General features: G+C 40.0%; 2 protein-coding genes across 2 annotated transcripts; one reads left to right on the top strand and one right to left on the bottom strand.

Annotated features, from left to right (window-relative positions):
* Positions 1–17,380: 17,380 nt before the first annotated feature.
* NUCB2 (nucleobindin 2) lies at positions 17,381–48,272 on the top strand. The gene is made up of 13 exons (XM_086749533.1): positions 17,381–17,567; positions 30,693–30,836; positions 31,465–31,572; positions 32,890–33,016; positions 37,057–37,160; positions 38,889–39,074; positions 39,715–39,805; positions 41,323–41,381; positions 42,885–42,977; positions 43,942–44,031; positions 44,614–44,784; positions 45,115–45,196; positions 46,930–48,272. The coding sequence occupies exons 2-13, from the start codon at positions 30,693–30,695 to the stop codon at positions 47,040–47,042; spliced, it is 1,368 nt and encodes a 455-aa protein (XP_086605659.1). The 5' UTR covers positions 17,381–17,567; the 3' UTR covers positions 47,043–48,272.
* A 17,545-nt stretch (positions 48,273–65,817) lies between these two features.
* KCNJ11 (potassium inwardly rectifying channel subfamily J member 11) lies at positions 65,818–69,213 on the bottom strand. Its single transcript, XM_010127554.2, has one exon. It carries the CDS (start codon positions 69,081–69,083, stop codon positions 67,881–67,883), a length of 1,203 nt encoding a protein of 400 aa, XP_010125856.2. The 5' UTR covers positions 69,084–69,213; the 3' UTR covers positions 65,818–67,880.
* Positions 69,214–69,807: the final 594 nt, after the last annotated feature.

The raw sequence follows: 69,807 nt of genomic DNA, 5'->3' as shown, positions 1-69,807 counted from the left end.
ACAAGGAAGCTTGATGCACACCCAGATCAAAAGGACAGCTACATGTAACAAAGCATAACAAATGTGTTTTGGTGAAGATAACACATGGAAAGTTTAAAAAAAAAAAAAAAAAAAAAAGCCAAACACCACAACTCCCCCAAAAATCACTTTAAAAACAAAACCACATTTTCTTCTCAGTCTAAAATGCATTCATGTAAGCCCTCCCAATTTAACAGATGAATGCCTTAATTTAATTACAGGAATTGCTACTTGCCTTTAACTAATTGGAAGGAATAAACTTGATGTCTATTGTTAAGAGTATCCTTTTTGTGAATGAGAAATTGTTAGTAGAAGCAGAGGGATTATCAAGGGACAAATGTGTTTCCTCGGAGAATAGGAAGATGGAGCATATCGTAGCAAGGACAACTGCCTCTTTGCGGATACCACAGCAAGTACCAGAAGACGGTACCTACTTTGTGCAGCACGCCTGTTCCATGGAAATTCCCAAACATTTGCTCATCAGGGTGGGGATTGCAACACAAAGTTCCCATCCCACTGATACACCCTCCTTGGCAGAGACCACGCGTGGGTGTCTCACTGCCTCATGGAGCAGTTTGGGGGAATGGCACTGCAGGGGCTCACAGCTCGGCAGGGTGGGCAACACTGCCTTTTACCCGGGTGTGAGCCCCCATCCTGGAGCAGCCAGCCTCAATATCACAGTCCCACCACAACTCAAAGAAACCCCGTGCACTTGTCATAACTGGCAAGCTATGCTCAGTGCTCTAGCTATCCTTGTGTGTGTGGCCTTAAAAGCCTTACGGCTTGTGACATATTTATGGGGCAGTTTAGAAACTCCTATTGGAAAGAAAATTGCTTAATTAGAATTACAAAGTAAACTAACTCAGACTATGCAGGAAAGGAAAACTATGCATCTACAACTCCAGTATTAGGCTGCTCTTCAGGATAGCTACAAGATCCAGTGATGTTTGAATTAAAGGTTAAACAGTTTAAATTTATCTTATATTTTCTTAAAGATGTACTTATAAAGAAATAATGTTAAAACACTAAGAAACTGTTAGCTTAAACAGAGTAACTACTACAAAAATCTACCATCCTCAGCTAATCAAGACAGACGGTTCTAATGTCCTTAAGGTGACTACTATGTGTTTAGAGGCAGTGAGTTTTAAGTCCTAATTCTGGGACATCTAGTAATTTGTATCAATTTTTCAGCTATGATTTGTTTAGTTGCTATAAACTCTTTTTCTCTGAAAACCAGCAGAGGGAGACAGGTTCTTTTTTACTCCTAAAGAAAGCAAAAGCTTGTATTACTTCCTCAAAAATATACCTTCTGCAAATTCAGTATAATTTCCTAGATTGCTCTCACAATGCATTTTCTTGGTAATTTTGAACTTTATTATTGATACTCACTCCTCGTGTTCTGAGTGTTTATTCAGGCTTAAATAACTATTGCTTACAACTAAAGATGTTTATGCAACAGTACGTTGCTATTAATATTTAATTGTGGATTTCTTTCAGGGAGAAAGGGGATATTGGTGTTAGCAATGAATGAAAGAGAAAAATAGGCCATGGTTATGTTTTTATTGTTTTATGTGTAAGGTCTGCATATGGCTCTCAAAATCTATACAATAATTTCAGCTGACTATATATATGAGTTACATATTTAAGGCTCAAACATAAGAAGAAAATTCTGCTCTGCAATCAACACAGATTGACTATCGATAGTTTCAAGTGCAAATAAAATCTTCTCTTGGGTTCATTTCTCAGGACATGGGTCCTGTTACAGTAAATGGGAATTTAGGCACTAGAAGCTGAAACTTAGGTATGTCCCACACAATTTAGGCAACATTCTCTACAAGGTGGCATGACAGACCATATATTCCAAATTCATAATTTTTTTTTTTGTATTTACCCCTATTTTTTTCAAAATAAATTATGTCCAGAAGAGCAACTAGGACAGGGAACTGAAGAACTTGTTTTACTGTAAATACTTTGTGATAACTTTTAATATATTTTTTCATAAAACTTCCTTTTACAGATGGTTTATATAATCAGAGAAGAAACTACAAGAAATGTTTTTTGGATAGGATGTGTTCTATGTGATATGCACATTTTGTGTCATTTTGAAGGCTTTAAATAAAATTAGGCTTCTGAACATTCCTGAAATGGAGTGGAAGTAGAAGAGTTAGGAAACACATGCAGAAACTGTGTCGGTGCTGCAATATACTCAGAAGGTACCGTGGGATAGTTGTTAGTCTACAGTATGCTTTGGTGAGGGCTATTAATGTAAGAATGATGCCAGAAAAACATGAGGGAGAAACCGCGGGCAACAGGATGCGTACCTGGAAATAGCAATCATTCCTTGGGTAAAGGTAATGAGATAATTGGGAAGACTTCTGGTATTTAAAATCCCAATCACAGCAAGTCATGCTTAATCAGACATCCAAAGACAGAGGATTATAAAACTTCATATTTACTACTCACTTGAATTATCTCACATTGAAGAATTAAAATAAAACAAACAAATAAAACAAAACCAGCACTAGCAGTAGGAATCCTACAGCAAGAGACTTCCATAGAGATCTCTTTGGCAGGCTGCTAAGAAAGAGGCTACAGGGTCTTCTGCCGAAATTCCTGCAGCTCCAAGATCCAAGCCCTCACCAAAATCTGTTATTTCCTTTCTGAGCTAATTGCCTTAAGCTTCTTGTAGTAACACTATGTTCATCAATAACATAATTTCACAATTCTTCTCAAGGCATTGCAAGTCCATAGAAATATTCTACTATTAAAAAAACCTGAACAATTCCTCATGTAATATATTTATTTGTAGTCACGCAGTGTATATTGCTGAGAAGAAATTATCCTATCAAGTACTTCAGTGAAGTAGTTTTAGTATCCCTGACCAAGTCTAATTGCTTCATGGCTCCGGCCCTTAATCCTTGTATTTTGGTGTAAATTTTTTTGTAGTTTTCATAGGGGAAGTTAAGCACACAATGTGTTTCCTGGACGACATTTGTAAAGCTGGTTTTCAGGTTAAGGGTCAATGATTCAAATTCAATAGATTTTACCTAACGGACATTCTGGAAGCAGCAGAATTAATTTAAAATGCCTGAAATCCTTGCCAAGATGCTTTAATTAGTAAATAAGCATTTTCTACTAAGGAATGACAGTTATGTAAGAGCAGAGTACTGGCACATTATTCAAAGGGATTTATTGCTTGCTTTAGCTGTTTACACTCATGAGTAGAAAGACACTCATGCTCAAGGGACAGATATGGACGTTGTTTTAACCCAAATTATCTGAGTTGGGTGGAAAACTTTTCAGATAGGATTGCAGTAGTCAGCCCCCAGCAGAAAGAAGCCAACTGGATTAATACGTGTCACAATTCACTTAAACAATTTGATACAGAGCTTGTGTGCATGGGAGAAAAAAGTAGTGTGTGTTCACATATGCAGTGCTCACTGAGAAACTTCAAGGAGAAGGACAGCTAACCAGCATGCCGCACAGTTCTGGCCTCACTACGAACCTTGTCTATGTGAGTACTCCTCACTCATCAGAATAATTCTACCAAATGTGTTAGGAACTCTGTCAGGACCAGGCTTATGCACCCAAATGTGGGTGTGCAAAACAGGTAAGGAACAAAACTTCTCATCTTCCAAGTTGTCAGAGAAATCACCTGTCAGCAAATCTTCTTGAGATCCAGTCAGTCATCCTTCTGCAAAGAAGCAGTGACACATTAGGCCATAGAGAAACACAGTACTCATCCGAATTAAGACCAGTGCTTAGGCAGTATTGAAACATTTGCAAATCCAGTATTAATGTTAAGAAAATTACTTATTTTCCAGATATAAATGTAATATTAACTTTTAAATAGTAATGGCCCTTTGCTTGAGAAATATACTTAAGAGTAGCTGAAGGATATGGAAGAGGATACAGATAAGGGAATGGCATTTCAGTATAGCATCACTGGCTAATTCTGCCTACGATATCATACCTAACTTGCCACAGTGCAGCAAGTATTTCAGTTTATGTGTGCGAAAGTATAGTGTGGTCTAATGACTTCTTAATGGAAAAATCTTCAGCTACCCCATTTTTATCTAAATCCCAAGCCTTTCAGAGAAAAAAAAATATTGAATTGCCTATGTGTCACCCGTAAATACTACTTCCGTTAGAGTAGTGCATACTCTTTCAGAAGAGCAGAAATTCCTCTCCCAAGTCAGGAATCACATCACAGTAGCATTAAGCATGATCTTCATTTTGTATTTAAATCAATGGATGTTTTGATCTGGTTTCACTGAAAGCATTGCCTAAAAAGAACAAAATTATCCTTGCTTCATTCCACTAAAATCAGTCGATGAATCCACCTGCAACATGTTGGCACTCCCCAAAGGTACCTGGCTGAATCCTTGACTTGTGAGAGACAGTGCATTAAAATACCGAACTAATGAAGACCTAGGTCCTCCAGCTGTTTGTTCATACCCTGTCAGCATGGTCATCCTGTCCTTCTTAGTCTCACATTATTAAAAACAAGTCAAATTCTAACCTGGTCATTAATTATGAAGTAAAAAGCCTATCTCCTATCTGATACTAAAAACCTTTGAAAATCCACAATGCTTAAGGCAGAAAAGACAGAATTTTTCTAAAACCAAGTAGTCTTTACAAGATTTCAAACCTGAATGAAGATGAACATGTAGTCTTATAAAATGGTCCCACCATGCAGTGAAGTATTATAAATGTAGTTCCTGGCTATGACATTTTCCTACAGGAGCAGAGAATATGCAGTGCTCATCTCTGATCTCTCTTTTTGGTTAAGAGCAACTTTAATAGCTTGTTCTAAAGAAAGACAGAAGTGGACTTTTTTCTACCCTGACAATACAAGAAACATCCCTAAGATTTTAGAGGATTCCCCTGGATATCTTTGAGTATGCATACAATGAATTCTTACAGCTTTCACTAAAGGGGAAAGGTATGGATTTGAAACAGATTTTTTTTTTCTTTTTTTTTTTTTTTCCCCCTAAAAATATTGCTATCACAAATCCTACAGTTTGGAATAGGCAGGCTAAAAATCCCATTTGCAATTATACCGCTTCTATGTGCTTAGTTTTTCTTCATATCACAGTTTCATGAGCTTTGCAGTCACCACATAGTTTTCTAAGGAAAAGGACAGACAGCCTGACAGCTGTAGAGGGCTCACACTGAAAGCATTTAAAGGATCCTTCTTTAATCTGATTTTAGAGGAAATTAAGCTTTACTCATTTTCTGTTTGCACCAAAATTAACAGAGTTGATCTCACGGGTAACTAAAATATTCCCCTGAAGTTCGCAATCTGTTACGTGCAGTCTCAAAACCTATTATTATGTTGCATTCAGACAATGAAAGAAAGAATGAATGAACAACCAGAGCAAAAACCTGAAATTATCTGTTTCCGTGTATCATAATGAAATTTGTTAAGACGCCATCTGACCCTTCAATAAAGGGAATTTGCAGCAAACCCTGGAGTATATTCAGTCTCTGAAAACCAGGCCACATGGTGGCACGTGGTTAAGACCAAGTTCTGGTCAGCTTCCCACAGGCAGTTCCATAACCACTAGATTTTTTTTCCAGAAAGTCCCTTTCAACCTTAAATTACTTTCAAAATCGTCATAATTTTAGAATCTCCTTTCTGACATCACAATTCTGATAATTCACTAATCTTTTGGAGTATAATCACCAATAACATTTTTCCACTGGTGTATTTCCTTTCCTTTGTTCCCTTTCTTAAATAAGCACATAGGTTAAGGAAGCTCAAATAACCATGCTAGGTTATTTCACCACCTAGCATTTCCGAGACCTAGCACAGGTCATTTAGCATCACAATAGACTTTTACAACACTGAGGTCCCTGCAACTCATTAGAAACCATTAGTTCATCAGTAAAGAACAAATGTTGTATTATGCTCTCAACAAAGTGCAAACATGGAAATCACAGAGTACGAATGTAGCATGTGTAGCACCTTTGCAAATAAAGGATTTCAAAGGCAAATACACTGCCTGCCTAATGGCAAAAGGCAGACAGATGTGATGACAGAGGTAGGGCTTGTATTGAACGCTTTTTTTTTTTTTTTTTAAAACCATGCTTAAACTGTTAGGCTGTTGTAAATGAGAATTTATAAAAGTCTGATGCTGATATTTTCACCGGCTTTGAAAACCATTAAACAACATGCTTGCAGTCTACTACTAACCCTTAGTGGTATAAAAATCAGAATATTTTGATGCAAGGCATCAATTCTTGCCCAAAACTTGAGTCCTGTGAGGGACCCAATGTCTGCAGTTATTAATGTAAGGGAGTTTTACCTTATGGCCAGATGATAAAGCCTTAAGACTGTGTTCGAGTATCTAAAGAAAGTTCTGTGCAGTCACTTTGGTCGCTAAAGCTCCTTAAAACCTCAGAAAATAGTATTAATTTTAAAATAATATAGGAAGCAATATTTGTTTCCATCTCTGCAGGTACAGCAATTCTACTCAATGTGGAGCCTGTGTGACTTGTTGGGCAGGCTGGGGAAGGATCACTCCTCAGGAGGACTTGCAGGGGCTCCACATGTCGCTTTGCACTAGAAGCTTTAGGGAGAGACTCAGATATGCCAGAGAAGGACCCATGAAAAGGATTTGTTGTGAGACAGGCCTTTTAGTCCCCTGGTAACGAGGCAACTGAACCCACGCCATTTCTTAGATGAAATTACACATCTGCAGCACGAAGCTCACAGAAAGAGTTTGATAACACTTTTACAACAGATACAGTTTGTTTAGGCAAACCAGTTTGTCTTGGCTTCATTTCACCAGCCTGCAAAATCGACATTATCTAACTGTGGTTTTGTGAAACGAGAAACAATTGCAGAGTGCTTTCAGATAGACTGATGAAAGCTTTTACTTTGTATGTTACATTTTTATTGGTGGAGGGATGTAACACATGGAAGGATGTGGGAGTGAGGCCAGAAGAACTGACAATATAAGCAAAGAAAATAAGATCCAGAAGAATAATTGTTGTTGTCCTGATCTATTTTATAGGTCAGTCTGTTTTTCAAACATTTCCATCTCCACTGCCTTTCACAACTGTAAACACTTGCAGCAATTGCAGCAAGCTCCGTAAGAAAGGCAGTATGAGCTATCTTTAATCCAATGCCAACATCAGAAAAGTAGGCAGCACGTAGCCAACCAGCTCTAGGAAGCTCTTAGGCGCTGGTTCACAGGGCAGTTTTTCCAATTCTAAGTTTTATCAACAGATTTGGAATCAAAGATTCTGTTTTTTATTTCCAGTGTGGTAGCAGCTCCACAACATGGAATAACTTTTTTTTGCTTCACAATTTATGAAACTCTTGGCTTATTATGTACCTATTTCACAGAATGAGTATGAACATTAACTACCATAAAATATTTCATATTAAAACTGCCAGTAAGAAGAAACAGTGTCCAAGTAATTATAGTGTGATAGCCATTTAGCTGCAGAATTGATTTGATGTTGGTCTTCCAAAATTATTTTTAAAGGGTTACTTTTATACTCGTATCACTATTTAATTCCTGCTTCTGCAAAAACATATTCTTGAAAGTGAGTGTTAGTTGCAAGAGAATATAGCAATATTGATTTTTTTTTCCTACACAAGGTTTTTTGTATCCTCTGCTTCAAACTGTTCTTCCCCTGCTTCCCCCCACTGCCACATGAGTAATTCACATCAACTACATAACATTTCATCCAAATTAGATACATTTGGTAAAACTACCAGTTAGATACCAAAACATATGTCTATACAGAGTACATCTCTTGAAATAAAGCTCAAACTATGCAACAACATGTTACACTGATCTGTGAGTTTTCCTACTCCAGGATATGTAATTTCTTTTGAAGGAGCTTGCATTATGATTTATTTCTATTCCTCTGCGGTATATAGAAGCCTGTATTTCCATTTTCTAGACACTCAGTTCAGCAGAGGCAAGAACATTACACAGAATACTCTTTCAAGCATTCTCACCCAGCCTGATTTTTATGAATACTTTTGGAGGTGAGGAAAAACATTTGCAATGCAGCATTAAACATGGATGAATTGACAAAGAACGAAGATCAATGGTTCATAAAGTACAAAGGGTGACAGAACCAGAGTGAAACAACTTCTAAGCGACTTGTATAAACTAGGGTTTATGTAGGTCAATACAAATGCAAATTCCCCTGGCAAAACTTTTGTAGAGGGATCTTCTTAAAATTTCATCAAAGAAAGGAAAAGTCACCCCTTGCCACAGATTATTTACACATCTTGCTCAAAACACTACTACCGAAGAGAAAGCATTTCGTCTCTGAAGTAGACAAAGTGTTTCCTGATGGCCAGGGTCCAAAACAATGCAGGATGGAGCCAAACTTGCAACCATATCCTCCCATTCTTGTAACGTTCAAATTTCCTCAGCAAGTTTTTCAGGAACAAGATAATGCTGGGGTCCAACAAGGACACCAACAATACTTTTTGCTAGATACTGTTCCTTTTTTTCCAGTGTGAGGAAACAAATACACAGAGCCTATTGCTCATTGTTCCAATGAGCACAGAGATACAGGGGTTTTTTTTGTGTTTTATTTTCAACTTCCAAAACTGTAAATATTGTCAGCACTATTCTACAGATGTCCACAAACATGTCTATTTTATTTTGGCACAACCAGATGAAACATTGGACAAAAGGGTGCTTCACACTGTGGAGTCTAGAAAGGTTGGGAAAATGGCTTCGAGACCAGAAATGCTCTTGCTACCCTTTCACTGGAAGATTTGGCCTTCAGCACATGCGCCATGGAAAAGTAGTGCAGAAAAACGAATACAGTCCAGACAGGCAGGAGACCGGGGAGTGAAAGCTGCCTCTCCACAAGCATCTCTGCAGAGCACAAAAATGAAAAGCCGTAAATGCTGGTTTAAAGCCTCCATTTTCTTATTTCCTGGAAAACACTCAATACACACATTCACCTGCGTGTTTGCTCACACTTGTGCAAGCTCACATTTACTTACACGCTCACCAGTATGCATGCACACTGATGCATCTTTACATTCGCTCACACGCCTCCCATAAGCCCATTTGCTCCTACCTGCTGACTCCTGCTCTGTCTCACGCCCATGCTCACATGTACACCCTCGCACTCACTTCGTCACACAGCTCCATTCCCTTGCCCTCACATGTGCTGCCCCCCATCCTTTGAGATTTTCTTGCTTGAACAAATAATCATTCATTCTTCGCCTATGCATTTTGTATTTTTAACACCAAGTTCTGCTAGTGGCACTGATTATTATTTTCTCTGCAATTGAAGATAAATTCCCACCAGGAACAAAGTACCATAATTTAAAAACCTAAACGAAAAGGAAGATCTTTGGTTTGTTCAGTTAATGAGAACACAAGGCAACAGCACTTTCCATCCCCAGTGCCCAAAGAGCAGAACTGTGCTTCGCACAACATGGATAGGGAAGTGAAAAGGGTGCTTGGAACTATCATCTCTCAAAGATATATCGGATCCTACCACATCTTTATCCATAAAGCAGTTAAAAAGCTTATATTTTAACTCTGACATGCAATCCAACCCAGGAGGTGGGCTAACTTCACAGAGCAGAAGATAGCTGAGAAACTACAACGTGCAATACCAATGAAAGACATGTAGCAACGTTCAGCATACACTTTTCAATCTACAATCTGATTTGATTGCTTTTTTCCTTTGTTACGAGAAACAGTGACCACTTCTATTCACCTCCAGTGTGCCACTCATTACATTACTGGTGTAGACCTGCACATCAGATTTACGATACAGATGTACAATGGATTTATGCTGTAATATAACAATCCTTTGCATTTTTATGCTATCATTTTCCTAGCATTTTCACTATTCCAAATACTTGCTATTTTGACCACCACTGAGCATTACACTGATGTTTTCACAGAACTTCCTTTCTTATTACACATTCATGATCTGAGCAATAAGAGAACTAGTTCAGAGCTTGTCATTTTGGATGAAAAAACCAAGACTGCCTTTTCCTCAAGGCAAATCAGTTTACATTATTAACATATAATTTGCTGCTTTATCACCCAGCTACTAAGTATCATGAAATACTCTGTAGATCTCAAGCAAAAGGTCACCTTTCCATTTTATTACTCTAATAATAATAATAACTTCCCTGTCATCAGCTTATATAACTTGATATAACAAAGTGATATAACTTTCTTATATCACTTTGCACCCCTTTAGGGATCATTTATGATAACACTGAATCACAGAGGCCTAGTACAAATTCCTGGGAAATATCAATGCTGATTGCCCCCATTAGTCCATGGTTTATAAAAAATAACAGTAAATAAACCAAGAAACCTAAACATCACAAGAATAAAACTCCCATGTTGACACTCTCTTTTCCCTGCAATAACTGAGCAATAATCACATGCATATAATTATGACAGGACAGAAGTAGATATCATTTTAAAAGACAGGCTTTTTTTAAATTACTACCACAATCTTGTAAATATCTGCTAGATAATTAGCCTTTGCCTAACGTTCAGATGCTACTGATGACAGTGGCATTACATAAACTGCAGATTACTTGAAAAAATATGTAATAAAATATTGATTTACACGAGAAATCAAATAAAAACTGCATCAGGAATAAAGTGCTACATTTTCCTTTAATGAGACATTTATAGTATTTATTGTTCTGCATGAGATCTGCGTGATATATATACATGTGTGTCCTTTACCACAAGCCTTTGTTCTGCAGGAGATCTGTGTGATATCCATACATGTATGTCCTTTACCACAAGCCTTTTTTTCTACTTTTAAAAATATTTCCATTAGTGGAAATCAGAAGCCAAAAAAGTGCCGTAAGTGATACACTTCTTGCTGCAACCACAGTACTCTACTTTTTACTTCTTGTTTTTCTGGTTGTTCGTTATTACCTCATTTCCAAGGCACCCTCTCTTCAGTTGAGAGCACTAAAATAGCTTGTACCAACATACATGCCTTATGTCCTTCTTAAGCAAGATACTGTTGCTCTTCTGTCTTCTCTTTGTGACTTTTCCATGTTGCTTCAAGTCTGAAATTATCCTCATGTCCTGTACCAGTATTTGTAATTTTCTACACCTTCAAAACAGTGAAACCTGGGGGTTTGTGAAACTAGGCTTTCTTCCTTAATTTACTCTGGTTTTTTCCTTCTGAATATATTATGGGTCTGGCCTCAATTCCATCTGTAAGCACTTTGGAGGAAAGATTGCACCTGTTTCTGTGACCACATCTCCTTCTTTGTTTCTAAAGCACCCTGCATCTTTACCAGGTTTTGGGAAGTGTGCACGTACGTAATCTTCCACTACAGAATAAAAACTGTCTATTTCCTTTTTTAATCAGTGTAGAGCTGAAATTTTCAAGGAAGTCTCCCTTCTGAAACTCTAACATGAATTCCTGAGAGACTGGCTTGCTCATTTAGAAAAATACATTTTATAAAATCTTATAGAAATATAAACAAATACTCAAAAGGAAGTAGGCATAGACCTAAATATATGCTTAAATATTTTGCTGCACCTAAATATTGCTGTTTTCAAATAAAGTTATTTGGCTGATAAATCTCTTTTCAATAGTTGCTGAATTTAAAAGCTGAATCTGATTAAACATGCTTATCTTTATAAAAAATGCCCAATTGAAACAGAAGTCTCTTTGATCAGACTAACATTTAATATTTTTGTTCTAGGGTAGCCATCTTATTAAAATTCAGTAAATGAAATTTTGTATTACGAAAACATTTATTTCTCCTCATCCTTTCTAGGTTCACAGTGTATTTTATTTCTCCTTTTCTTACAATATACAGAAAAACTATTTTTTATAATTTTAAAATTAGAAAATTAGTCTGAAAATGAATATATCATTCTGAAATCTGCAGCAGAAGGCCAGCTACATACGTGACCAAGAAAGGATAAGGAAAAGATGAGATATAATATAGGATAGCTTTAGATCTTCAAACTTTCATAGACAAAGAGCTCTCTTGTTCTGCACCCAAGATGTTCAGTACCTAACAGAAAAGAGACCTGGAGTTTCTACTGTTGCAATATAAATAGTTTCAGTTACACTGAACTCATCTTTGTTCTAGAATTCAGGTTTTGGACACCATTAAAAGACAACAATTTTTTTTTTCCCCTGCCTCTCAGAACTAACTAGGTGTAATGAAATTCTCTTCAAGGGATGCAATAAATAGGCTCTCGTTACACGTCACTGAATAGATGTCTAACACCAAAACAGGAATAATATCCCTCTAATAACTAACCAGAACAATCCACCTAGTTTTTCGTTCCAACTAATCACATTACATGACCAGAACTGGATCCACCAAGGGACTGAACTGCAGGCACTCCCAGTCACAAATGGGCACACATCCCACCCCATGGCTGTGGTCACACTGTCAGATGTGCCCCAGATCATGGGAGGAGGCACTGGCACAGCCCCAGAAAGCTGGGGATCCATCCTACCAAGAAGTTCTCCACCCTTCAGTTAAAGCAGTTTCCAGCCTGAAATGAAGTAGTCACATAGTATTTGGAGAGAGAAAAATAAGTAGCATAACTAAATAGGCTAAAGTACTTATCAGCTTGTGATTGAGAGAGTGTGAAAACAATCTTGAAATAGCCAAAGCAATTATAGAAATCTTCTGCACTCCAAGCAGCAGGCCTTACAACAGCATAGGACCTGCGAGAAATTGGGGGGGGCAGAGGGCGAAGATACCATCTTTCAGCTGTTGGTTATTTGTTTCTAAAACTACAGAATCTCGCTGCTTGTTTTTTCTACTCAGGGGTGAGATATCTCAAGTTCAGTGTAGAGTAGCTGCAATGCTGTAAGAGATGGTCATGGTTTAATTCACAGCAACTTATTAATGAACTCATACTTTTGGCTTATGAAACAACAGGTTAGAAATATTCCTTCCGCTCGGCCTGGAAGGAGTCCTTAAAAGTGACTGCAATTTTCAGCTCTTAATTGCAACATTCAGATTAGTTCTATCCAAAGTCTTTTGTTCTAAATTTCATTTCCTAGAAAGGCTTGTACTAGCTGAAAGTAATATACAACGCTACTGCAATTCTGCAACAGAAGGATGTATCAATCTCAGTTGTACCAGGAATCAGTCCCATATATCAACTACCAGAGTAAGACCGTCTACGTATGAGTTAACAACAGAAGACTGGCAAACCTTGATGTAAATATACTTCCCTGCACAAAAGACAGACTATGCAATAAAAAAAAAAATTTGTAAAATTACAGCATAATTCCTCTACTCCCTTTTTATCCCAGGAAGCAATTTCGTTGAGAGAAAATCTAACTCTGTTACAACAGGAGACAACACCCACAAAATATGTAACTCTGGTACAGAACAGCCTCCTGAAAGCCAGGATATGGCCATAACTGATAAGCTAGTGGAACCAACAACTACATTTGGATGAAGTTTCCAACCACTTACCACATACAAAAGAAGTGGGTAGTATTAATCAGGGAGGACATGAGCTGTACTTGTTCAAACTGGGGAAAGATTCCAGGCGGAAGTCTGACAGACAAAGTAAATGTATGGGTCACCCATTAAGCTAAGCAGAAACTCATAGAACTCCTCTGAAACCGATGCCTTGTCAAGGAGACATGAGCAACTGCAGAATCTCACCAATAAATTAATTGCATTCTTGCCTGCTACTTTCATATGAAGTCAACAGCTCTCCCACACAGACTAAATTAGGCATTTAACGATGACACTCTTAACTTCACAATCATTATTTTATTTCCATTTCAGGTCTGTGGTTATGTCTATTAAGCCGTTGCTGTTGGGAAACACAGCAAATGACTTCAGCAACCTCAGCTCGGTGGCCAGTAGGTACTTGTATACATCACAGGAAACCACATGTTGTGCTTGTTAAGCATGAGTTTTTCCAATACCAGCATTGCCACGGTCATAGAGGCATGGAGAATAAATCTGGTTCTCATTTCTAGGTGTTTTTCCCTAATTCAAATGAAACAAGTTATAATATGGCTTCTGTCACTACTGCTTCTTCTGATGGACCCAAAAAAAAAAAAAAAGTACTTTAGAATTAGCTTTGAAGTTATCAGCTTACTCTGTGGTCAGTAACTTAGCCTTTCTAACCACTTTTATTGTGAGGAAATAACGCTTGCTTCTGCCACTAGCAAAAGTAGCATCTGTCACTGTTTCCCAGAGCAGAGAGACAGAAGAGGGAGACTTAGGAGCCAGAGTTTAGGACTACTGCTTCAGAGACACTTGACTGCCTAAGTCTTCATTATGATAATGGAAGGTTAACATCAACAAACTTCCACAAAATAAAAACACCACCAAAAGGTATCAAGGGCACTCTGATATACAGAAGCCCTCTTGAAATCCTACCCATTTTTACTAACACACTGGAACAGTGTAACAAAACAGACAAAGACAGTCCTTTCTTCCACTCTGCCATGCTATTTCCAGCATTAAGAACAGCATTTTTCCATTTCAGATTAAGGTAACCACTTCCGTTGCAATCCTGAAGTCCTTAGCAGTTCTCAAACCTTGTAGCTTCCTGCATGTTGAAACTGGAGTAACATTTAGGAATCCAAAAAGAATCTTCTAAACCATCCAAAACAGCATCAAATAGCTTTAGAAGCTGTGTGGCTAAACTCAGGGGAGATCTGAGCTAAACAGACCCCCAAAAATGAACACACAAATCCAGAAGAATTATGTGAAAGAAAGAAAAAAAAAAAAAAAAAAAAAAGGCAAGAACCAGAAAAGTGAGAATGAATCTTAATAAGCATAACACCACCTTGCAACTTATAATGGAAGAGAAAATTACTTTAGAATTTTAGATAGAAATTTAGAAACTGGTTTAGAAATAAAGCAGGAAATAATAACAGAACAAACATGTAATTACATTAAAGTGAGTGTATTCCAATCTTATGGTATAAACTAAGATGAATTTTCTTGCATTCAGACACGTCAGGGCTTGTCACATACTCGCCAATACCAATACAGCCATGGGACTACTGCCTAGGCGCTCCGCTGGTTTACAGGCTGTTTGCGTGAACTGGCTATGGACATTTTTACCATTGTGTACTCTAGATCAGCCATGAGCTTGACATTGTGCCTGACTGGGGAAAACATCACTGGATGTCCCACATCACCATTAGCACCGTGGCACAGCTCCACACAGCTTTTTTCTTCTTGATGTCATTACTTGTTTGAAGAATTTCCATCTCTCCCCCATGCTCTCCTTCTTCACTGTTGCTGGTAGAGGCAGAAAAAACCAAAAAGCATGTATTTTAAATACCCAGCAGCAAATTCCTCTGTCCTGCAGCCTTGCAACATCTGTTCAAATACAGAAGACAAAACAGTACAGCAGTGCAGCATAAGCTGCAAGAGGTGAGGACGATCATGTTCCCAGCAGGCCAGCTAAGTCAGTTACGGCCAAACAGCACCCAGAGCACTAGACGTTTTCTCTCCTGTCTCAGCACGTGACAGGTAACCGGCTCCTGACAACGTGTAGGTGAGGAGGCTGCGTCACCGCCACGCAGGCAGAGCACAATGTCCCTGCCTAGGGCAAGTCATGCTGGTGGAGCCCGTGACATGTCAAAAGGTCTGGTTCCACACAGATGTTCCTGTGCTATGTTGTGGTTTACCCTGATAAAATGCAGAGCCACAAGTTCTTTTTGGGCATACTTGTGGCACTTTTTCAACTGACCTTTAAGTATCATTCTATATTTATTTCAACTATTCCCATCAGAATGGCTGTTTAGGTTTTTTTGCCATAAGTTACTTGTGATAACTGACATGTACATATAAATTTACACTTCATGAAGTTCAGTGCTTACAGGTCCCAAAAATGATAGTCTACAAACTAGTAAAGAATGCTAACTGACCACAAAACTCTGTTTCTAAAGTGAAAAATATTGTGGAAAAATTATTTTATAATATTGAACACAGCCATTTCCTTGAGAGAGAGGGAAAGCTCCAAGTAGTGTCAGCCCTATTACTTTAATAGCTTTCTATTACCACAGACGTCATTAGACTGTTTACATTCCCATTTTTCTTTCACGTGCATAAAACCCAGAATCTACAACTTTCAACCACTTTGGACTCCAATTCTCATTATGATGAAGCATTCAAAACCGCATAGCAGTTTTTGTTATCTTGCCTAGACTGCACAAATCCCTCAATAGTTTATTTTGTCCTCTGATTCGTATGAACTATTGCAACAGTTTGTTTTAAAATAAGTTAATTAACTTACGCATACTTATCTTGTAAATCAGAATAACAGTGCACAGTGGTAAAAGTTTTTCAAGAATTTGTACATGTCAACACATCTTTGTTTAAATGAGAGTACAAGCTGACAGTATTGAAATACACCAGGTTACAACTAGAATCTGTGCTTAGTCCATAAATAGTTATTTTAATAGGAACTGTAGTCTATTTGCTATTACAGCTAGTATTTACCTATCTACTAAAAATAACTTTTCTCAATAATTTCCGAGCACTTTTAGTTCTGAATAAATGCTCAGAATGCACAGACGATATTAGTCTAAAAAAAACCCCAGGTACCACACTTCAAAACAGGGTGGAAATGAAAATCCACAAATCAAACCCCAAGCTTACACCAAGCATAAACAAACGTGCAGGTTGAAGATAGCTTCCTAACTTGTTTAATCTGCACAGAGGGCAAGATCCTTCCTCCCCTTTTTCTCCTCTGAGAGGAAGGAAAAACCAACTCTGAAGGCAATACGGCTCCAACAGCTGAAAAAGAACCAGCACAGAGCGGGGCAGCCAGGGCGGGGATCGCTTAACGCCTACAGCCGCGGCCGGTGCGGCTGCGTGCGTTTAGACGGCGGCACTGTGCCTCCGCCCCGGGCCTGGGCCCGGCGCGCCTCCCCGCAGAACCCACAGGCCGGGTCCCCCTCGGGACCACCCACCGTTAACCGACGCGGGTGCTACAAAGCGGCCGGCAGCCGCACGGGGCTGAAGCTCGGGTCGGGCAGGCGAGACAGCGGGCCCTGAGCTTCCCCGGAGCAGCCCCCCCGCACTACCGGTCCCTCCGGGTGCCAGGCCTCCACCGGCCGCGTCACAGCTCCCCCCCGCGCGGCCCAGGTACGTGCCGGCGTGCCCGCCTCCGCCGTGACGCTGGAGGCCCGCGGCCCGGGCCCGGGCCCGCCCCCTCGGCGACCGCCACGTACCTCCTCGGCACAGGCCGCCGCGGGGGCAGCCCGACCTGTCGCGCAATCTCGCTTCGGCGTCCGGCGCTGTCCAATCAGAGCCCTCCGCGATGCCCGCTCAGGGGTCAGGCCCGGCCAATCCCGACGCTTCCGAGGGTGGGACCTGTCTCCATGGCAACGTGAGCTGAGGCCGCTGGAGTGCTGTGGGGCTGTCGCACCGTACCGCGTTGTACCGCACCGCACCGCGCCAGGCCTCGCTGCGCTGCCGAGCCCCGCAGATCCTCAGGAGGACGCCCAGGGGACGCCCCTTTCACCCCCCGCGCTCAGGAGACACCTCCCCTTCAGAAGCAGCGGCTCCCCTCCTGCCGCAGGGGAACCGAAAGGTAACATCTCCCGTCCCGGGCCGCCCCCGCCGCGGCGGTGTCCCCCTGGATGGCGGAGGGGGCGGCGGGAAGGCGCCCCGCGGGCGCGGAGCAGGGCGGAGGCCTCCCGGCGGGGCAGCTCCTCTCAGGGAGAGCCGTTGGCCGTCGCGCGGGAGGGGTCCCCCCACCCCTGGCTGGGGGGAGCTGAGCGCGCTCCCTCCTGTCAGATTTGAAAACGAGCAACAACGGTAGTGCGGGGGGGGAAGGGGCTTTCTCGCGTGTGGTGGGGGCGGGGGGTGGCGGGAGGGGGCAGCAGCTGAAGTTCGAGCGAGAGCGGCTCGCCGCCCGCCAGAAAGGAGGCTCCGGGGTCCCCCCACCCCCGACCCCGGCCTTTGTGCAGGGGTGCCGGCCGCCTGGGGCAATGGCTGCCCGGGAAGGAGCACTCCGGCGGCCCCGCGGGTCGGGCGTACGCGCTTGGCTCTAAAGCGGCGGGAGAAGCCGATGCACACCGGGCAGCCGCAGCAGCAAGATCTGAACTGGCTGGTAATTGCACAACCGCAGGAAAAACTTCGACTACTTTGTCCAGTACACTGGACTGGTTTCACTAGAAAGGGTATAGCTCTTCAAGCATTATGTTACTGGGGAGCTAGGTGAAATACTCTAGTTAGTCAGGCTAACCACTGTACTCAGAAAACACTCCAAAAGAGGAGTGGTTGTAGAGAGGTAACTTTTTTTTTTTTTCTGCAGTGACCATGGCTATGGTTTTCAAAAGAGACATTTGGCAACACTTTTTAGTCAGCCTGTAGGAGAAAAAGCCTCTGTTGTTTGAGTTGTAAGTATTTGTTGTGGAGATGTAATGTCCATTTTCAAAATTAGACCATCACCGTAACGACAATGGAGCACCAGTGCACTAAAGTATCAAGTTCAACATGGAGGTTTGCTTTGGGTTATGTTTGTCATCTTACTTTCTCCCGCTGCCGTGGTTTGACCCTGGCTGGACACCAGGAGCCCACCAAAGCTGCTCTATCACTACCCCTCCTCAGCTGGACCGGATAGAGAAAATATAACAAAAGGCTTGTGGGTCAAGATAAGGATAAGGAGAGATCACTCACCAATTAACGTCACTGGCAAAACAGACTCGACTTGGGGAAGATTAATTTAATTTATTACCAAAGAAAATCAGAGTAGGACAATGAGAAAATAAAAACTATTTAGTTTAAAACACTCCTCTCCCCTTTCTTCTTAGGCTCAACTTTGCTCCCGACTTTCTTAACCTCCTCCCCATGAGAAGCACACGGGGACAGGGAATGGGGGTTGTGGTCAGTTCCTTGTCTCTGCTGCTCCTTCCTCCTCAGGGGGAGGACTCTTCACACTCTTCCCCTGCTTCAGCGTGGGGTGCCTCCCATGGGAGTGCAGTCCTTCAGGAACAGACTGCTCCAGCGTGGGTCACAAGTCCTGCTAGGAGCCTGCTCCAGTGCAGGCTTCCCACAGGGTCACAGTCTCCTTCAGGCATCCGTCTGCTCTGGCATGGGGTCTTCCACAGGCTGCAGGTGGATCTCTGCTCATCTGTGGGCCTCCATGGGCTGCAAGGGGACAGCCTGCCTCACCTTGGGCTGCACCATGGGCTGCAGGGAAATCTGCTGCAGCACCTGGAGTGCCTCATCCCCCTCGTTCTTCACTGATCTTGGTGTCTGCAGATTGTTTTCTCTCACATATTCTCACTCCTCTCTCTGGCTGCAGTGGCCCAGTTGCACAGGAACTTTTTGCCCTTCTTAACTGTGTTATCACAGAGGTGCTACCACCATTGCTGATGGGCTCGGCTTTGGCCAGTGGCGGGTCTGTCTTGGAGCTGGCTGGCATTGGAGATATCAAACATAGGGGAAGCTTCTAGCAGCTTCTCACAGAAGCTACCCCTGTAGTCCCCTCCTTCCCCAAAACCTTGCTGTGCAAACCCAACACATCTGCTCTAAAGAAAACTCCTGTAGTTTACTCAGTATTGGTGGAGTTCTACCGCGAATTCTGAAGTGACTATCCCCCTCAACTAAACAGAGCAACACAGGAAAGATTCCTACTCTAAAGACTGGATAGGACATGAAGAGCCAGTCAGTTTGAAACCAGGTTTTGTTGTAACCTTTGTGGGCTTCTGCTTAAGACTTACAGAAGGTTTATGGGAGAAGCCCACTTTTCTGTGAGCACTTAAGATCCTCTTATGACTCTTACTGTCATTTGCTACACAATGATTTTATACAGTCGCAGTGCAACGTCCACAATGGACCGCAAATTATTAACCTGATTACCTACAGTACCTCCTGACAGTGGGTATGTGTTTTCCATTTTACTTGCTACTGTAATCTTTTGGACAGTGGCAGTATTTTATTTTAGAATGAGAGAGATAATTATGTAAAAAAAAAAGTAGTATCATAAATCTATCTTTAAAGAAATCGTGTTGCAGTAGAACAATGTGCGTCTTTTTCACATCTAATCAAGATCATGAACATAAACAAAGGAAAACAAAATTATAAATTAATGTTGCCCATTGGGCCTGCTTAAAACTTCTGTTAGCTGTTGGATGCAAAGGCACCTAATGTAGGCATCTGATGTGAATTTGCTTATGACTTATGCTATAATACAGCCTGAGATACTGTTACTTGGTATCTGAAATTATATTTCGAAAACCCCACCAAACAAACAAAAAATAAGCAACAACAAAAATAATTATTTTTTAATACGGCTAAGGAGAAGCTCCCGTAACTTGGCTGTGTAGTAATGGTAGTACTGCTGATCAGAAACTTTCAAGTCATATAAGCCAAGTTAAAGGTTTTCTGTCAAAAGCGGCCCCCGAACGTTACCTATATAACTGAAATTGCTGTCATGAAAAGGGAGAGCAACAGTTCTCTGAGATAATAAAAAATGTAAAATATTATTATATTGACTCAAATGTCAGAGGTGTGGAAATATTGACTCACACTTCTAGTGATACACTGACTAAACAAATGCACTTTACAAAAAACAGATAAAATCTTTTACTGTTAAGTTAAAAGCCCGTATCAGTGTTGCCTTGATTTGAACTCCTATGCAACAAAGGTGTTTATCTAGTGAGGTATTGTACTCTTGTCTATTTGATTGCTCAGTAAGCAGAAGAGATCTCTGTGAAGTTCCTGTTAGATACATAGGAGACGCAAGCCTTCTGGATAGGGCTGTGCTTGTATGTCGCTAAAAACATGGCTAGGTACTCACGAGAAATTAAATGAAATCAGAGACAAAATTAATGTTAATTTCAACAGGTTTTGTTCTTAGGTACTATGAATGATTTGGCAGTTGGAAGAACAAAAGAAACTGCATTTTATTAGAATCAATTTAATCATGCTTAGTTGTATATAGACCCTTTTGATGATGATACTTCTCATGCTTTATATTCTTCATAAAACAAGAGTGGGACATTTATGCATATTTGGATTCCTAAGCAAGTAGAAGTCAATGGGAATTAGCAAATTATGGAAATAAATCTCATAGGCAGCTGATAGGCAGCTATCAATAAGTGCCTAAATATTTTTAAATCTGGCTCCATATCATTAGATCTATTTTTGTTAGCTATTTTGTATTTTCTTTCCAAAGGGGAAGAAAAGGTACCTTGAAGTCCTGGGGCATTCAAGGTTTACTTTAGCATCATAATCTGTTGCTGACTAGAGCAAATTGGTAGAATAATTAAAATGCTTTCTGATTGGGGATTAGGGCTTGAGCAAGTACTTTGGTTGCATGTAGTAGCATATTTGAAACAATGTTGCTTTTTATGCCAGCACTGACAAAATTGCTGTTTACATTTATACAAAATGAATTTGTGAGATTCCAGGTATGCGGTTGTATTATTCTATATGGAACTGAACTTATAGTACAGGAACTATATTTGTAGTGTTGTTTTTTTTTTTAATTTGCTTTTGAGGTTGATAAGAATTTTATAAAGTATGCATTGAATTCAATACAAGTTTTTGCTTGAGTACTGGCTTCATAAATCTTTTTTTTTTCCTGAGCCAACTTTTTTGGAAAGAATTGATAAAGTCATGCAAGTTCCTTTTAAAAACAAGACTAATATTTCAGCATTCTTCAGTTAGTAAGATAGCTTTGTAGACACTTACAGTTGGGTTTTTTTTTTTTTTTTTTTAAACTATGATAGGGAAGTTCCTTGGAGGCCAGTAGTGTTATAAATACATATGTGTATTTGTGTGCGTGCACACAGATTTTTAAATAATGAACCATTAACATTGCAACAAGAAGAAAAAACGGTTTTCTTTTCAAACTTTACTTGTAGCAGCAGCTATGCTTTTGCTTCTATGCCATATTTATTTCTGGACATACAGTTGCATTGTACATAGTACTTGCTTCTTTACCACTTGAGCATTCATAGCTTGTGTTACTATGTAGTATCCCCCAGCATTTGTGTGACTCATATAATAAAACAGCTGAAGTTTATTTTTTTTAAAAAGGTTCTGTCACCAAATGCTGTACTATACACAGTTAAGGCATGCTGTCTTTTCTGGGAAGCTGAAAAGAGAAGCTGTTCTGTCAGCCAACTTTTAACTGTAAAGAGAATGAAGCAGATAAAGTGCAGTGGGAAAAAAGTAACAAATACAAGTCAAAAGAAGAGAATTTAAGCAAAGTAAATGGGATGAGAAGAAAGAATTCTACTGCCTTTATGCACTTAAGTAATATTAGTCTGTATAAAACTATGTACCGTATTAAAATGCTTCTTGAAAAAATAAGGAATGTCTCCTGGTGCAGAGAACTGAGTGGGATGTACTCTAACAAAAGATTAGGACAGCATGTCCAGGCTGAAACCTGTTGGATATTGACTGGAAAAAAAAGAGGTAATGTCTGAATCATGGAGTTAATGGACAACTTTGACAGAAGAGAAAAAATGCTTGAAGGATAATGAAAGGAAAACTATTGCTACTTGTGTAGGTGGGACGTTTACTGAAAGAGGGGAAAAATGATGCTTAGGTATTAACTTTTAAAAGGATGATTTCTCTTTTGGGGAAAAAAAAAGTATGCCGGTGTTTCTTTATTTTGAAAGATAACTTGTAAAGGAAAAACTATTGCAGATTGTAGCCATTTCCCTTTTCACATCGTTGTCTGCTCGTGTCTTCAATGAGAAATCTATATTGAGAGGACTAGTGACCTGGTCAGAAGACACCTTCACCACAGACAGAGGTTTAGCTTAACATCTCTGAGCTGAAACGGGTTTTTGCACTTGCTTCTCAAAATTGTTGCTGCATTTTAGCCGTGCTAATACCTGTTTAGCTCATGGACTAACATTGTGAGGAAGATGCATTAACTATGGATTCATTGACTTTCATCATTGGTTAAGGTATGATAGCTTACAGTGTCTGTGCAGCAAGTGCTCCTGAAGGAACAGAGAGGAACTAACACTGGTATTTCTGGTGTTTCCAAACGGAAGATATGGCGGAAGATTAATCTGTTTCTGGCTAATTTCAAACATTTAATGTATTTTTAAAAGATTTTATGAGCTAATCAATTTATATGTTTTCAAATAATTTTTAAAGAAACAGAAAAACTCATTGAATTAAACTTTCTGTATTTAAACTGTGATATATGGACAGGTACATCACTGTTTCAGACAGATGAAAACAGATTCAAGATGCTAGATGGTTAGCTCAACTGCTGAAGGAGTACTTTACATATTTTAGATATAGTATTTGTAATATTCCCATTCTAGTACTGAGGTTAGAATATTCCTAGAAAGGTGAAGATCAATAGATGTATTTTATCTCTCTCCTGTTTGTTTTTTTTTTAATGCAACACTGCATTTGAAGGTTGTTAACTTCTCCAATGTGCAGCATTGAAACAGGAAGTCACAGTACAGCCACGACTATTGAGAATATTGCTGTCATCCTGCATGTCTGCACTGTGTCTGACACAGGTTTGGTTACTTCCATATCAGATACAGCAGGTGTGCATGAAATTTTATTAGTAAGTAATTAATAATAATTTGTGTATTCTCTAAGTCTGGATTTCTGTTTACATTGCCCACCATGGTATGCGTGGGTTTGGCAAGTGCAAACGTGCGATATGGCATTTACAGTGTTGTGCTCTCTCGCTTCATAGTCATCTTCTGAGCTTCTGCATGTGCAGATGCTACACACTGTACACTGATATCACTATATGTTTTTGCCTCTCAGTTTTAGAAAATATGCCATTGAGTGTTACTTCCTTAAAAATATTTGTGCTTTACTAGAAAGGTGGTGGAGACATCACCAGAATTATGCTATTTTCTGCACAATAGGTGTTAAGTTAATGAAAAGTAATTTTTCAGGTTTATATTATAAACACATGGCAATTGTGTAAAATAGGTGTGCTAATGCTGTGTATAGCTGCTTGTATTAATGTTGCTAGAACAAACTTTGGAAGCTGCATTTTGTACTTATCTTTCAAAGCCCATAGCTCTGTATAATTCCAATGTCTGATCCTGTTCCACTGAAGCTGATAGGAATTTGTGATTAAATTTAGTGGGATCAAGATCAAGGTTGCTGGCGGGCAGCCTGCTTCTTTTCTTTTCCAATTGTATTTTTCTGTTCATGCAAATACATTGGTGACTCTATTTTCTGCTGACTATCTCATTCTTTTAGCTCTCGCTCTGTTTTTTTAAAATACTTTCTGCTCAGAGAGGTTTTTATTTTTCATTTTCCCTGGAAGCTTAGCATATTTGCTTTGTTTATAAACTAAAGTATGTCAGTTCTAGAGCACTACTTTTATGATTAGTTAGAATCATAGAATCATAGAATCATAGAATAGTTAGAGTTGGAAGGGACCTTCAACGGTCATCTAGTCCAACCCCCCTGCAAGAAGCAGGGACATCCCTGACTAGGTCAGGTTGCTCAGAGCCTCATCCAGCCTGGCCTTGAACGATTCCAGGGATGGGGCATCCACCACCTCTCTGGGCAACCTGTTCCAGTGCTCTACAACTCTCATTGTAAAAAATTTTTTTCTAATATCTAATCTAAACCTACCTCCTTCTAATTTAAACCCATTACCCCTTGTTCTATCACAACAGGCCCTACTGAACAGCTTCTCCCCATCTTTCCTGTAGGCCCCCTTGAGGTATTGGAAGACCGCTATCAGGTCTCCCCGGAGCCTCCTCTTCTGCAGGCTGAACAGCCCCAACTCTCTCAGCCTGTCCTCATAGGAGAGGTGCTCCAGCCCTCTGATCATCTTTGTGGCCCTCCTCTGGACCCTTTCCAACTGGTCCATGTCCTTCTTGTGTTGGGGACTCCAGAACTGGACGCAGTACTCCAGGTGGGGTCTCACCAGGGCAGAGTAGAGGGGCAGAATCACCTCCCTTGACCTGCTGGCCACGCTCCTCTTGATGCAGCCCAGGATGCGGTTGGCCTTCTGGGCCACAAGGGCGCATTGCCCACTCATGTTGAACCTCTCGTCTACCAACACTCCCAGGTCTTTCTCCTCAGGGCTGCTCTCGATCCAATCCCCGCCCAGCCTGTATTTGTGCCTGGGATTGCCACGACCCAGGTGCAGGACCTTGCACTTGGCCTGGTTGAACTTCATGAGGTTGGCACGGGCCTACCTCTCCAGCCTGTCCAGGTCCCTCTGGATGGCATCCCTCCCTTCCAGCGAGTCGACGGCACCACACAGCTTGGTGTCGTCGGCGAACTTGCTGAGGGTGCACTCTATCCCACTGTCCATGTCGCCGACAAAGATGTTGAACAGGGCCGGGCCCAACACGGACCCCTGAGGGACGCCACTGGTGACCGGTCTCCACTTGGACATTGAGCCGTTGACCACCACTCTCTGAGTGCGGCCATCCAGCCAACTCCTTGTCCACTGAGTGGTCCATCCATCGAACCCATGTCTCTCTAGTTTAGAGAGAAGGATGTCGTGCGGGACAGTGTCAAAAGCTTTGCACAAGTCCAGGTAGATGATATCCGTTGCCCGTCCCTTGTCCACCGATGCTGTTACCCCGTCATAGAAGGCCACCAAATTGGTCAGGCACGATCTGCCCTTGGTGAAGCCATGTTGGCTGTCACCAACCACCTCCTTGCTCACCATGTGCCTTAGCATGGTTTCCAGGAGAATCTGCTCCATGACCTTGCCAGGCACAGAGGTGAGGCTGACCGGCCTGTAGTTGCCCGGGTCTTCCTTACTCCCCTTTTTAAAAATGGGGGTTATGTTTCCTCTCTTCTAGTCATCGGGGACCTCACCAGACCGCCACGATTTCTCAAATATGATGGCCAGTGGCTTGGCAACTTCATCCGCCAGTTCCCTCAGGTTGCGCGAATAGATCTCATCAGGTCCCATGGACTTGTGCACCTTCAAGTTCCTTAAATGGTCTCGAACCTGCTCTTCGAGCACTGTGGGCGGTTCTTCATCCTTGCAGTCCCTGCCTGTGCCTTCCACAGCTTAGGTGGGGAGACAAGAGTTCTTATCAGTGAAGACTGAGGCAAAGAAGTCATTGAGTACCTCAGCCTTCTCCACATCCCGGGTAACCACGACACCTGTTACCTTCCGGAGGGGGCCTACATTCTCCTTGGATTTTCTTTTGTCCCCTACATACCTGTAAAAGCTTTTCTTGTTACTTTTTATATCCCTGGCCAGATTCGATTCCATCAGGGCTTTAGCCTTCCTCACCTTATCCCTGGCCGCTCGCACAGTCACTCGGTAGTCCTCCCAGGCTACCTGTCCCAGCTTCCACCCTCTATAGGCTTTCTTCTTCACTTTCAGTTGGTCCAGGAGCTCCTTGCTCATCCACGCTGGCCACCTGGCCTTTTTGCCCGACTTTTTCTTCATCGGGATGCACCTCTGCTGAGCTTGGAGGAGGTGCTCCTTAAATATGGACCAACTTTCCTGGGCCCCTCTTCCCTCCAGGGCAGCCTCCCATGGCACTTTGCCCATGAGGTTCCTGAAGAGGCCGAAGTCCGCCTTCCTGAAATCTAGGGCAGAGAGCTTACTGTGCAGTTTCCTTGCCGCCCTGTGGATCTTGAACTCCACCGCGTCATGGTCACTGCAGTTCTCTTTATGTATTACAAGTAGAAATGTTTGCTTATCCCTCTAGGGAAGATGAGATTGATTTCTAATACCAACAGATTAGAGTTGTTCTACAGTTATATGCCTCAGTTGTTTCACTTCAGCATGGACATTTTATGTATTGGTTTTCCTGAGTAGCAAGGGGAAAAGTCAGAAAAATTTAATGGTGTGCCCCCCTTTGGCCTAAACTGACAATCCCCGTCTCCACAATTATTAATGTTACTAGAAGTTGTAGGTCAGCAGCTTTAAAAAGGTTATTTATGTCTTTAAAATGGATCAAAGATGAGGTGTCATTGTTGAAAAAGTGTTGGCTTTAGTACTTGCCGTAGGCAAAGAATGAATCAAGGGCTAACACTTGAGTTTCTGGCTTCTCTGCCATGGTTAATCTCTCTGTGTGACCTGTTGGTCTTACATGAAATGAGTGTGCTTAGATAATAGCCACATATGATTTTCAAAAACACTGTTTACACACCTTACATAAGTAGAGTGGCTTATGATAATATTAAATTACTTTCATTACTATAATTTTGTATATATGAAATTATTTTGGTCAGAAAATTATTTCTCCGTCTTTTGGGGTCCAAATTTTTAGCATTATCGGAAGCTATAGTTTCTTTAAATGAACACTTCCAACATACATAACCCTTTAAAATTATTTCTAAAAATATTGAGAGTATAGTTATTATACTCATGTACTTTGTAAGTCTTGATTTGCATTAGTTGTTTCATATCCATTGCCTAGACTTCCTCCATTCTTATGCCTTTCACTTACCAGTTTACCAGACTGCCCCATTCATAATCTGCAAGAATTTCAGCAAGGTGGATTTTTGTTTTACCTATAATTTTTTTTTTACTGTGATACTCTATGTTCAGAGAAGTTATTGCCCAGGTCGTTTGTCCAGAATCTTTGAAAATAGATTCTGAGGTTCAGATCTCTCCTGTTCATTTTTTAAATACACATAGTTGGCAGATACTGAATTAACCATTTGCCTTCCTTTTACTTTCTTTGATGTTTTGTTCTTCTGAAAAGGAAAGTACAACGGCTTTCTCACAACTGTATCTCAATCTGCTTTGGAAGTGAACCATCACCTTTCAAATATTGTCAGTCTTACCTATAGAATTTATAAACCTTTCTTGTTAAGAAACAATACTCTGATATAATCTGTAGCATAGCCTAGGCCATCCAAGGTTCTTCTATTTCAAATTAGGTATTGAAGGACTGGAAAAGATTCAAGGAAGACTAACAAGCAGGATCAAAGGTCTGGAAAAGCTTCTGTAAAAGGTAGGTAAGCTAGCACTCTTTAGGCCAGAACAGTGAGGACTGGTGTATGATCACTGTTGGAGAGCTATAATATAGAACTGGTAATTAAGAATGTTTTGTTTACATCTCTTTCAACAGAATAACTTAGATGGTCATTGAATGAGATAAATGAATGGCAGGTTCAAAGCAGAGATGGTTCACACAACATGTGTTACCTGTGGGACTACTTACTATACTTGTCATATTATAGGTAGTCTGTTACAGAAGCACTCTCTTCTATTTCTATGCAGCCTGCTGCATAGTTAAGCTATTTCCACTTTCTGTTTGTTGTTTTCAAGCCTACATGGTGATCCAGTTGTGTTCCTGTGTTGACAGGTATGTCAAACAGGCAATAGTGTTCAAAGAATGACTGTAACACCAGAAATAGCAATCTGCTTTTGGAAAACAGAGGACAAAATTAGGTGATCTTGTCCATGCAAGACAGAAAAAAAATTGACAGTAGGGTGATGGTTGTCTGTCAGCTAAAAGAACTGATGGTCTACATAACATATATTAATTTACTAACGTTATCCATGCTACTGTAAAATGAGCTGTGGCACTAACAGATACAAACTCAAATGATAGCTCTAGCTCAGGACTTCCCAGCAGCATTGTTGATCTGCCCTAGTAACCTAGCCTGGCCTGAAGGTCCAGTATGAGGACAGGAGAGGAGACTTCAGGGCAAGTCCATTAACTCAGTGATTTGGTTTATAGAAGTCATCCAGTTCGTACTCAAAAATACACAGTCTTGGCATCTACATCAAGATCAGGAGACTTGAAAAGTTACTATTTGTTTGTTGTTATAATTTCTTGTGGTTAAATCCTCTTGAAATTGCATTTATACAATATTCTGTAATTAAAGATATCTGAAGTATTGGAACTTTGGCATTTTTAAAAGTGTTTGTGAATCACTGACTTCTTCATTCATCAGCTCTATAAAGTCACTGCAAGCCAACATCTTGCGTAGAAGTGTAGAAATTAACTTACTAGTTCCAGCAAATCAGTCTGGGTTTCTTTTTTGTTTGTTTTTTGTTTGTGTGTTTGCTTGTTTTAAAGGAATTACCTAGGCAAAGCTAATCAGACCTGCTGTTGTGGATCTGACAGTAGTACTGATGTTGAATCTAATATGCTCAATATGGCAGCAACGATAGCTCCTGCTATCCCGTCTGGTAATGATCAGATGTTAGTAATTTTTTAAATGAAAGTAACAGGTATTTGCTATAACTGAGCAGAATGCATTTAGGCTTTTTTTTTGCTGAAGATATGATTAAGAAAAAAAAACAGTTTCAGAGTATTCTTGTCATTCTCAAGCCTTTGATGTATAAAACAAAAGATGGATAGGTGGATATATTTTTATCCCTAGCTATTTGCTCATCCCTGACAAAAGAAAGAATACCTCTGCGTATCTTGTATGCCTTTTCTATTTATTTTTTCTTAGTAAGAGTCCTTTCTTTTACATAGTAGTTATATGAATAAAGAGTGTCAATGATGCTTAATATTAAGTAGGTACTGTTATCTACATTTACTGCCTTAGTAAAGGGGCAGCTTAATCCAAGCAAAAGTAACGCTTCATTGTTGAGTACTAGAGCATGTAGTCAGGAAAACTGACACTGACACTGTAATTACAGTTTGTCCCTCCCACACCCCCAGAAAAAAAGAGATTTGCTGCTGGTGGACATCAGTACTTTTAATAGAATTACTTGCATGACTAGTTAAAGCACTTGTACAGAAGTTCTCCTTGTAGCAGGTATATGCTTTGTTTGTTTGCACATTTGTTGAATATTATGTCTTTTTCTTTCACATATCTAAGCTAATTTTAGGCAGTATTTGACTGACAGCTTTCACGTTACAGGAAGTGATTTGTGTTACTAATGTAACATTAGAGTTTGCTCAAGCTTTTTATAGAATTATCCAGAGACTGTGGACTGTCATAGGCTGAACTGGATGAATTGTCTCAAGAGCCTGACTTTGCTGGATTACCATCATTACGTTTTTAGCTGTTTAAGTATTCCATCTTACCAGTTGCTGAATGAATTGAGTTGTTTTCGACCAAATTTGATAGAAAGGGAGAAGACAGAGGTCAAGAACTGTCAAAGTGCTCGGTGCTCATCAAACTACGTGCAAGTTAGTCCTGCATAAGACACCAGGGAAAGTCTAGGGGAGATTGGCTTAATAAAGCCCCAGCCTCAGCAACAATTTCAGGTAGTGTGAACACTTTCTTCAGGAATCTCTGTCAACTTGAAATACAAATATAACATGGATTGTAAAATATTTTTCCTGCAAATAAATTTTGGAGGGGATCTTGACTGCAAATTAGGCAAACTACTCCATTGCTGAAACATAAAAAGTACTGGCATTACTACACCAAGATCTGATTCAATGTCCATGATTATCTTTTGCCAATAAATTCAGCAAAGGCATGATGGTCAGAGTAAGGATGTCAGTGTTAGTTATGCAAAATGTGGCCATCCTAAACAAGTGTATGAACATTGCGTGTTTTCACCTGTTCTGCAGAGCCATCGATAATACTTTAATATGTTAAAAACCTCTCACTGTTTACAGTACAACTTAGGTTTGCCACACAACTGTAAGATAATCTGAGAAAATCTGCTTGTGTAATAGTGGCTGTTAAAAATTAAAATTATGTTTAACTCTTTTAGTGTTCCTTGAGAGCAGTAGAACATGTGGGAAGTAGGTTGTTACAGATATCTATGTAGGAACGTCAAAAAACTCTAATCAATACGGTGTGATAACCTCATTTATGTTAATTTTTTTGTGATTTGGTCTCATTTCAGATGAAGTGGCTATCTGTGCTGCCCCAACAGTGTGTTTTGCTGATGACTTGTCTCCTAATGGCCTTGGAAGCTGTACCTATAGACATAGATAAGACAAAAGTCAAAGGAGAAGCCCACGTAGAAGGAGAGAAGGTAGAAAATCCAGTAAGTGTAATGAAATTTATCTAATTAATCCAGTAATCTGGCTATAGCAAACTCCCTGAAATTTAGATGTTCTTTCCTGGAGTTACTTGCAGGAAGGAAACAAATATTAGCCCGTAGCATCATACCACCTGCTATAATGAGGTTCTGTTTAAATTTGTTATCTTTTTTTTTCTTTTTTTTCCACAAGCTGCTAGAGGTGAGGTTGCACATTTAAGGAATTCCCTAGCTTACAATAGGAAGAACTGCTTACTGTTCCACAGAGACTTCCTTCAAGTGATTGAGTGGTGGCTTAGGAAATTCCACTCAGTGATTCCAGTTCAGTGTTTCAAGTAGAATAGTAATGAATGAATTGTGCTGTTTTTTAAAAAAACAAAAATATATTAACATAACTGAAGTTTGTGTGACATGGATTCCTAAACACTTTTCTCCTCTTCCTTGTCAGTTGCTGAAACAAATGAATAATTAGAATAAGTTGGTATAGGGCAACAATGTAAATCAGAAAAAAATGAAAATATATAAGAGAGTATAATACCTGTTTTGCTGAGATTTCAGTTTAATCATTGTATTTAAATAAAATGAAATGTTTGTTGGTATATTCTTTTCTCAATTTTAGTTTCTTTTTTTGAAGGATACAGGACTTTATTATGATGAATATCTTAGGCAAGTAATAGATGTCTTGGAAACAGATAAGCATTTCAGGGAGAAACTCCAGACTGCTGACATAGAGGAAATAAAGGTAGGTCCAAAAAAGGAGTTAAATTAAGGTTAATTAAATCCATACTCATGAGACATGTATGTTGTTCTTTCTTCCTTTTCTTTTTTCATACTCCTCTCAATTTTTGTAAGCTTAAATTTCCTCTCATTTTTATTTACTTAGGTATTTAACTCTTACTAGATCTTTGTCTTTAGCCAAGGGACAGCAGAACTTCTGTTCATTAAAGAATATCCCATAGCATAAAAACACCCAACAACATATACTTGAATGCATAGTTTCTGCCTTCTGTCTGTCTACTAAAAAGCCAGTTTCAGACTTCATACAGGTAGATGGGCCTTCATGTACACCAAAACAGCTGCAAGCATAGCTCTCTTGCTGTTGCCTGCTGGGTAATTTGGAACACTATTTTGAGGAAAGAGATGTATCTGCCTTTAGATAATATGTCATAAATGAATATGATGACATGGAAGACGATTACAAGAAAGTAAAATTTTAAAGTCTGGGGAAATTGAGGAATTGTGCTAGAGGTAAAGTCAGTGTATGTAGGAATAAAATAGACCTCTTTATAAAGACTGGCTTTCTCCACTGCTGTCCTTTCTTTTGTGCCAATCCACATAGCACTCTCTCCAAAACCTCACCACATTCTTGTCTTTTCTGCTTTAGTTCCTGGCTCTAGGTGATGGCTGTTCTGCATTCCCCTTTATGAGCTAGAAATTCAGCAGGGGACAGGTAGAAAACAGTCTGAAGTGATAGACTTAAAGAGGAGATCCTGGCTTTTGCATTTCCTTTAATCCTTCACGTTGCTGTTCACAGCTTTTGGCTCCTTTTTCTTCTGTGCTACATCTAGTGCAACACTTGAAGGTTACTGTCTGTTTCCAGATCCTGATAAACATTATTGCAATACACATTGGTGGCTGTTGCTGTGCTTGTACCTTCTCTCAAGTCTTACAGCCATCATCAAGCGGATGAAGAATACAGCAATTTGTGTGCATCTCACAGTCTTTTCAACTAATTTGAAAATATTTGATCAAGAAATTTGTTACTTCTTAAACATTATTAGGTATTGCTGCTTCAAGGTTATGCTTTTGCTCTTTGGAGGAGCAAGATACTTAGAAATTCTCTTTTCAGAAAGCTTTTAGAATTCCTCTCTCTTTCTATAACCATAGGCTTACAAAAAATTGAATTTGCTCTTTGAAAAAATTTTGAGATTCTTACAGTGTGGGCTACGGTATTGTCAAAGACTGCCACTAGTCTACTGTCTTGCAGCTCATGTCTAATGGGAATCCTAAAGGCTACTTTCTTCTAGTTTTTATACATAACTTTTGGTTTTTTTGACAGAGTGGAAAACTAAGCAGAGAGCTTGATTTAGTAAGCCACCATGTGAGAACACGGCTGGATGAACTAAAAAGACAAGAGGTGGCAAGATTAAGAATGTTAATTAAAGCTAAAATCGATTCTGTTCAAGGTAAGAATACAAAATTTAAGTAGGTGAGTTAACAGATGGGATTGTGCTGGAGAGGTGCCCAAAGTTCATCAGTTACGCTTTATTTGTTGTCAACAATAATGAGTGTAAGCTGAAAGTGAATGTCCTTTCAGAGCTGGCCTAGGGCCAAGAAAGACCAATCTTCATAGGAAACTGGGCAGAAGAGAAAAGCCATCTGTATTTTAAAATAACTAAACTTGATTCTGGCAGTGGGTTTTTCAGATACTTTTAACCCTTTTTCAGCCTCTTTTTTATTTTTGTAGTACTCTAATTTATAGATTACTCACCGAGAACTACTATCATAGTAGGACTATGTTTAAGAACACAACATGACATAGCGTTTCATATCTTTACATAGTAGAAAACAATTTTTTTAACAGTTAGTTAGTTTCCATTTTCTCTTTTTAAGACTCCTTTCCACCAGTTATAGTTATTGTCCAGATTTAAAACAAACATTAAAATTTCAATTTAGAAGATTATTTTTCTTATTTTGGGGGGCAGCTTTAAGCTCCTGAATAAAGAAAAACATTTGGAGTGAAAAAAAATTCCCCATAGCATTTTCTTAATTGCTAATGAAATTGTACAAACTCAGGCAATTTGTTTCAATGAATACAGGTTTCTAATGATTCTGATTGCTGTATGTTTGTGTGGGAAATGGTGCCATCCCTTTTTATTTCTCACTACTGAAGAATTTTTAAAGTTTGCATTTAGAACTAATTCTGTAAATTTCTTACTAGTGGTTTCTTTTTGAAGAGAATTAGTTGCTCATAAACAAAGATTCTAATGATGCACTGCATGATCTTGCTTCTGAAATGCTGTTTTTCACAAAGAAGCTCTAATAAAAAGGACTTAATTTGTCTATTCAGATTATTTTAATATTAAAAACCTTTGCAAGTTATAGGGAGAGATCCCACTGAATTGAACAGGCAATGTATCAATTGCATGATACAGGTGCTGGAGCACCTCTCCTATGAGGACAGGCTGAGAGAGTTGGTGCTGTTCAGCCTGGAGAAGAGAAGGCTCTGGGGAGACCTTATAGCGGTGTTCCAGTACCTCAAGGGGGCCTACGGGAAAGACAGGGAGAGACTCTTCGGTAGGGCCTGTTGCGACAGGACGAGGGGTAATGGTTTTAAAATAGAGGGTGGTGGATTCAGATTAGACATTAGGAAAAAATTTTTTGCAGTGAGGGTGGTGGAACACTGGAACAGGTTGCCCAGAGAGGTTGTGGCTGCCCCATCCCTGGAAAGATTCAAGGCCAGGTTGGATGAGGCTCTGAGCAACCTGATCTGGTTGGAGATGTCCATGCTTCTTGCAGGGGGGTTGGACTAGATGGCCTTAAAAGGTCCCTTCCAACCTTAACTATTCTATGATTCTAAAATACTCTAAGAACAGGGATCTGTCTTCTAGGCTAAGCCGAATTTAGAGGCGGCAAGTAGACTGAAGAAGTATGCATGTGCAAGTATGTGTTTATGGGGATATTACTAGGGTCAGGAAAGCATCAGATTAATTTGGGAAAAAAATATTTACAGTGTAGTATCTTTCCAATAAAGTCTTTAGGTCCTTATTATTATTATTATTAATGAATAATAATATAGAGTTGGCTGAGGGTGGCCGATCACCTATCTGTCCTTTGCTTTATTTAATGAAAGTTCTAGTTCAGAGGCTACAGTCCACTGGTAACTAGATAGTGCAGATCAGCAGTAGACCCTCCACAGGAGTCAGTGTGTTGCTTCACATTCCTGCCAGACCCCGTGTTCATCTTTCTGTGGCAGCTCCTTAGCTGCAAAGAGCCCAGTCTCATGCTTCTATTGCAGGCAAGTGGTCCAGTGACATCATGGTGACACTCACAGTGAGCTAGTTGACAGCAGCTAACAGTACCTGATGGGGTACATAGTAATTCTGTGTATTTCGAAATTTTTTATTAGTGTAATGGACTGATTACTTCTAGCCTCTCTACTTCCATAAATCAAGTAGCTAACAGAGCATGCTTTAGAAAAATAATTCCCCACAACGGATCAGACCTGTTACAGTGAGATCTTACATTTGGGAAGAACAAGAACAGATTATTCCAGTTCAAAATATTCACATGACTACTAAGATGTGAAAACATCAGGAGTGGGAAAACATTTTGTAAAGTTTATAATCAGCCCTGCCAGTACTTCACATCACATACAAGAAGTATGGACAGATTGTCTAGAAAATTAAGTTGCGTCTGTACAACTGGACAACATCTTAGAACATGTGCAAAAGTGCATTCTATAGTAACAGCAGGCCAGAGCTGTTTGATTTCCTTTATTTTTTATTGTCAGTCTTTTCTCTGTAACACAACTCAATATCTTAGTCTTCTATCTGATATTAAAAAAAAAAAAAGGGAAAAAAGCATGTAAAACCCCATGTTTTCTTCCATCTCAGATGGAAACCTGAGATTATATTCTGCATATATTCAGTCCTGATACAGATGTGTTTTTAAACATTTTCGACAAGATCCTGCTAGACTGATCAGTATAGGACAGAAGAATGTTAGGGAGTGGGTCTCAGATAATACAATAATGTGACAAGTAAATACTATCAAATAGAATTAGTCTCCCTGAGTCTCCCTCCACTAAGAAGCGGAGGGAAATGGGCTTGGGGGCTGGTTTTTTGTTTGTTTGTTTGTTTTGGGTTTTTTGTTTGTGTTTTTAAAAGCCTATTATTACACCTCTAAAAATGTCTTAACAGGCTAAGTCGCATATATTTCAGCCGAAATTATGATATCACCAGGGAGGAATGATGGTTAAAATCTGCCCCAGCCAGTGTTTTGTGATAATAAAAACATAGCACTGAGTGTAAGACAGTGTTGCAATAAGGACACGGACTCCGTGGATGGTGTACCGGAGACCTTTATTGTTCATCAGCCTAAGTCTTTTATCTCTTTTCTCAGTTACATGCGGAATGCACGCGCTTAATCATCTAATTCAATTGGTAGCAATATACTGTTCACGTGCCTTAAACTTAATTTGGATTGGTTATAGATTTTTAGTTGTCTTTACTATTTTTGCCTTTGGTATTTACTTATCTTGTTCTAATTGCTGTTTTTTGTTATTGAGCAAGTGGTGTTCAAGGACATAGCTCAAATTCTTCAATATCAGACAGCTGTGCTGCACTCTCTGTTCCCACATGACAGATAGTTTGCCAAAGAATATAATGTTCAAAATTCTGTTTTCCAGGTTTTTTTAAAACAAATAAAATGTATAGTAAAAGCTTGTCAAAATTGTTATGCATAACATATCAAAGTGTATGCTGCTTAAGATAGCATTATTATCTAGCAGTTGGAAATCATGGTAACAGCTAGAAAAGCCTGTTGTAGAAGTGTTTTGTTGTTAGTGCATTGCGTATTGATATTGTTGGGTATCGTTCCTGTCCTAAGGAAGAGAGAAATGTTTACAGCTTTTAGATGCAGGACCTGACTCTCCAGTGTCTTGCACTTCCCGTTTTGCACAAATGAAATTTGAATATCTGATTTGATATGATTTGATTTGAATATCTGATTTGATGTGATTTTACACTGTATTGTATATGCATCTTTGGCCAGATATAAGTCATTTGCAAAATGTAGAGAGCAATAGAAGAGTCAGACTTCTCCCAGTTCAGGAAAAATATGCAAGTTGTTAGCTTCACTAACTTCAACTATCTCATTTATAGGAAAGACTATAAAATGTTTTTCCTAGTTTTTGAAGCTCAAATTGATTGTGCTTTTCCTTGCAAGCCTTAATTTGTGCATGTTTAATTATTGTGTGCAGTGCAACATGGACACATCAGAAGGAATACAGTGCAAATCGCTATGGAGTTTGCTGATCTCCTTCAGGAAAAGCAACTTTAGAAGTGTTGCTGTGGTTTCCTCCAACAGTGAAAAAATTATCCAGTCCTCAGGGACCCTCTGATACTTACAAGATACAAGCTCCCATATGAAGTTTTTAAATTTCCTGATCTCACTTGATTTCAAACTTATTTTAATGTTTTACATTTGTACCTTGTTCTTTCAGACACTGGCATAGATCATCAGGCTCTTCTTAAACAGTTTGAGCACCTGAACCATCAGAATCCTGACACGTTCGAACCTAAAGACTTAGATATGTTGATCAAAGCAGTGAGTGCAAGATATAAACTACTATGGGGTTTTTTGGTATTAATTGTTGTGCTTGTTTTCTCTGGTAAAGGCAAATCCTTTTTTATGTATTACTTGTTTATAAATTACATCCGGTTTTCATTTTAAGAGAAAAGTCAAAAGTCTCCATTACCTATTTGAAAACTGTTGTCAGTGTGCATTCTGCTAAAGAGCCCATAAATTTTGAGGTGGCATCTTAACAGAATTTGCGTTTATGTACCAGTACAAACAATTTCTGGAATAAAATAGCCTTTCTGGGAGCCCTTAAATTAAATGCAGTTTTGATAGGGGTACATTTTTCCCAAGTGTATTTTCTGATTTCTATTTCTAAATTAAATAAATTATTTATCTCACAGAATGACATAAATAATTATCCCTGAACTAGCTATTTGAATTTTGGGATCTAGTATATATATGTCAAGCTGCGAAACCACAGCAGAGTAGAATTTAAGGTATCAGTATTAGAAATTGCATATGCTGGACATGGCATTCAATGCCTGTTTAGCAGATTCAGTATCAGTCACAGGTGTGTGGGTTTTTTCCAGCGCGTGTTATTAAGGGGATGCAGTTAGGCTAAGCATGGCATGGCTGTTTTCAGCTGCTGGAAAAAAAATATACTTTCCAAGGGGAAAAGACTCTAATCTCAGATATGCTTTAGAGAGTGCTGCATGTCTGACATAAGAATTTGACAGTTTTTACATTTTCAAAATAAACGGAAAGATAAAGTATATTTTAAGCTTTCTATAATTTTTTTTTGTATTTTCTTTTACTTAGATATGTTGATTAAAGCAGTGAGTGCTAGAAAATTTTGGAAATTGGAAAATTTTATCTCAATTTTCTGTAAAATTATTTTTTATATTGATATTGCAAAGTTTCTTGCCATTTCTGAGCATTGCTTCTGGGAAAATTCTTTTTGGCTAGGAGAAGCATATCCTCAGTGGGGCAGTTCTTTCTCTTTTTTTTTTTTTTTCCTTCTCATTTCTCAGCTGAGATATTGACCGTGTAATGGGCATTTTAAGGGGTCTTTGCTTTGGAATTGGTTTTGGAAAGGTACAGTGAATCTGAATACTGAAATTTAAATAACAGAGAGACTATTTCAGGTATAAACATTTTACTTTGAAAAGCACTACCAAAACAACCTTTAATATCTTGAGCTGCCTGAAAATGATACACCTCTAAACTCTATACTTGTCAGAAATTCTCTCCTCACACCCTTTCTCTCCATATAATTGGAGGTTTTTTAATTTAATCTGTATTAGGCTACTGCAAACTAACTCCCATTATTAATGAAAGCACTTTTTTTAATTGAACTGTGAGATAAGCTGCAAATGTTCTTATTCTGAAATAATCAAGGAGCTAATGGTAGTATTTGAAGCTGTGCTTAATCAATGTGGGACTTACTTAATTTTTTATTAATTGATGGGAAAGGACACCTCAATGCCTTCTTACAATACTGTGTATTTGCAAAAATTGTCTAGCAGTTGAACACTTGCAAATTAATTGATGTGAAAATAATGAAGTGAGGAGAGATGTCTCTGCATCACTGTCACATGAAAGGAAACCCTTAACTAATCTACCTCATGTTTAAAAGGAGAATGGCAATATGGCCAGCCTTGCACACAGATCTGAATAATACAGTGTTTTTAATGTCATATGAGTTAACATAATTGTGTGGCATAATTCTATGTCTACATATATCTATATTTTTAGGCTACAAGTGACCTGGAAAACTATGATAAGACCCGCCATGAGGAGTTTAAGAAATATGAGATGATGAAAGAACATGAGAGGAGAGAGTATTTAAAAACACTAGATGAAGAAAAGAGGCAGCGAGAAGAATCCAAATTTGAGGAGATGAAGAAAAAACATGGAGATCACCCTAAAGTTCACCATCCTGTAAGCCCACAATCTGTTCTTATATGATTGGGTGGAAGCTTTCCTTTCCAGAGGAAAGAAGCTAATAAAGAGAAGGGTGTATCTTGTTTGTTCTCAGCATTTGCCTGTTTGCATTGACATGGGAGCAGAGTATGGGAACAATGCTCAGAGCATTACGAAATATTCTGTATATACACCCCCATTTTTTCTGTACAACTATTCTATTTGCTGGCAGAATTATTAATTACAAAGAGGCTAAAACTCATGAGGAAGAAGCCAGAATGGTATTCAAAACTGTAGTGTGCCTTGCCTGGCCTGCAAGGAACTGCATCACAGTACCATTTGCTCTAGAAAAGGCAAACTAATTTAATTCCCTTCAGCTATTATTTCTAGATGACTCTGTGTGGCCATGACTGATTATTACAGATGTTGCTTTCCACAGAATATGCATTTCCTTGACACTCTCTCTTTCCCTGGGCCTTTCTGTCTAATGAAAGTATTAGACCTCACCAAAAGGGAATTAAAGAATATTCCTTTGATTCCATTTGCATCATGACTAACCAGAAATAAAGCCTTTCAGAGAAACTTTAATGCAAAGGTAATGCAGAATAATTACACTTAATCATCTTTTGAATAGTTTTTCTTTGTAACTAATCTATAGGGAAGCAAAGATCAACTGAAAGAGGTGTGGGAAGAAGCAGATGGACTAGATCCTAATGAATTTGACCCCAAAACATTTTTCAAATTACACGGTAAGAGGTTTAGTTTAATTTAATGAACAAGTGAAGTGACTTTCTGTTACCTTCTGCTGAGGGCAAATTTGTCTTATGCTAGGATGAAGTCTTATGCCTCAAGCAATTTGAATTAATCTGAAGAGTATAGAGGAGAAAATATTTATGTTATTGTTTGTAAGTTTACTGCAAAGTTTTAAATGAGTTTTAAAAGTTGAAAACAGTGTTTTGTTTAACTACTCGTAAAATCATACAGCAAATAACCAGTAGTGATTCCTCAGGGAAGTACGGGCACTTAGAGGGCTGCCCATATCTATAACTTCGCTTGCACACTACATATGAGGAATAAATCCTCAGAGGTGTATGTGGGAAGACCTGCTTTCTCATCATCTCTGCAGATAAGAGCCAGACACCCCTTGTCTTTGGAATGGTTATAAAAATGACAAGCCTCTTCAGAATTTGCAAGATTCCCTTAATAAAACAAAAACCAAAATGCTGCCCAATCCTGCCATTATATTTCTGAGCAGTGTGCAGCTAGAAACAGTAAAATAGTAGCAGAGATGAGGATGCATCTCAATGGGCATTTTGCTTTAAACGTGATTATATACATGTGTAACCTTATATTCTGACATGGTTAAATGCTTCATAATAAAGTACCCTCAAGCAGATCCTGCCTGGCAGTGAGCTGTGAAGGGTTGAACAGTACATAGAATTTGACTAATCCCGAAGGTAATAATTTAACTGAAGAAAAGTGTTCTAGCTTGAGTCTGAACTTTTATCTTGGTTTATAAAATATATAAATATGCATTATAGTTATTAAACCTTATTTCTTCTTTCTAGAAAGAGATCTTGAAAGATAATTTTCTGAAAATTTTTGGTAGCTTCTTTGTGCAAATCTTACCAAAACAGAAATAGCTGAAGTAACCTTTTGCCTTAAAGCTTAGTATATAAAATACTTAAAAGCAATTAAACAAAAATATGGCATAATAACAGTCATTTGAAGTAGACATTCTGTTTCTATTTCAGAGATAGCATAACAATATTCAGAGTAGAATGTGAGATAAAAGATGAATCATTAGTTGTCAAGTGTTCTCTTTGCATCTGTCATGAAAAGTAATTTTACAATTACCTCTTCTCAAGCACTGCATATTTGTATAGATTTTCACATAATTCTTTAAGTTTTTTTGAGAGTCGTACTGTTGGTTAACAAAGTTTTTCTTCAGATTTTTGTTGCTCCTGAATCTATTTACAAACTTAGTTGTTAAATTGGGACAATTGTTCTCAGCAATATTTTTTGGCAGTTGCACTCTGTGTAGTCCCGTTGTGACCTATTTCAGTTTGCTAATCTAAGAAGTAGGAGGATTGCTGCAGACCTGTCCAGCCAACCAACCAAAAATGGCAATATAGTTCAGCCAATGCCTGATAAAAACCTAAACAGAAAAAACAGTATGCTGATAATTTAATTAACTCATGGAGAACTATTACATGTATTACTTTCTGTATATACTCAACTTGTATTTTCAACATTCTTTTTGTAGATGTCAATAATGATGGTTTCCTGGATGAGCAAGAATTAGAAGCCCTATTTACTAAAGAGGTAAAAAAAAAAAAGTTCAGAAACTTAACTTGTTTCAGTAAATGGTTAAGGGATGTCTGTATTTTTTCCAAGTATATTTGAGGGCTTTGGACTACAAATTAGAGTATTCATGCCAAGTTTTGTGCATCCTTATGTAAAAACATCTCAGCAGGGACAATAAAGTAGTTGAAACATAGGACTCAGACACCAGAGATCTAGTGCTCATGTATTTCTCTGCCACAGGCTTGTTTGAGATTTTATAATTAATCTGCAGGATAGCTATACCTATATAAATTGCAATGCAGAGAGCTGCACTCCTGGTCTGGCTCGATGCAGCCTGGTAGAGGTTCTGAAGCTGGGTAGCTGTGCTCATTTAGTGCTAATCAACAAGTCATAAGACTTGTTGAGAGAAAAAGGGTCATGCTCATGTGAATTGGCTGAAAGACAACACATTGTGGATATGGCTACAGAAATTTCACATATTTTGTATCTAGCTAGTTTGGAGCACACCAGGCTCTTAGTTTCTTTAACCCTTGGTTTGTTGTCTGTGAAAATGCAAATATTAGTACTTCTTGGCCTCCCAGAGGGGTGATGATCGCAATGTACTGAAATTCTACAGTGATGGGCATTGCAGAATCAATGAGTAAATGAAAGCCTGTGGTCTTCATTTTTTTCCAGTAGGTTCTGTTTTGCTATAGCAGAAAAAAAACTCCTGAACTTCCCATTCAAAGATCCAGTACTATGGCTGTTCATATCTAGTCTTACAGTTTTTTCTAGATTTCATGAGTCGGGGAGGAAATGTGCTATATAGTGTATATGGAAGCATATAAATTCAAACTACTGTACATTTTTGAAGAAATTAAATTTGCAAATACAGATTTCTAACAATACTTTGCTATAATGCCCTCTAAAACAATGAAGATACATGGCAGTCTTTTTTGATAGAAATATCCCACCATTTTGCAGGTTTGTATTTTAGAAACAAGTAGTCAGGCCCTTAAAATTACCTATGGCTAAGTAAGTGAAGTTAAATGACTAAGAAAGCTAAGTAGAAGCAAATAAGCATGAACTCACCAGAAAGACATTATGCAAGAGAGAAGTGAACTGTTAAATTAAGCACTCAATTTGACTTGTGGTATCCTGAATGCTTACAGGGTCAGCTGCATACTCTGGTAAAAAAAGCCACTCTCTCCTGTTCCGGAAACCATGTGGAAACTCTGCCTGCTTTGAATTGAATGTACGATCAGACTGTGCGTGCTGAGGTCAATTTTACTGTAATGTCCACAGCACTGAATAACAACAGACCACATGAATTAACTGCAAACTTCATTCTTAGCAATAGAAGGCTCACTTGTTGCTTAAATAGTATGCTAAAAGAGAATTACACACACACTCTCTCGCTCTATTGGACAAATGGTGAACTCATGTTTTTAGTATCATCTCGTGCTATTGTTCCAAATATGCTCTGTCATTTGAGTGAGCAGCCCTTTCTCCAAACTAACTTTTGCTTATTTTGAATTTCAGCTAGAAAAGGTTTATGATCCCAAAAATGAAGAGGATGACATGGTTGAAATGGAAGAAGAAAGGCTGAGAATGAGAGAACATGTAATGAATGAGGTGGGGACCGATGTTCAGTAGAGCTTCCAATTTCCTTCTATGTTAAAGAAACACAGTCCTCCTAACATGGAGGGTTGTCTAAGTACAGTAGAAAGGGATGACCTGTCACATTGAATGTGGTTTGTGCTGGGATTCACATAGAGTTACAGTTCTCATGCCTGGTCCCCATATTCTGATGTGAATGCCTGCTGACTAGTTTTTATTTAAGAAGTTCCAGAGAAGGAATTGTGCTATAACCTCCATCTTTTGCAGATACTGAGATTCAACAGAAATTCCCTGTGAATTCTGTGTCAAACAGGGAAGACACTAAATGTGCTTTTGCACTTAGCAAATGGGTAAGATTTAGGTGTGAGAGTGTGAGAAGAGGGAGTAGAGCAATGTCTTCTAATAGTTCAGCTCAGGAGACAGAGGAAAGGGAAGAGGATGTTTTGAATTACCATTTTTTTCACTCGTATATTTAATGTGTTCAACTATATTCCTTAAGCTTGAGGGACAGAGCAAGCCTCATCTTCTATTAGTCATAAACGGAAGCATTTCCTCCCTTCCCCTTAAAGGATTCTGACACAGTTCAGTTGGGGTTTTTATGTTTTAAAACCTCTTCATCCAATAATGGAGATTACTCTGACTCACAGTGACAAAATTATTACCAGAAAGCTACAAAACATTTTCCTCAAAAAAATAATGCGTGCTACTATTAATGTTGGGGCTGTGACCACAAATAATGTTTCCAATAAAGCCAATGAATTTTGAAGTAAAATGTGAGGATTTACTTTTAATTTCCATTTTTGTTATGCTGTGTAGGCTTGTGAGAGAAGTTTTCAGATGATCTTGCATGCAGTCCCTTGAAAATGGGACAGTTTAAAAATAAAATGGTTATATTTGAAGATAGTTGCATAATGAAATTAAAGATTAGCTCCACCAAAATCTGTCCTTTGGGTTGATTTTATTTTTTTCCTTCAAATAGGTTGACGTCAACAAGGACCGGCTAGTGACTTTGGAAGAGTTCCTGCGAGCTACAGAGAAAAAAGAATTTTTGGAGCCAGATAGCTGGGAGGTAATGGGAATGTGTTCCAAGTGCAACACACTGTAGTATTACCAGCACTCTAACCAGGAAATCAAATGGCATGTCTCTGACCTTTCCCTTTTTTCAGTTCTGTTTTGGTATATGTGTGGTTAAGTGCCTTAGCTAAATGTAATGTACAAAATGTAGCACATAATGTAGTGCAGATGTAATCCTTACGGGTCCACACACAAACAGAAAAGGTCTTGCGCCACCCTGTGGACTCTAGAAGAGCTTCTCCCATGTGCTTTTCAAACAGAAAATGGACATTTTGTTTACAAATCACTTTAAAGGGAAGGTAAGAGCTCAGCTGGAAGTGAGAGGATTTTTTTTTCTCCTACCTCTAAATGTGTAGTGGAATTTTGCTGAGAAAATAGCTAAGAAATGGCTGTTTTGCTGTTTCTTACACTGAGTATACTAACCCTTTACAGTGTCGTGTGTGGGTATTTTGATGAAAATTCTCAGGATTGTTTAGTGAACTGTACAATTCAGCTAATAATAATTTCATTGGGAAGATAAGAAAAATATATATCCATTCCTGGCTAAGTATTCACATTTTTATGTATTTTCTTGTAGACACTAGATCAACAGCAGCTTTTCACTGAGGAGGAGCTGAAGGAATTTGAAAGTCATATTTCTCAGCAGGAAGATGAACTTAGAAAGAAGGCAGAAGACCTTCAGAAGCAGAAAGAAGAGCTACAGAGGCAACACGACCAGCTTCAGGCTCAGAAACAAGAGTTTCAGCAGGTACACTTATGAGAACAGGATTTTTTTTTTTCCTTTTCTGCATCCTTATATGTGTAACGGCTCATGACAGTCCCCAGCTCTGGAGCATTCTTCACCTTGATTTCTCATATGAGTCCCAGTTGAAGTCTAAACTAACGGTACCACAGCAAACCATAATCTAGTGTTTGGGATTACAGCAAACAATGCAAGCATCTCAACTCAGTAGTACACCCATTAACAAAGACTTTACATAATGACTGCAAAATTTGTTTTACGTGTATTCATTTATGTCATATCAGAGAAAGCTGATAGATTTAAGTTTTTCAACTGTCTTATTTTATTTTTTACCAGGTTCTAAAACAGATGGAACAAAAGAAACTACAGCAAGGAAATCCTCCTGCAGGACCAGGTGGAGAACTGAAATTCCAGCCCCGTATGTGTCTTTCTGTGTAGATACACAAACTTTAAAATAAGAACTCCAATATAAAAGTCATTAAAACTATATTTTCTGTTGAAACTGTTAATATAATGTGGTTTTAATGATCTCTGTAGAGAGGCTCACTAAACTATCTTTAAGAGAGAAGTATGGAACTCTTCTAAAGAATTCCTGAAATCTCAGTGCTTCTAAGTCCATAGTAAAAAAACAGAGTTCTAACTTAAGGCATCAGATGGGCAGAGAAGGATTGTGTTGTACTTATCAATCTGAAAATATTGAGATCTAGGATATCGAGGATTTCTGAGCATCCAGAGAAGAATAGAGACATACAAATGACCAGGTCTGTCTCATGTTCTATGGCTGCGTTATCAGTCTCAGACTGCAGAACAAATCAAAGCATTTAAATGCTTTCAACAAGTCCATCTTCAGTGGCACTTTAGAACAAAATGACATGACAAGTTAGTTTTAGACAGTATGAATGACCAATTGTTTCAGCAACAGGTATATATTAGCACTTCTTACCCATAACACATTGTCCATGTTTCTTCTGTGCTTTAAAGGGGCTCTGCCATCCCATACATCCTAACTTAGCTTTTTCTCCCCCTCTAGAAAAGGTGAAACTAATATGGCTTTATTGGCTTCCATGTTCACATGTTAATGTTATCAGTAAAGCTCAAGAACTTCTTGAAGTTCATCTTAAACATAAAGCTTCAGACTGTATCCAGGCAGCCTTTTGAATACTGGAAGCTCTTAACTGCTCCTGCAGGGCCAACAGTGGGATTTCAAACCTTAAATGCTGTATTCAGTGATTACAGCTTACTTTGCTGAGTACCCTGAAATTCTATTGCTAACCCACTCAGTTCTGTAAAAAGAAATAATGACATTTCAGTAGCAATTTATTTTTGTCTTTCATTTGCTTCAAAACTGTCTGTGGGTAATTTCATTTTATGATCCTTAGTTCTGAGAGCCTCACTACCCCTCACCTTCAGTAGAAACATCATGTGTAAGATGTTTTTACTGGCAGATGCCCTGGGGGTTGGACCGATGATACATCTTTTGATACTGGCAATATTCTAGCAGATACTGTTCTTAATACATACATTATTTTATGTTAAAACTGCAAAGTCATTTAATCAGGTGTTATGATTATATTAGCCAGAACGAGTCACTCTTCATTCACTGAGTTAAGGAGATCCAAGTAGACAGTATTTCTAATCTGTAGGCTACTGGAGCTACTAAGGGTAATTTAAGGAAAAAGAAAATCACAAAAATGCAGCTGCAAGTTCTTCAGCAAACTATGAAAATTAGTATTATTCAAAGGCAGGCAAAGGGAGAATGTTGCAAGTATTGTTGAAGCAGTGAGGAGCAAGTTGTTAATGATTTTTTTTCAAGCTTCCCATATTGGGATTAAAGGTTTCATAAACACATAATATATTCCAGAAAGAACAATCTCCAAAGCACCAATGTGTTATGTAAGTAAAAATATTTCACAGAAACCAAGAAACAACTAGTAATGTAAGAGGAAATGCTGAATATTATAATAATACAGTCTACTGGGTAATCTTAATACTATTTCGTTGTTAGTCACATACAAAATTCTTGATTCCACTTACAACCTAAGAAATAGAAGGTTTTGTTTGATTTTCCCTAGAAACTTTCTTTTAGAGATTTTTCACATTTGGGGCCTATTTAATTGAGAAGTTACAAATGATTTTATTCTTGTTTTACAGCCGGGGAACACAAAGTTGAAGATGCACCAAAACATCATACGGGAGGTGATCAGCCTTTACCACCAGGACACATCCAAGAACCAGCTGCTAGAACTGATCAAGTTCACCTTTAACCACTTGTGCCTCAACTTTATATCATCTTTATTATTGGGGGGGGGGGGTGGGGGGGGGGGGTGGGAAGGGCAGGAAATCAAAGTGAAACATGAACTCTCCACTTTCTCCCGCAGATTGTAAAATCATTGGGAATGTTAGAGATGAAGTATCAACCAGATTTGAATCATGAATTAAACTGATTTTCTCTCCAGTGCATCAATGAGAAACAGAACAAGGGGGTCATTTGTAGGCTATAATGGAGGAGGGAATTAAAGAAACTGTTAATACTAAATATTTTTATGGCCAGGGGACTGAGCTGTTCAACTCTTCTCTTATAAAAGGGAGGAGATGTCTGCTATTCTGTGTTTAGGCATGAATTGGAATCTTCTCAGAAAGGAAGCAGGGAACTGGCCTGAATGTCAGGTTAAGTCTACTGTTTTGTAGAAACTCTTTCCAGAAATGCTGAGAAGCAAAATATAGGGAATTGAAGACCATAGATAAAGGCACTTCCAGCACTACCAAACGCTTTCCTCTTTGAGACCAAATAAAAATCAAACTTTTAATCCTTAATCACAGAAAATTTGCACTTTCTAAAATCTAAACACAGCAAAGAATTATGTGGAACAGTGAATATTTTTCATGTTTACAGAAGCCTAAGAATTTCACTGTAAGCCTTCAAAAGGAATACTGTACTTCTGGTGTATTGATCTGAACCGTCCTCCTTGTTGGGATTAATTCTGTGTAGCAGTTGAATACTCAACTGTCTCTTGGGACAGTACTTTTGTCCCTGTTTCTTTCATCAGGTGTCAGCTGATCTCAAAATTTGCGTGTTATGAAGTAAGCTTTTTATGTTGATAGAAATATTGTGCAAAACAGAACAAGACTTTTTCTTGTCTTTTTTCTGTACAGATTATCCTACCTCCTATGATAATACCAGATTTTTCAAAATGCACTATGTGCTTCAGAAAGCTCTTCTCAGACATGAATCTTTGACTTGTTAGGAATCTCACTATTAACACTTATTAGTCTTTCAGCAGTTGGTGTAAGTTTATGAAATGTACTAAAACAGGGATGCTACTTGATTGTATTATTTTGGTATTGAACCAAGATAGGTCCCTGAAATTATAAGTCCAGTTTTTACAAGAATAAGTTGATTTTCCTGTGGCTTTTACTATAATGTTGAAAAGTTGTGTGATTGTCCTTGCTTGTCATTCATTTCAGACTGAAAGTATCCTAAAGTGTAAACCTTGTTGGGGTTTTTTTGTTTGCTTGCGTTTTTGTGGGTTTTTTTAAAATGTGGGTTGTTCTGATTGTATAATGCTGACTTTGAACTGATAGACACACACCTCGGCAAGCATCCTTTGCATATCGTTCCTGTTCTCTAGCTAACTGCTGACAGTGTCATTAAAGGAGATCATCTGGTTTTGAACAAAGAAACAGAGGCAAGGCTCTGTTATAGAAAGATGTTCCTTTCAGAATAAGGCTTGAATATTTAAGCAAACAAAAAAAAAAAGACAGGAAGCAATTTCTAATATTTTGTATTGACATTTGGGAAGTTTCTCACCCTGAAGAACTATGATTGATAGAAGCTAGGCATATTCCTTCTATGCTTAAGGCTTCTTTCATCAGGCCTGAGCATATTCTTGTTCTCCACACAATATAATAGAACTCACTGCCAGAACATATTAGGTTTCCTTATCTGTTTCATCTTGTTAGTTGTCATGTCACATTTCCTTCATTTGCACCACTCAAACAATTGGACTTCTTTTACTTTTTTTTTGTTTTTGTTTTTCTCCGTGGCAGTGGTTAACATTTTTATTTAGTTTCCAAAACCAGTGTCTCCACTCTCTGTCATTTCCATGCAATTCCAACATCAGTTTAATTATGTCTTTGTCAGGAGACTAAAATACCTTTCAACAACTTCGTTTGTTTGCTAAGAGGCACAGACATAGTTACAGCTACATCCAGACTAACAGAGTTTCTCAGTGCACAGCCCTGGCTTTGCAGTTGTAGCCTGGTAATGGGTAACAGAGTGAGGAGGAAAATAAAGAGGGAATTATTCAAATATCATGGAAAAGGCAAGGGGAATTTTTTTGTGTGTTCTTCCCATCCCACATGGAAGTTTACAGAGGACAAACAATACAGCCACACATGTTTGTAGAGAATCAAGAACGGAAACCGTTGGTGTGAAGGCATTTCTACCATACAAGTCATTCCTCCAGCCTACATCTGCCTCTTATATATGTAATGACATGCTATGTAATGTAATGCTCAAGCTTTGGTTTCAGTGCAACCTCTTACATTTTGATAGTAAGATCCTGTCTCTCCCTGCTTTTGGAGATGGGCATTATATCCTGCTTATCCTGTTTACTTTGAAACATCCAGAGTTTTGTAAAGAACAACGGTTCTTTACAGTTGTAATTTGGGTGCTGAACTCAGCTTCTGCGCACCACGGTGTAGTGAGTGCCAGTGGTGACTCTGAGGAAGCTGCCTGGGAGAAGCCAGAGTTTTCACTTGTCGTTTCATCAGTTAGCATTAGCGGAAGTTCATCATTTTGCATTTCAACTAGCCACTGAGATGCGTTCAGTGTAAAACAGTGCGCATCTTTCCTTCACTTGCTATCTGATATCTAAATGTGTTCTTGTCAGTGTTAATTTAATTAGTAGGCTTGCAGTTTAGCAATAAACTACAAACTTTCTGTTCATTTTATAGAAATGGAAACAAGCAGTTTTTTAAACCTTAGAATTGGTGATCAGGTTTCTCTCTAACAATAATCAAGGTTTAGTCCAAGTGACAATTTGCTCTAAATTATGTGGAAGTCAGTGCCTCAGTCCTCAATAATGCTTAAGTTAACCAAACTCCTAGTGAACACATCTTAAGGTTGTTGACTAATGTTTTTGAGATGAGAGCCCAAATTAGAACTTCATGCTCGTCCACCCAGTTCAAAAATGTCATATGCAGGTGTACCTGTATCACTTGTCAACAAAGATAGCAAGGCCTGAGTGGATGTTCTTTCAAAAGATGGTCTGTCATGTCTGGTCTGTCGACAGACAATGTTCACTTAATACTGTCCATCTCATCCTCCTCTTTAGAGGAAGGGTATCATTTTTCAGGCCCAGGCTAAAAGACATCTCCATCTGAGTGTGATAAAGTCACCAAACTATTTTTGTGGCTCAGTTCTGAAGTGTAGTTTAAATAAGAGTTCTCTCACTGTGAGGAACATCTGCCTTAGAAGTTACGCAATGTGCTGAAGTCATGCTTACATATGAAGTGTTTAGCAGATTTGTTGCTTTTTATGTGTTTGTTGTTCTCAATGCTGATGTCTTCTTTTAATTGGGTTCTCTCTTCCATAAAAGAGACTAAAAGTATTCACCACTAAAAGCATGTTTCTGCCATGGTACTGATTTCTCAGGAGCTTTTTAAAGTTGAAAAAAAATATTAAACTAAGCTTACAGAAAGTAGAAGAAAACTATAATTACAGATAAGAAGAGACTGGAATATCATGGGCACCAGTGTTTTCACCTGTACTCTGCTTTTCATTTAGGAGGTAATTATGAGAAAACTGAATGTAACTTCATACAGACACCAGTTCCAAGACAAAGATGCAGAGATTTGGTTTTGTACTTGGCTGGGATTTTGGTAGGAGGATGAAGGGGTAAGATTTGGTCAATGTTGTACAAATTCATATCCTCCAGTGCAATATATGTAGAAAAAAAAAAAAAAGCCCCGCTCCGTACTTTGTATAGATTAGTTTTTAACTGGATTAAACTGAAACTCAACGCAGTGACAGCTGTCTAGTCTTTTATTTTAAGCGGTGGGAAAGAGGTGGGTTTAGATTTTATCTATATGCGCAACTTTGTATTTCTACTTAGAGGCTCTTCCTGTTTGCCCTCCACTTTCTGCTTTCTGGAAAGATGTGAAAACGCGTTTATAAAAAGATCTAAGTGTCTTGTGTTCTTTCCTGGCACCAGCTGCCTTGCTGCAACAGCTATTCACTAATCAGGTACTTGAATGCTCAATTTTCTGTATTCATAAAAATACAAACCCAACTAATCAAAATGCTACTGCAACAGCATTACAGACTCTTGACAACAACACACACTTCCCTGACTTGTTCAAATTAAAAAAAAATCCCAGAGAAGGTGAAGCACTCACAGGTTTAGTAACAGACTTTTCTATAGGTTGCTTTCTCTTTGCTTACAAATTTTGCTTTCAAAGACAGATGTCAGCCACTGCCAGATGTCAGAGGGGCTATGGCAATGTGTCTTTTGGGGAGATCCACAGCACTTGATGCCATATGCAGACACATTAGAATTTTCCATTTTGTAAATGTATCTTGATTAAGAAAAATTTGATGTATGGTGACATTTTGTGAAGAAATGAAGCTCTGAGCTTTGGATTGTCCTTTGGTAATTTCTGTAAAAGTAGGGAGCAGATGGCAGGAGCTGTCCCTAAGGTTGACCCCGGAAGTAATTTCTTGTTTATATCCTCACATATCTTTTCTTACTGAAATTAAGAGGTAGTTGTACCAAGGTAGTGAAATAAGAATCCCATCTGAAAACTTAGCAACACTCAATGTAGTTTACTTACATTTCTAAAAATCAACTGTTGGTTTGTTTTTTTTTTTCATAATGGAACACAGGGAACTAGCTTGAGTCCTATTCTTTACACATCCACAGATAGCAAATATCAAAACCATCTACAGTTACGTAATGTTTTCTAATGCCTTAAAAGCTGTACTTGCCAGAATCCCTTTGTATCCAATAGTAACACTTTTAATAATTATATTACCCAACACCATGCTAAATAACGGCCTCCATACTTGCTTGTTTAGTAAAGTACAGTATCAATGAGGGAAAGTAATCCTTTTCAGAGATACCCAAGTTTCTAAACCTGGTATATTTTCCAGTGACAAATGCAGGGATAGAGCAGCGCTACAAAGTTGACCTCTCCATTCTTTGCCCCTTTTCCATCAATTCAAGCAGCTGTTAGTCTGAATGACTGCACAGCGACTGCTGCTCAGTCTCGGTTGCAAATATTGTATTTACTCAAACATTCATTTCCTTAACACGTAACAGCTCACAGCTGGTATCTTCTAAGAAATGGCCCGTACAGACATTTCTGTGTTGCAGAAGGTGATGGTGCACACAATACGTAGAGTTTCCCCTCTAATATCTCATTTCACACCCTCTCTGACTAGCCTATCTTTGCTGTTAGTACTACATTAAAGAGGACTTCAGTTTTTGTGCTCCTTATGACCGGTGACAGTGGAGAAAGTAGGACAGAGGTGCAGGCAGCCCTCCACCTCCACTGTGCATCATACCAAGCTACCCTGCTGCACAAACTCAGAGCCCACCTGGGAGGAGAGGATGAGTTATTCAGCCATGGAGTAGAGTCCTATGCAAACTTGTATGTATGGAAACTTCCACAGTTACAGAAAGACACTAGATACTCCAGAAACAATGAGTGAAGTTCCTGAGCCCACACCTATTCTACAAGCTGTGCAGACATTCTCAGTGCATTTAGTACCATGGAGAAGTGATGCAACATCTGCTATAATGATTTTTCACATGATAAGCACGTACAGTTGCATACCATTTCTTCACTAGAGGGAGTCTAAGACAAGGATTACTGAGCGGTTCCAAAAGCCAATGAAGAAACAGAGTGGTGGCATAATAAGATAGGATGTTGAAAACTGAATGATCCCTCAAAAGCCAAACAACAGCTGCCATGTTTCAAAGGGGCTTTTTTTTTTTCTTCTTCTTTTGCAAGAATACATAATTCTTACATTATGCTGTTTCCTTTTGGAAAAGACCTTGAAGGTGCAAATGAACCCTAAGCTAATGGTGCTTAGTGGATGAGGGGAAGGCTGTGGATGTTCAGCAAAGCCTTTGATACCGTCTCCCATAGCATTCTCCTAGAGAAGCTGGCAGTTCATGGCTTGGACAGGTGTATGCTGCAATGGGTTAAAAACTGGCTGGATGGCCAAGCCCAGAGTGTTGTGGTGAACGAAGTTAAATCCAGTCGACAGCCGGTCACAAGTGGTGTTCCCCAGGGCTCAGTATTGGGGCCAGTTCTGTTTAATGTCTTTATCAATGATCTGGATGAGGGGATTGAGTGCTCCCTCAGTAAGTTTGCAGATGACATCAAACTGGGCAGGAGTATCAATCTGCTGGAGGGTAGGAAGGCTCTGCAGAGGGACTTGGACAGGCTGGATTGATGGGCCAAGGTGAACTGTATGAGGTTCAACAAGGCCAAGTGCCAGGTCCTGCACTGGGGTCACAACAACCCCATGCAACACTACAGGCTTGGGGAAGAGTGGCTGGAACACTGCCTGGCAGAAAGGGACCTGGGGCTGCTGGTTGACAGCTGGCTGAACATGAGCCAGCAGTGTGCCCAGATGGCCAAGAGGGCCAACAGCATCCTGGCTTGCATCAGGAACAGCGTGGCCAGCAGGAGTAGGGAAGTGATTGTGCTCCTGTACTCGGCACTGGTGAGGCCACATCTCAAATACTGTGTGCAATTTTGGGCTCCTCAGTAGAAGAAGGATGTTGAGTTGCTGAAGCACATCCAGAGAAGGGCAACAAAGCTGGTGAAGGGTCTGGAGCGCAAGTCTTATGAGGAGCAGCTGAGGGAACTGGGATTGCTTAGCCTGGAGAAGTGGAGGCTGAGGGGAGACCTCATTACTCTCTACAACTGCCTGAAAGGAGGTTGTAGGGAGGCAGGTGTTGGTCTCTTCTCCCAAGTAACTAGTGATAGGACAAGAAGAAATGGCCTGAAGTTGCAGGAGGGGAGGTTTAGGTTGGATATCAGGAAATACTTCTTTACTGAAAGAGTGGTCAGGCACTGGAACAGGCTGCCCAAGGAAGTGGTGGAGTCACCATCCCTGGAGGTGTTCAAAGAACATGTAGATGTGGCACTCCAGGACATGGTTTAGTAGGCAGGGTGGTGTTAGGTTGACGGTTGGACTTGATGATCTTGGAGGTCTCTTCCAACCTTAAGATTCTATGATTCTGTGATTCTATGCTCTTCATGAATCAGACACCTCTGTACCATGCTTGATCCCAAGTACAGTACACCACAATATGAGAATCAGTTGGTATTTAAAAACCCAAGATACTAACCAGGAAAAGATACTGTGTGCATTTATAGCTGGAAACCACAGCCCTTGTAGAGTAGGATCCTACATGTTAGTGAAATAAATAAGGCAGTGCTGCACTATTTCTGCCAAAACAGCTGGAGGAAACAGGATTATACAGATGCCAACTCATTGTCACTGCTGATGCTGCTCAAGGAGCAGCTCCTTTGGAGGTAGCTGGTAAGTTTGTTTATATCAGCTTTTTTCCCCAGGAATTCTAAAAGTAAAAATTGCATATATCAGAGCCAGCTTAGGGACGCTAGTTCATTCAGTCTCTGAAGCTCCCAGGGAAGCACAATCACCTCTTAATAGCCAAGCAAACTGATAAACATAGAGATGTTAAATACGCAAACTGGGCTAAAGGAATAGGGTGTTGTCATGAAGGCATGCCTTATGTTTTTGATCAGAGTTTCCATGAATTTCTAGTTTAATTGTCTATGTATGTTCAATGTTATGCTGCTTACGAGCCTTAAAGCCATGGCTCAGTTTCAGCTACAATAGTTTTATAATTCTTAGTCTAAATACCCTCTTTCTATGCATTTTATTTTTTAGCAAGGAAAGAAGAAAATTAAGTGCTGTAAATGCTTATTGATTTGTGTTCACTGAGTATTATAAAATTATCAAGAACTTACTAAATCACATACACTATTCAAGGTCTAAATAAGTATCTGTATTTTAACTTTCTACTGTATTTCCAGTACTCAGACAAGAAAAATAACCAGCTAGTCATCTGTCCCGATGGGTAGATTTAGTTCATCTACAGGTAATTGCAGCATCATCAGAATAGTCTTTATTAATTTATCTATTAATTATTTACAGCTCCCAAGTTGCATTTTAGTTGGCTCAACCTTTCGATTAACAGCTGCCTGTCTTTTGGCTGGACTGATTGCTTTCTTGTATATTAAGCACTATAAACCACATAAGTGGTTTCAAGAGTCTAAATTTCTATTTTGATTATATTACAATTTCTACATTGAAAACTGGTTTTGCAAATGATTTTATTATAAGGCTAACAGGAGAGATGAGCAACTACAGCCAGCACTGGAATTCTGCTTACCACTATCGTGATCTTTAGCCACTGCTCCCAGAAGCAATGCTCAAAATGTTTTTGTTCCCATTTGCTTAAAAGCAACGTTTTTCATTTGGTACTTCGGTGGCTGCAGGCAGGCTGGAGATTGCGAAGACCTGCGCTGCCTGGACGGGGGCCGGATCCCACGACCGACTGACTGCGCACACGGCACCAGCCTCACTGAGGGCCAGGGATCATCGGCCGGCACCAAATCCATTTGGTCTCTGCCAGCTTATAGATGTAACTCCCAAACAGCAGCTTGCAATACTGTGTCATATCTTGATAAAATTTAAAGAAATCTGGTGATTTGCTTTTTAGCCCTGCCAGTGCTGGATGCAGTGCAACGTTTAATGGACATGCCAACTGCTGTAGTCACTCACTTTAACTTGCAGAGCCCATTCCTTCTTTCCTGAAGGAATCAAACTCTATAGGCATAAAGATGATGGATAGCTCTCAGAAGATCCTTCACAGATGCTGAAGCTAAAAACAAAGGCTCTCTTGATGCTGGAGACAAAACTGTATTGCAAAGAACCCAATGACATTGACACGACCATGCCGTGCAGTTCACTGCTGGCGTTACACATTCAGAGAGAACTACAAGGAAACCCTATTCTCTTGATTTGCAAGGTGACTCTTTTATCCTGTGTTCTTTGGGCAGTATGTTTATGCTTTCCTCTTCAGTTCACCTGAAAATATGTGGAGAGGACACGCTGCCTTTAAACCTGTGTTAGCTGTGCCGTGAGTCAGACTCACTTGGAGTCTGCTCTGGGGTGAGATCAGTGCAGCTGTGTCTTGGCCGTCCAGCTTTATACACACAGACATGCCAGAAATAGAGAGTTTCGAGGGGGCTGAATCTAAGCCGCAAGAAAAGTACTGCTCCTGATAAGATTTCATGTGCTTTGTCATGAACTACCTTAATAAAGTATTAAAAAAAGAAAAAAAAAAAAGCATTCCACCTAAATCTGATTGTCTCAATGTGAGGCATCTAGAAAAGTGTTCCAGATATAGATCTAGTTTGAGGTTTAGATTCAGCTTGCGAAAAAGAGCTAGCCTGAGAATTTCCAGGTGTCCATAGCATGTATATTCCTGCCTACCCCACTGGAAACCAGGGAGCCTAATCCCTGGAGCAGACTTGGCAGTCTCTATGTCTTTGAAGCTTTGAAGGTTTCAAGAAACTCTTATCCAAAAAAAAAAAAAAAAAAAAAAAAGAGAGAAAGAATAGCTCTTGGAGTTTGTAAGTATTTTGCTGAGTAAATATTTTTTTAATAGGATGACACTAATACTTTACAAGAAAGTAAATAGATTGTTCCTCCTGCAGCAGGGAAAGCACTCGTACTCCACAGTTCAGCATCTTTTAAATTGTGCTGGCATAGCTGTTTTGGGGACTGCGAGAAGGACTAGCAAGGGGAAGCTGTGAATTTAATAAGCCAGGGAAAATGTAATAACATATGTAATTACATGTTACATTTGTTACAGAAGCCCTGTAGCTGGACAAGTACTAAATTATTATAAATAACTACATTTTCATAGCCAGAGGACTAGAGGTTTGTTGTGTTTAAGCTGTCAAAAGAATGTTTTTTCTTATTGTATTCCTCACTGAGACTGGATTGCTGTTTCCCATATAAATAACCAAATATATAAATACCAAGACTATAAAGAGCTAAATAATCAAGGTTGTCTGCCCTCCTTTTCACATCTTTATTTGCTTATCTAGCATTAGCAAATTCTGTGTCATCTCTCTGTGTCTGTGTGTGTAGAGTAAGGGATTTCTGCCCCGCAGAGGTTCAAATCCAGTGGATTTGGAGGAGGCTGTAATCAAGGATAACATCAGACAAGAGCTACTGGGCAACTCAGACGACTGTTTCTACCTACAATCTGTGCTTCAGGTAACACCTACACCTTTCATGTTTGCCAGAAAAAATCGCTTTAAAAGTAATGTACTTTTGGAGAAAGTACTACTGGAGAAACCCATCACAAAAGATATTTCTAAGGGCTTCCAGGTATGTATAATACATCTGTGGGTCCTTGCACTTTAAGGGCAGTACAAAGCACTATTTGATGTAACTTGAGGGGAAAAATAATTTTGTTTCAGGTTTACAGAGCCATTTGGGACAGGAAGGTGTAACTCATGAGTCACTGTGCAAGCATGATTCAGCCCCAGGAGACCCTGGCTGTAGCTTTCTATTGAATTAGTGCCTGCAGCGCATATATCCACTTGGCATGTTATTTTTACCACTGGGAGTCTCTACAAAAATTCCAACAAACTGGTATAAACAATGGTTGAATTTAACTCAGATTTTTCTTTCCTTGAATTTGTTTATTTCAAATCAGTGAAGAATGTTATATTCCCCACTATGAAATTTGCAAGAGGTAAAGTGGCATGTAAAAAAACCCAAAAGCCAAAATTGAGATTTTTGTTATATTTAATCCAGCCATTCCACCACTAGTTTTATTTCCAGGAGATAACCCATCTGACAGGAGCAATTTCACTTTCCCTCTGCCCTCTTAACCACAAGATGCAATTTCTTATTTATCCTGCTGTAAAATTCTAGTGGTGAGAAAGCAATATAGATTTTAGATTTCCTACCTGAGGAGTGTTAGCATCAAACCCTTGTCTGGGGCTTATTTACCAACTAGTTTCTCATCAAACTATTGATCTTCTTTGATTTTGTAGGATGTAAGTAACACAATATTTTATTTGGTGGAAGTGATGGTGAACGGGCTGAAAGCAGCCTGCTCCAGACAAGTGTTTAATTGCTATCACATTGAGAGGACTGACACTTTGATCTTATTCCTATTGCCAGAAAAAAAAACCCACATCCTTTAACAAAGAGCAAAATGTCTCTCTTTTAATATATGCAATATGACACTCTGTTGTATGTACATAAGTGCAGTATCTTACTGAGTTCAGTATCTTATTGAGTTCACTGAACTCAAAAAGCAGCAGGTGAACACTTTTTCTTCTGTTGCAATTCTTTCTTTTGTAATAATCTCTCCTGGCTGAGCGTCCCAGGAGTATTTTACTGCAGCAGCTTTTTAACAGAAGACTCTCTCTCTTGTTTTGGCAAACTCTCCTGTTGTCTCTGAGATAAGAGAAATTTCTACACAAACCACAGTCAGTAAGACTGTCTGTCTTGAACTTTCTGTATTAAATTTTCCACTTGACATCAAGAGTTGTATGTATGTATCAATCAGAGCCAAAAGACTGGACAGAGTTACATGAAGCCAACCAAGTAATAAAAACTAATATTCCAGAAAATAGATTCTATTTTATATGAAAAAACTACAGGCATCTGACAATATTAAAATATTTAGATGTGAGCTTTTTCATCCAGCAACTCAGTGCTGTGTAGGACAAGCCTTTCTACTCCAGCTTGCAGGTGAACTCTATTGTTTTATTATTGTTTGTTACCTCTTAGAAGTTAGTTTAAATGTGGATACTAGTTGGCAAATACTCAAGCTTCTTTAAGTGTGGCTGGATGATGGAGTTAGACACCCCACAAAGTTATTAGGGATACTGGAGTCTTACCTAAAGAGGATTATAACTTTAAGGAAGTATTTCTATATGTCAGAATAATGTGAAGTTACTGAATTTTCCATCCCACAGTTATGCACTGAATGAAGTATAGCTACACCCTAAACTTTAAAAATGAACTAACAGAACCTTCCCCCTGTATCTCACTAAGGATCAAATCAAACCTCTCAACTAATGCAGACACATAATTTTTAAAATGTAAACTGTTTTAGAAAAATGAATGAAATATGAGTGCCAGCACACCATTTTACTCAGGCACTCTCTGAACTGCATCCAGATTTTTTTAAGTCAGTAAGAAGACATCTGTTGAATTTAGCACACTTTGGAGTAGTGTCTCTGAGAGTCAATGTGAAAACCAGTGATGACTGAACATTGAGTAACGAGAACATACTACTAAAAAAGTTTGTGAACTACTGCAAATTTGGCAATACTTTTAAATACAAGTTTGTGGATTTTTCTATGGATACATTAACTCCCTTTATGATAGGTCAGTACAAGATTATTACTATTATTTATAATTGGATTTCTTCCTACTTTGTAGAAGAACCTAACAGGGCTGCTAATAAACTGTCTCTGCAAATCAGAGCTATACAGAACCCATAAAGTATCAGTTGTAAAACAGAACAAAATTCTAAAGGCCATTCTGATAGTATCGTTCCTGAGCATGATTCTCACCCTACCAGGCAAACATTACGGGAAGGTACGACAAGTGACAGGATGGCTTACGCGCAGCTGCACAGCCCTGTATCTCCTACAGAACTCTAGTTTTGGGATCAGCAATGTGTGTGTAGAGGGGGAAGAAATAGGCAGGATATCTATTGCCCACCGCTGCTGAAGAAGTTGTCCCCAAGTTCATACTAGCAGCTGTTGAACAAAGCCCTTTGTGATACGGAAGTCAGCTGAAGGAGGCAGTCCAGGCAGAGGTTCACAGAGATACAGCAAAGGTTTAACACACAACAGTTTCACACTGGGCCTGTTCAAGGCCCAGTCCAAACAAGGGCAGTAAGCAGGCAGGGAGTCTTCTTATTTATACTAGCCTCTTCAGGTAGTTGTTCAATGTTACAGAACACCAGTGAAATGTGAAAATTACAGGTTTTCTAGTAGAACACAACCACTCAGCCAAAATGAGACATTTTTGGAGTGGCTTTGGTGCCAAGACCTTTATCCTCTTCTCTCTGAAAAAAAAATAAAATAAAAGATTCGAGCCAAGAAGCAGTTACCATTTTGAAGATTTTTTTTTTGTACCACACATCAAAAGTCTAGCGTGGCTGTGACACTTCAGTGCTGTGTATGGAGAAGGAACAGAAAAGGGTGAGTTCAGGTACCTGGTTTAAGGGACTATTCCCAATTGAGGAAGAAGTAGAAAATAAGGACTCTGAGGATGGATCTGGTTTCATTGCCTGCGTAACTTTCAAAACAGAAAAACAGAGTGAAAAATGTAGGATCAGATGTGAGGTTTCTACTGAAGATAAAACTTTTGAGGAAACCTACATTTTAAAAACTTGATTGAGCTCCACTTAACAAAGGAAATAAACTCTCATCTGTGAAGACAGATCTGCACGTAACAGTAGAAACACTTGTGATACCATTGAAATATCTTGAATGCTAGTACTGTAATTTAAGAGTTCTATCTGTGGATCACAGGGCTATGGCATGCTGTGGAACTTTTTATTTTCTTTTTTTCTTTAAACAGATGCTGTTCAAGAATGCAACATAAGTGACATACTTTTCAGGCTATGTACAGTAATGAACAAAGTAAGCAGAAAAAAAAAAATCAAATTAAGAAATAACAACTTTGCCACAGTTAAAAAAAAAGGAAACATGAAAGAACAACCTTTCAAACTGAATAACCAAATATCACTATCAAATGCATTTAGCAAAGCAGGTAGATTCTAAGTGTAAAGATTTCAGCTATGGAGGTTTAGAAAACACCCAATAGAAGAAAATCTGTGAGAAAATCATAGCTACCTCCTACAGAGAGATTTCTAAACATATATACTGCCTTTGGAAAAATATTTGTTTACTGCCTGCAATTCTAGATAAATTCCCAGCAAGCATGAGCTTTCTCCGTGGCTGGTGAAGCCAGACATTAGTTCTTTCAAATCAAGCCACCCACATGTATTCAGTGATCAGCATGCCCACAGAGTGCTAGCCATCTTCTAAAACATCACTGGGGATGGCTGCATGGGGTAGCTTCTTTACCCTCAGGGTCAAAATTCACCACCAATTTACATAAGGAAGCTGCTCCCCAGGCACTCTGCCCCAACAAAATCCATACATTTTGCAAGAAGAACACTCCGATCTTCCTGCTCATCTCACTGCTCCTCCTCTCCACCCATCCCATGAAAGAAGAATTATCTTGATAACTTTCTTCCTCAAGTTTTAAAGCTAAAGTAGAGATAACAACACTCTAAAAATGCCTCTGGAGCAAAGGCAGTGTGTGCAAAATCTTGTCCCTGTTACTTGTATGCAATCACCAAGAGACAGAAAGAACTTAGAATAATGAATCATAGACTCATTTAGGTTGGAAAAGATCTAACACTGCCAAGTCCACCCCTAAACCATGTCCCTAAGCACCATATCTACATGTCTTTTAAATATCTCCAGGTATGGTGACTCCACCACCTCCCTGGGCAGCCTGTTCCAGTGCTTGACAACCCTTTCAATGAAGAAATTTTTCCTAATATCCAATCTAAACCTCCCCTGGCACAACTTGAGGCCGATTCCTCTCATCCTATCACTTGTTACTTGGGAGAAGAGGGGGACACCCACCTTGCTACAACCTCCTTTTAGGTACTTGACAAAGAGGGCAAGCTGACAGCTGATCCCAGACCACAACACAAACATTCAAGTCATTCAAATGCCTCAGCATATAGGATTATACAGTATACAAAAGGGCCATGTTCTCTCACGCTAGAGAAAAGGAAATAAAACAAGATTTTTACCCACAAGGCTAGAAGGAGTTCCCAGGAGATGCTAAAGCAGCAGGAGACTTTTAACACAAAATATGGGGAACACCATCACTGTTGCAGCAAAGGCACCATCAAGAACTACTTAGATCAGCCACCCACCCCATTAACCTCATAGTCCCAAGCCTAATAGAGAAATCCTGGTGCTGATGAACTCCCTGGCAAGCTCTCTTGCATTTAAAGGCCCAGGTTTTAACATGGGGGCCTGATTTAAAGCTCACTGAAGTCAAGGGCTGCTGCTGGCACTGATGCTCACTGTCAGTCTTTGTGCCTCAGCTCTGCTCAGGGATAACAGTATGATGCCTATAGCAACAACAATGCTATTTATACCCTGTGCCTACCTTCCCTTGCACAGAGAAAACATAGACGCAAGAACAATAAGCAGGTATTTGCCACTTAAAACAGCAAATGAACAAGGAACAGGGACGGAAGGAAAAGGATGGCTCCCACCTCCTGCCACAGCACGTGGCAGCCCTGCTCCCAGCTCAGGGGCTCCCCACCCTCATGGCAGCAGGGGGACGGGACGGGACGGGATGGGACGGTATGGGATCGGACGGGACGGAACGGGACGGGACGGGATGGGATAGGATGGGACGGGATGGGATGGGATGGGATGGGATGGGATGGGATGGGATGAGACAAGACAGGATGCTTAGTGCCTCCTGTCAGGGCAGGCCCCAGCTCCTGCAAGGAAAAAGGAGACATGTCGTTCTGCAGGGCCAACATCATAAGGTCTCTGGGCCACCTCCAGTTCGGAGGGGATTGATTATTTAAGACTGCTCAGCTTTGCAATAAGGGAGCTGGTTAGGACACCTCTCAGAGTTGCCATCTGCATTTAAACTCACTGAGTCAGTCAGGCACAAATGTTGACAGGGGCAAGTGGTGAAGAGGGGCTGCAAGTTTTGATTTTTGAAAATTACTTTGAAACTGAGTCATTCCCCTGTGATGCTTCTTCAGAGTCACACTCTGTATTAAAATACGGGCGTAAGCCAGAAAAACATGCAGCATCCTGTCCCCTGCAGGCACCCAGCAAGTGCTAAGAGCAGGATGGAGGCAGCGGTATCTGCAGCCTCTCAAGAATGTCTTCTGCTCTTTTAATAGTCCTCCTTGGGGTGGGGAGGTGGTGGGGGGAGTTGTGTGGAGGTTTGTATCATGTATCTTTCTCCTGTTGCTGGATCAAAAATAGTACACTGAGTCATTTATTACAGGCAGTTAGACAGTCACTAGCCATGTTGAGCACACGTCCCACCGCCCGCTCTGGTCCAGCTTACCCAAGGCTCCTTCACACAAGGGTCTTCTCACCTCAAACAGCAGCTTTACTCCAGTAAGGCTAGCAGTGCTGATCAAATCCCTCTTTCTGCTGCAGGACACGCTTTCAGCAGGCTGGCAGATGACATCTTTTGATCCAAAAATCCACTGAAATGGGTGCGAATTTTTCTGCTGCCTTGGGTCAGGTCTGTTGGGTTTGAGATGTCCACCTTGGAACGGGGCAGCTGACCCTGGATGAACACAGGGCCACACAAGAACATGGACTGCAAAGAACATTGACCCTGCCCATTTTTAGTGGCAACACCAGTATGACTTTGAGCATAGGGAGACAGAAAAGTGTAACCAGAGAGCCTAAAATGCTGTTATTTTGAACCTTCTCTTCTCCCCCAACCCTAACCTGAAGAGCTAAATCACTTTCCCTTCCACAAGGACGTGCAAAAGGACAAGGACGTACAAGGAATCACTGTGAAAGTTGCAAGCTTGGCAATTTCACAGAGGTTTTTGAGTTCCTAAGGTCTATTTTATGTTTGTATTTTACTTCTCAAAGCACTCTTGTGCTTTATCCCAAATCAAAACAATCAGTGCTAGCAGACTTACAGTAACATATAAAGAAAGACTGGAAGAGAAAGGAGAACATGAAGAAACAAATTCAGTTTTCAAAGAATGATTAATTATTCATTAGACTGCTATTATTAACTATTAATAAATAACTAACCACAAGAATCAGTTGCCACAAAGCCCTCCTAAAACTGCTTCCAACAGGGCTCTGTTGTGACTTGTACCTTGCTCGACGCGCAGCAATATTTACCCGCTGGATTGAGCAATGCTGATCATGCCCAGCCTGCCGTCTCGCCTTACAGGGCAGACTGAATTTTGACATTGACCCTGTTGCTAATCTGTGCAGCATGTAAACCCCGGCCTTGTGAAAGGCTTTTATACCAGCCTCTTATATCTGCTTTTTAGGTCTCTGATCTTTCACCTCAGCATCATCACACCTTTGCTGGTGTGAAGGGCTTCAAAGGAAAATAGCTTATTACTTTTTTGGCATTGTCTTCCCACTGTGTCACTTGTGGACTTCAAATGTATTTATTTGGTGTCCCTGATCCTCTTTTGCCTTAATATGCAGCCTCTTGAGTTTACTTCTGGTTTGTATCTATTTTACAGGGAGATTTTCCTACTGAACTGCACTGCTAAAATAGTATACTTGTCCTGTGCCTTGAGGGATAAAGAGACACAGCCAAACCTTGTTATACTCTAATTTTGTACACGTATGTCACTTGATTGCATTAGGAAATGCAACATGAAACTGATCTGCCCAGTGGCTATGTTCTCACCAGCAGGCACTACAAGTATTTTAAAACTATGGCATATAACATCAGTGTTTTCCAGCCTCTGTTTCTGATTAATAAGCTCTGTGATCCTGCTGTCCAGCCAAACAGCCTAACAAACTCCCACCTGAGTGCAGTGACCTATCAGTGACCATCAGTGTGACCTATGAGTAGAAACTGATAATGGTCTCCAGACTCCACAGCATGTGGAAGTCAACTCCCATGGACACAGTTGGTTCCACCACACCCTAAATTGAGCAACGGGTCGCTACAAAACCTACAGCTTCGCTCTTCACGTGTCCAGGTCCTCCCCTGGGTCAGGGCAAGCTTTGAGCTCGTAGCCCCCAGCTTCCCTCACGCTGGTTTCTGTGCAGAGGAAATACAGAGGGGTAGCTGCGGCGGGAGCCACAGCACACTCCCCCGGGCTGCTCGGCAGGACCCCAGCTGCAATAGCACCTACCAAAAAGCAGACGTAGGCTGAAAGAGAAAGTCCAAAAGCCCACTCACTTCGGACTTCAACACAGCATTTGCTCATTGCTAAGAATGAGGCCTTTTCTACGTCAAATAATAGCACTGACACCTTCTTCAGAACCTTCCTCCAGAGAATGGGGGTGGGCAGCATAAGTACAACTTTAAGAACAATTTCAGATAGTTGTGTTCCAAAATACTTTGTAGATGACAAAATGAAAGGATCCTCACAAGGAAGCAATATCCCTAGTCCAAAAGAAATATGCTTATTCGTCCTTGCTCTGCCCCTGAAGTGCTTCTGAATATTTTAAATGGTGAAAGAAAAGAAGAATTCAAAATTACAAGAATCCCAAGATTCCAAATCCCCAACACTTTGCTTGAAATAATTAAGTATAGTGATTTTAATAGTACAAATCCTGCCTTCCTTGTAATATTATGATGCCTATTTATTGCAAGACTTCAGAATCTTAGGCAGATTCTTGTAAAAGAAGTGACATAAAAGGTGGTCCTGAAAGCAGCCCAGTGAAGGCAAGCTGTTTCCTCCCATCTTTCCCCTGCCATCTCACAGTGAACAAAGAGAATCTTCTACCTCTTTGTAGCACAGATTTCCCTGAGGGAAAAAGAGGCTTGCATCCGTTCCTGAAAATAGTTGCATGGTAGTGCTACTGAAGTTGCTTCACATTTAGGTCAAATCTTGACAAGAGCTTCAAAATGCTACCAGAGCTGAAGAGGTTTTACGTGAGAATCTTGAGGTGTATCTTAGACACCAAAATAAGGCACTAGGGAGACGACTGAGAAACCAATGATGTCAAGTCACTGGAAAGACAACACCAATATTTTATCCATGACTCTTGTAAGAACAGAGCAGTGGTCTTGTGACAAGTGATAAAGAACAATGAACTTTCAAAGGAACAAAGGTGTCTAGGAGATGCAAATATCTCTACTGTAAGTGTCCCTCCAAGGGGTGATGGAACAGAGGCAGTAAAAGGGAAAGCCGAAAAATAAGGTGACAATTAGACTCAGTGTTACAGAAGAAATTTAATCATCAAAGGCATTTAATCATTCCCTATCTTTAAAAATAGGCTTTTTTTTTTTTATTATTACAACTGTAAAATAAATCTTTCCAAATTTTCTTTGCTGACTACTTGTTAATGCTAGTTTGACTGTCTTTTCATTGTGAAACACATCCCACATTTTTAGAGCTGTTCACAGAATAGTACTGCTGTATTAGGAACTTGGAAAATGAACAGCATTCATTCTCTTAACTGTCAGCCTGATAACACCGACACAGCTCTTCATAAAACTGAAATACATAAATATTGAAAATGTAACTACTATTTTATCATTTTAAAACAACCTTTGATTTTACCCAAACATTATTTAATTTTATTCTAGATGCCTGAAAATATGCCATAGTCAGTATGAAAGTTTTGTCACACTTAGGAATGAGTTTGCCATATTGTTACGCTGACAAGGCATCAAAAATTTGCCATATTATTGCCAACACAAACCATTTCAGGTGTCTGTCGTGAATTACATAACACACAAGAACTTGATACTAGAAGTTCCCTGAATAATTGAGCTAGAAAATAGCTCAGGGCCTCTCTGCACAGCTCGTGCAGCTTGTGCAACCAGGTGTTAGGATCAGTGCTGTAATGCTTATTTAGGTTTTATTTGGACAACACTGTCTTTTTAGTTGAGTGGCAGTCTGCCCCATTAACAGCACACTAGTTAATGCTGCTGCTATCTCCCAATAACCCTGCACAGAAATAAATTTGTGCTGTTACTAACACCCCCAGACAGAGGATTTGCAGGAGTGTGCTAAGGGGAATTGCTCCTCCTGTCACTCTGCAAGTGAGGGAGTGAATATGGCTCCTTCATGCTTGTCGGTAAATTGCAGACCTTGCATTCAGCTGAAAACCAAGGCAAGCACCGGCTGTGCAGGGAGGTCAGGATGTAAATGGAAAGGAACCGCTTCCTCGCAGAGCATGTTTTGTGACACAGCATCCCAGAAGTGACCACGCTGTTTTACACATCCCTCCTTTCCCTAAACACAAAAACCTCGTCTTCTTCTAGGGAAAGGAGTGAAAGGTTTTGCCTACTGCATGCAGATATAATTTCAGCATTTAGCATTGCCCTTCCATTTAAAATATCTAATTCTATTTATATTCCCTGATTATCTAACAGAATTCACTCTGACCTAAGGGACTGATTTATTTTTTTATCATGTATTCTATTGCCATTTGGTTGTGTGTGTGTGTGTGTGGGGGGGTATATTGCTTCTCTTCATTTAGACAATTAGAATACAGAATTTTTCCTATTTATAATTAATTTCTATTGTATACTATATGGTACTCTTTTTAAAGACAAAGCATTGCTTACTATCAAAAATGTACAGTCCAAAAAGGTATTCCTGAATATTTTATTTTGGAAGTGTAGAGGGTTTTAAAATAAAAGTAAATATTCAAATACATTTCATATTGCATGTGGTAGGAGTGGCTCCATACAATACAATATGGATGAAGCAAATCTGGCAGTTATTTTCTTTGAGACACAGAATATAGTACATAGACACTTCCAGATCTGGTCTTGTGTCATATATAGCATTGCCTGATTCTTCTGTTATCATTTAAATCCAGCGTACTTTATTAATTATTAATATTTCATTTTGCTATATTGATTGTTCAAGTTAGAAAAAAACAGTGAAAAACTACTGACTTTAGGACACTGCAAGACCCTAAGTACTGCAACCTCTGAGGATAAATATACATTTATTTTTTGAGCCAATATGTCATTACCTGCAGATTAGTCAATGCAAAATGATCGTGCAATTAAACAGGACAGTCTGAAATGAAATTTAAAGCTGCAGACCATGATTTTCTTACTCCCAGTGCTGCTTAAAATTGCTCACACTTTTAAAAAAATATAATTGGCTTTAGATTTATCCCACAATAAATAACACCAGAACATACCTTGTGCTACCAACCTGAAATAAAAAAAAAAGTAAGAGGCCACCTCAGTGTTTTAGTTTATGAGATCTTTCAGACACAAAGCCCTAACAGAGTTTCCCAGTGAAAAGGCATCAGGAAGGCTCGTCGCTTATGGTAAACTTGGGCTTTAGCTTGACAGACCTCTTCCTTATTGTGCCTTTAGGGGACAAAGGCATGGTGTCCATAATGCTCTTGTCCTCCTCCAGCTGCCTAGCAGTGCACGAAGGTGTGGGCACTTTCACCGTGTTGCCAAATTTAGAGTAGTCCACAGAGTATCGCCCATCTTCCTCTGCAACGATGGGCACAAACCTTTGACCCCAGAGGATTTCATCCGCCAGGTAGGAGGTTCTGGCTTGAGTGGTGATGCCGGTGGTCTCCACCACCCCTTCCAAGATGACGATGATCTCCAGGTCCTCGTGGTGGTGAAGGTTCAGGGGGGAGATGTCATAGAGGGGGCTGTTCTTGTCTATCACGTGGTAGATGATGAGTGGGGAGACGAGGAAGATGCTGTTGCCCCCCACGGGGTTCTCCATCTGGATGTCGATCTGGTTGAGGGGCACCACCTCCCCCTCCAGGCTGGCAGTCTTCTTCACCACCTGCATGCGGATGGTGGCGCTGATGATCATGCTCTTCCGCAGGTCACCCACCCGCAGCATGAAGCAGAGCTTGCCCTCCCGCAGAGCGATGACCGCATGCTTGCTGAAGATGAGCGTCTCAGCCCGGCGGTGGGCCTGAGAGGTCTTCATGAAGATGCAGCCTAGCATGATGGCGTTGATCACTAGCCCCACAATGTTCTGCACGATCAGCACCAGGATGGCTGCTGGGCATTCCTCCGTCACCATGCGTCCCCCAAAGCCGATTGTCACCTGCACCTCGATGGAAAAAAGGAAGGCGGAGGTGAAGGAGTGGATGCTGGTCACGCAGGGCACAAAGCCAGCTGGAGCCCCTGCTGCCTCCTCTCCAGGGTCACGCTGCAGCCGGGTGCTGTGATCCAGGTCTCCGTGGGCGAAGGCAATGAGCCACCAGACCATGCCGAAGAGCAGCCAGCTGCAGAGGAAGGACATGGTGAAGATGAGCAGCGTGTGAGGCCACTTGAGGTCCACCAGGGTGGTGAAAACGTCCTGGAGGAAGCGTCCCTGCTCCCGGATGTTTTTATGGGCCACGTTGCAGGCACCGTTCTTGCCCACGAAACGCGCCCGCCGTTCCCGTGCGCGGTAGCGGGCATGATCCGGTACATCCTCCGCCAGCCGGGTCAGCACGTACTCCTCGGGGATGATCCCCTTCCTCGACAGCATGGCTCCCCGCCGCCGCTCCGCTGCTCAGCGCCGCCCCATGCAGCCACCGCTCCGCCGAGGGCGGGAGGAGTAGTGGGGGTGGAGGGGGGGACACGGCGGGGAGGGCCGCACCGCGCCGCGCCGCCGCAGCCCCCGGCGTAGCCGGCCCCGGCAGCGGGGAGGCGGCGGGGTCCGCGGCGGCCACTAGGCGGCACCGCAGAGGCCGGGAGCGGTCGAGCCCGGGAACCGGCGTGTGGGGCCGGGCTCGACCACTGCCGGCCTCGGCGGTGCCAGCCCCGAGCCGCTCCCGGCCCCGAGCCGCTCCCGGAACCCTCGGCGAGCGCGAAGCGGAGGGACCGGGGCGGCTGAGGCGTTCCCGCACGCGCCTCCGCGTAACGGCCGTTGGGCAACGGGCACGGCGGGAGGCGGTTAAAAACGGTTGGGCGCTGCTCCTCAACGTCGCCCGGTGGGAAGGGAAGGGGGAAGCCGAGTCCTGGATTGCTCCCCGGTGAGCGCTGGGTGCTTTTCTCTATCTTTTTACCTCACTTTTTTTTTTTTTTTTTTTTTTTTTCTTGAGGAAGGGGGAGCTCAGTTTTCAGGCCGCGATGGTGTGAGCGATCCCCCTTTTCCCCAGAACCGATTTCTGTAATTATTTGTTTGAGCATGGATTTGCTGCCAGTACCTGGCTTCCATTAACAGCTACTGCTTCGTGGGATGGTGTGATTTCAGGCTGGGTGATTATTGA

Source organism: Chlamydotis macqueenii, chromosome 5, assembly GCF_036417535.1.
Source record: "Chlamydotis macqueenii isolate bChlMac1 chromosome 5, bChlMac1.mat, whole genome shotgun sequence".
Lineage (NCBI taxonomy): Eukaryota > Metazoa > Chordata > Aves > Otidiformes > Otididae > Chlamydotis > Chlamydotis macqueenii.
The sequence above is the reverse complement of the archived record's forward strand: the minus strand, read 5'-3'. Positions and strand labels throughout refer to the sequence as shown.

Bases quoted from the DNA above. Each gene is read 5' to 3' on its own strand.
- KCNJ11 (XM_010127554.2), bottom strand. From the start codon at position 69,083: ATGCTGTCGAGGAAGGGGATCATCCCCGAGGAGTACGTGCTGACCCGG.
- NUCB2 (XM_086749533.1), top strand. From the start codon at position 30,693: ATGAAGTGGCTATCTGTGCTGCCCCAACAGTGTGTTTTGCTGATGACT. The intron at 33,017-37,056 runs GTAAGAATACAA...TTGTTCTTTCAG, and splicing joins TAAAATCGATTCTGTTCAAG to ACACTGGCATAGATCATCAG. The intron at 45,197-46,929 runs GTATGTGTCTTT...CTTGTTTTACAG, and splicing joins AGAACTGAAATTCCAGCCCC to CCGGGGAACACAAAGTTGAA.